The sequence below is a fragment of the Oryx dammah genome, unplaced genomic scaffold (assembly GCF_014754425.2).
Source record: "Oryx dammah isolate SB20612 unplaced genomic scaffold, SCBI_Odam_1.1 HiC_scaffold_22, whole genome shotgun sequence".
Taxonomy (NCBI): domain Eukaryota; kingdom Metazoa; phylum Chordata; class Mammalia; order Artiodactyla; family Bovidae; genus Oryx; species Oryx dammah.
The window spans coordinates 35,857,578-35,925,202 of NW_024070206.1; the positions used below are offsets into that span (position 1 = coordinate 35,857,578).

At 37.5% G+C, this 67,625-nt stretch overlaps 1 protein-coding gene and 1 long non-coding RNA gene across 2 annotated transcripts; one reads left to right on the forward strand and one right to left on the reverse strand.

Moving 5' to 3' along the window:
• The first annotated feature begins 15,103 nt into the window (after positions 1-15,103).
• DSG1 (desmoglein 1) lies at positions 15,104-59,811 on the forward strand. The gene is made up of 15 exons (XM_040264795.1): positions 15,104-15,397; positions 24,184-24,219; positions 24,480-24,611; positions 25,820-25,975; positions 28,261-28,405; positions 31,233-31,399; positions 36,521-36,655; positions 37,260-37,445; positions 40,152-40,411; positions 43,454-43,593; positions 45,947-46,240; positions 49,412-49,545; positions 49,847-49,919; positions 51,702-51,910; positions 54,955-59,811. Exons 1-15 carry the CDS (start codon positions 15,350-15,352, stop codon positions 55,972-55,974), a joined length of 3,135 nt encoding a protein of 1,044 aa, XP_040120729.1. The 5' UTR covers positions 15,104-15,349; the 3' UTR covers positions 55,975-59,811.
• Positions 40,619-41,463, reverse strand: LOC120881183. The gene is made up of 2 exons (XR_005725239.1): positions 41,253-41,463; positions 40,619-40,978 (listed from the first exon to the last, which is right to left on the reverse strand). It is a non-coding gene; the product is annotated as an uncharacterized LOC120881183 (long non-coding RNA).
• Positions 59,812-67,625: the final 7,814 nt, after the last annotated feature.

Here is a 67,625-nt window from a genome sequence, read left to right on the forward strand (position 1 = left end):
CATGCAGACTCTTAGTTGCAGCAGGTGGGATCTATTTCCCTGACCAGGGATTGAACCCAGGCCATCAGCATTGGGAGTGCAGTCTTAGCCACTGGACCACCAAGGAAGTCCCCAGAATTTCTTTAAAATAGGGCCTTTGAATTCAACTTAACTTAAACTGTTTATTGGGTATTTATGGGGCGCCAGGCAACACTAGGGAAGCAGAAGTAAAAAGATAAACTCCCCAAATTTCAGTTCAGTTCAGTCGCTCAGTTCTGTCCGACTCCTTGTGATCCCATGGACTGCAGCACTCCAGGCTTCCCTGTCCTTCACCAACACTCGGACTTTAATCAAACTCATGTCCTCTGAGTCGGTGATGCCATTCAACCACCTCATCCTGCGTCATCATCTTCTCCTCCCGCCTTTAATCTTTCCCAGCATCAGGGTCTCTTCCACTGAGTCAGTTCTTTGCATCAGGTGGCCAAAGTATTGGACTTTCAGCTTCAGCATCAGTTCTTCCAATGAATATTCAGGACTGATTTCCTTTATGATGGACTGGATGTATCTCCTTGCAGTCCAAGGGACTCTCAAGAGTCTTCTCCAACACCATGGTTCAAAAGCATCAATTCTTCTGCACTCAGCTTTCTTTATAGTCCAACTCTCACATCCATACATGACTAGTGGGAAAACCATAGCCTTGACTAGATGTACCTTTGTTGACAAAGTAATGTCTCGGCTTTTTAATATGCTGTCTAGGTTGGTCATAGCTTTCCTCCCAAGGAGCAAGTGTCTTTTAATTTCATGGCTCCAGTCACCATCTGCAGTGATTTTGGAGCCCCCCAAAAGAGTCAGCCACTGTTTCCACTGTTTCCCCATCTATTTGCCATGAAGTGATGGGACCATGGCCTTAGTTTTCTGAATGTTGAGTTTTAAGCCAACTTTCACTGTCCTCTTTCACTTTCATCAATAGGCTCTTTAGTTCTTCACTTTATGCCATAAGGGTGCTATCATCTGCATATCTGAGGTTATTGATATTTCTCCCAGCAATCTTAATTCCAACTTGTGCCTCATCCAGCCCAGTGCTTCTCATGATGTACCCTGCATATAAGTTAAATAAGCAGGGTGACAATATACAGCCTTGACGTACTCTTTTCCCAACTTGGAACCAGTCTGTTGTTCCATGTTCAGTTCTAACTATTGCCTCCTGACCTGCATACAGGTTTCTCAGGAGGCAGGTCAGGTGGTCTGGTATTCCCTTTTCTCTCAGAATTTCCCACAGTTTTTTGTGATCCACACAGTCAAAGGCTTTGGCAAAGTCAATAAAGCAAGCAGATGTTTTTCTGGAACTCTCTTGTTTTTTTGATGATCAATGGATGTTGGCAATTTGATCTCTGGTTCCTCTGCCTTTTCTAAACCCAGCTTGAACATCTGGAAGTTCACGATTCATGTACTGTTGAAGCCTGGCTTGGAGGATTTTGAGCATTACTTTGCAAGTGTGTGAGATGAGTGCAATTGTGCAGTAGTTTGAGCATTCTTTGGCATTGCCTTTCTTTGGGACCGAAATGAAAATTTACCTTTTACAGCCTTGTGGCCACTGCTGAGTTTTCCAAATTTTTGGCATATTGAGTGCAGCACTTTCACAGCATCATCTTTTAGGATTTGAAACAGCTCAACTGGAATTCATCACCTCCTCTAGTTCTGTTTCCCAACTTTAAGGAGATTTTAATTTCTCGGGAAGCATGTACATAATTCTTGAGTACAATTCATACCATCATAAACACCAGTTCCTGTGACCACCTCTAAGACTTGCAAAATTGTTCCACTTCTAACATTTAAATTCTAACGGGAAAGTTTTAGGACAACAACCTTCTATTCTTCCATAAATCTCATTCCTTTGCTCCTAATAGACGTGTCTTTGATCTCATTGAGACCTCCAGATCCTTATACCCTGCATTTCTCCAAAATTAATCAGAATGGTTCCTATTCTCATGGATAGAACCATCTAGGGGTGAGGACTGAGAGTAAAATCAGACAAATACATGTAAACTTGCAATTATGAGACCTGTAAGGGAGGAGGTATATGAGGGCCCTTCAGACTCCTTACAAATAGCAGGTGGTACAAGGTGAGACTGAAGAGTGACCAAGTGTGTTCCCTTTAATGCTAAAAGCCATTGGACATATTTGTAGGCTTGGGTTTTGCTCTTGAAAATACTTTTCTTTGCACTCACATAGTAAACAGTTGGGAAGCTGATCAGAATGGATGCAGATCTATTAGGAAGCCACAGTGATAATCCAGGTGAGGGAACATTATCACAAACGTAAGACAGTGATGGTCAACGTGGAGAGAAGGGAATGAACTTGAAAGATATTTTGGTCATGAAATCAGAAGAATTTGGTGACAGATCAGAAGTGGAAGGTTACAGAAGAAAAAGGTGTCAGTAACATCTCTTGGGCTTCAGTCTTAAACAACTGAATAGAAATAGATAGTGGTCTTATTAAGCTTGGGAAATGGATGCTGGTCAAAGTGAGAAAAAGAGCATGAATTTTCAACATACTAAAATGGAGCTATATTTGAAACTTCCAAGAGGAGATGTCTAGTGGACATTTGGTTACATGGGTCTGGAGTGCAGAGTAAAACAGGGCTGGAGGTTTTTATTGCCTGAGATCACTCTAGAGATTATCAATATGGAAAGGAAACATAGGACCAAGCTTAATGAAATAATGCATAAGTAGGTTGAATTCAGAGAATAGAAATTGTTGCATCAAAGTACAAGTATATTGAATGCTTTTGTTACCTTGTTAAATCACCTTCCCAAAACCTAGGTCTCCAGCATTGCAGGAGGAATCTTTACCAATTGACCTATCAGGGAAGCCCTACAAGGCATTAAATATAACACTACAGTAGTTAACACTTTGGGGGATTGAAAATGAATAAAAAGATCAATGAAATAGATTAAGAATTTCAAAATAGACTTAACATATAGTTACAGATCTCTGGTGTACAATACAAATGGCTTCTCAGATCATTAAGAAGTATGTGCATAATTCAAAAGATGGTGTTGAGGCAAATGGCCAGCCACTTAGAACAAAATTAACCTGCCACTTATACCAGAAAAAATTCCAGATGGAGAAAGCATTTAAATGGAAAGGAAGCCAGACATAGCCTTCACATTTACCAACTGAAGCTTCCACTTTCACTCAAGGAGTTGATTTCCCATTTTTCTACTTCCTCCCCAACAATGGGTATTATCTAATGATTTTGTTATCAAATGCTAATCTGACTGGTGACGTATTTTTACTTGTTTTTGTTGTCATTATTATTTATATATCTAATTCTGACTAAGATTGAATAACTTTTGCCTATGAATCATTTTATGTCCTTTTAAAGTGAAAGATCTATTTATGTAGTTTGCCTGTTTTAGGAGGGGTTGTCAACTTTTTCTTACAGATTTGCAAGAGTTCATTGCATACTGTGGGAACTGAACTTTGTTACACATACAACATATTTTTTCTAGCTTATCTCTCATTTTTTCTTTGCACATGCTTATTTGCTATGTTTTAATTTTTATACTGCTAAAATTCATTAATCCTTTACTCTTGAAGTTTAGATTGACATCCCCCAATTTTAGGTATTAATTTTTACTCAGTTCTTTTCTTCTATGTCTGGCTTCTTTTACATTTAAATGCTTTCTCCATCTGGAATTTTTTCTGGTATAAGTGGCAGGTTAATTTTGTTCTAAGTGGCTGGCCATTTGCCTCAACACCATCTTTTGAATTATGCACATACTTCTTAATGATCTGAGAAGCCATTTGTATTGTGCACTAGAGATCTGTAACTATATGTTAAATCTATTTTGAAATTCTTAATCTATTTCATTGATCTTTTTATTCATTTTCAATCCCCCAAAGTGTTAACTACTGTAGTGTTATATTTAATGCCTTGTAGGGCTTCCCTGATAGGTCAGTTGGTAAAGAAGCTGCCTGCAATGCAGGAGACCTAGGTTGGATCCCTGGGGTTGGGAAGATCCCCTGGAGAAGGGAAATGCTATACCCACTCCAGTATTCTGGCCTGGAGAATTCCATGGACGGTATAGTCCATGGGGTCGCAAAGAGTCAGACACAATTGAGCAACTTTCACTTTCACTTCACTTTCAAGATTTGACTTCATTCATTACTATACTTTACATATACTAGAATTTGTCAATTCCACAAAAAAAGAGTTTTCTGAGTCTTTATCACATTGTTTTTCTGCACGAAAACAAGGTGTGTCTTTCAGTCACTTCATGTCGTCTTTATGTCCCTCAGGAAAGCATTAAAGTATTCATCATGTAGATTTTACACATTTCTTCTCTGCTTCATTATGAGGCAGTTTACATTTATAGTTGTTACTATAAACTAGTATATTCCTAACTGATAATTGTTTAGATTATTGCATTTTGTTATTAATTAGGTACTCAGCCACCTTAATAAATTCTCTTGCTGTTTGCATTAATTTTTAAATTGATTCTCTTCGAATTCCCATGTAGAAAAGTGTATGCTTTATGAAGAGTCATAATTTTAACTCCCTTCCAATACTTATATTTGGCTATTACTTCCAGAAAATATTATATAATAGTGGGATCATTTTCATAATTAAAAAAATGTGTTTTGGGTCTTCCCTGGTGGTCCAGTGGCTGGGACTCCATGCTTCCAAGCAGAGGACCTGGGTTCAATCCCTGGTCAGGGAACTAGATCCCACATGCTGCAACTAAAGATCCCACATACCCCAACAAAGATGGAAATCCTGCAACTAAGATCCTGTGCACTCACAATAAATAAAAATATATTTTTTAAAAATGTGTTTTTAGCATTTGACATCAAGCATAAATGGCAGACTTTTGTATGATACATCATTTTTATAAAGTTAATGATCATTCCATTTCTTTACTTTTCATTCTTTGACTTTAGAACAGGTGATAAATTACATCAAGCTTTTTAAAGCACTTGTGGAAGTTATTTTTTTGAATTGTTACAATAGTTAAATATCACAATAGATTTTTCTAACTTTGTACCATCTTACATTCCTAAAGAGATTTTCAACTGGTTATGACACTCTTCTAATGGGCTCCTCAAATTTGAATGTTATCAGTTCAGTTCAGGTCAGTTCAGTCACTCAGTCGTGTCCGACTCTTTGTGACCCCATGAATCACAGCACGCCAGGCCTCCCTGTCCATCACCAACTCCCGAAGTTCACTCAAACTCACATCCATCGAGTTGGTGATGCCATCCAGCCATCTCATCCTCTGTCGTCCCCTTCTCCTCCTGCCCCCAATCCCTCCCAGCATCAGAGTCTTTTCCAATGAGTCAACTCTTCGCATCAGGTGGCCAAAGTACTGGAGTTTCAGCTTTAGCATCATTCCTTCCAAAGAAATCCCAGGGCTGATCTCCTTCAGAATGGACTGGTTGGATCTCCTTGCAGTCCAAGGGACTCTCAAGAGTCTTCTCCAGCACCACAGTTCAAAAGCATCAATTCTTCGGTGCTCTGCTTTCTTCACAATCCAACTCTCACATCCATACATGACCACTGGAAAAACCATAGCCTTGACTAGAATGTTAATATATTATTTCAAACTTCAGCAATTTTAGCATGAATAATATTTTTCCATTGGTTTTGTTGCTGTGTTACTTTTTGCTTTTGTTGTCTTTGTCTAACTTATTTTCAGAATCATATATTTATAATCTGTCAATGACTAAAGATATAAATTAAAATCTCTTAGTTTTATCACTTTCCTATGCATTTTTTCCTTTGAGCATGCTATTTTACTTGATGACATTGAATCCAATTAAGAATCAAATATTGTGTGGAGTTTTGATGTCCTTCAATATTCCAGCAAATCTGGAAAACTTAGCAGTGGCCCCAGGACTGGAAAAGGTCAGTTTTAATTCCAAAGCCAAATTGGAAAGGAGTACATCAAGGCTGTATATTGTCATCCTGCTTATTTAATTTCTATGCAGAGTACATCATGTGAAATGCTGGGCTGGATGAAACACAACCTGGAATCAAGATTGCTGGGAGAAATATCAATAACCTCAGATATGCAGATGACATCGCCCTTATGGCAGAAAGTGAAGAGGAACTAAAGAGCCTCTTGATGAAGGTGAAAGAGGAGAGTGATAAAGTTGGCTTAAAACTCGACAATCAGAAAACTAAGATCACAGCATCTAGTCCCATCACTCCATGGCAAATAGATGGGGAAACAATGACAGACTTTATTTTCTTGGGCTCCAAAATCACTGTGGATGGTGACTGCAGCCATGAAATTAAAAGACGCTTGATCCTTGGAAGAAAAGCAATGACAAATCTTGACAGCATATTAAAAAGCAGAGATATTACTTTATCTTCAAAGATCCATATAGTCAAAGCTATGGTTTTTCCAGTAGTCATGTACTGATATGAGAGTTAGAGAATAAAAAAGGCTAAGCACCAAAGAATTGATGCTTTTGAACTGTGGTGCTGGTGAAGACTCTCGAGAGACCCTGGGACAGCAAGGACATCAAACCAGTCCATCCTAAAGGCAATCAGTCCTGAATATTCATTGGAAGGACTGATGCTGAAGCTGAAACTCCAATACTTTGGTCACCTGATATGAAGAGCCTAGTTAATGGAAAAGACCCTGATGCTGGGAAAGACTGAAGGCAGGAAAAGAAGGGGATGATAAAGGATGAGATGGTTGAATGGCATCACTGACTCAATGGACATGAGTTTGAGCAAACTGCAGGAGATGGTGAAGGACAGGGCAGCCTAGCATGCTGCAATTCATGGGTCAAAAGAGTCAGACACGACTGAGTGACTGGACAACAACAAATCTAGCATAAGCCTCCACTATATTTTCTGCATTATAACATTGACATTTTTTTAAATTTCAGGGTTTTTTTTATTATAGAATATTCCAAAACTGAGATTTTTGTGACTGTTTTCTCGTTTGGAGATTCAGGTTAAGCATTTTGGACAGGAATATTACATGGGTGACATTATATAGTTTTGACTGCATCATGCAAGGAGTGGCCTATTTTCAGCTTCTGCCGCTGTAAAGAATGCTTAGTTTTATCGGTTGGTGAGATGATGTGATATACTGAGACCATGTAAATATCTTGTTTCCCAACAAAGCTTCATTCAGTAATATTAACATTCACTGAGGATCTTTACCTGAATCACTTAGTATCTCACTAAGTGCAACATTAAAGTTTTCTAATTCTACTTTTTTCCCTATATTTATTAGCTGACAGTCTCCTCGAAAGAAGATCTGACCATTAGCACCATATCCCTTTTGAGCAACACTGTGGACTCGCGTATTCTTTTTTATTCAGTGTGTCATTGTTCATTAACAACATTCTTTTTGATACTTTTTGGTTCAAGGACACTGAAGCTGATTACATAGCAGGAGTTTTTGCTATTAGGAGATATATACGATAGCATTTAGAAATGAAGTGTCATGATATATGCAACTTTCAAATTATTCAAAATATACAAATACACAAATTATAAAAAATATACCAAGAAGATATTTGCTCACAATGAGAGAGCTAATGTGCCAAAATATGAATAGATTTTAAGTCTGGATAAAGGTTTGAATTTTTTTAAGTAGAAGAGGGAAAAAAACACAAACAAAATGTTAAAAACTGATCAGTTCTTACACCAAACCGCGGATAGATTCCTTTTTCTTCCATCGCACCCAATTTCAAAAGGAGGGAGGTGTTGCTGTCTAGTCCCCATCACCTATTCCTTCATCTTCATCAAATCTATCATTCAATACTGTCTATTTTACTCCATAATACACCCATTTCCTTTTTCCTTTCTCTGAAACCACACTATTTCAGATTCATTACCCAAACCATTATGATGGCCTCCAAATTCATCTTTCTCTCTCCAGTATCTCTTCTCTATCATTTACCATGAAGCTTCCAGGACAAATTCCTTAAGCACAGCTTTGACTAGGTAAATACTGGTTCTTGGTCCGCAGTATAATACCATGCAAATTCCTCAACAGGGCATTCAAAGTCCTCCACAGTCTACCAGTTCATCAACCCTGCTACCTTGAACAACCTAAATAATATACTTAGATCTAATCTGACTCATGTGTGGCCTGAAAAATACATATCCCTTTTTACCTTCTTTGCCATCTACATTTCCATTTGTTGAGAAGGTAGTCATCCTAAAAATTTCAATATCTACCACGTCCATGAAATATTCTCCAGTTCCCTTAGTGTAGAAATTATTTCCCTTTTGCAGGACTCAGAACACTCACTATACACTTTCCCTACCACACATACCTCAGCGTGCCTTGAAATAGAGAGAAACCTCATCACCCCTGTGAGAGCCAGTCAAGATTTTAGCCTTCTTAAATACAGAAACTTCTATTACCCATTTTCACCTCTCCTAAAGACTAGTACAGTCCCTAGCAGGGCTCAAGAATGTTGATGGATTGATTTTTTAAAACTGCGGTCAAATAACTGTTTCTGAAAATGGTGAAGAAACCTTTTTACCATCTCATAGGCTATACACTCACCCTTAAATAGAAAATATTCTAGATAGCTATCAATGAACTTATGTTGCTGAAACATATCAGTATCATCATCATCAAAAGCAGAGTCTTCCAAAATGAAAGGCAATGGTGGAAAATATTAAAACCATTGAGGCTGACTGCATTTTGTTTGCATCAGATATAGTAAGTTGGAGACACAAATTTGTCTCCAAGAGGTTGCAGTATTAAGACCCTTTGACCTGGGAGGAAATATGGTTACTGCAGTTTCCTGAGAAGAGACATGGCATAAGGAAAGCAATGCTGCAGAAAGAATATTCTGGAAAATGAATACAAAACTGACTAAAGAGAAGAAAACAGAAGTGCAATTAGAGGTATGGCCTGGCAATGCCAGGTGAAGAGGGCCAGGAAGGGAGTTATGACAGCAATAATAAAGACAGAAAGGCACAGATACAAATTTAAAGTATTAATATAACAAGAGTTGATTTAGGTAAGCTACAGAAAAAAGAAGAAATCAAGAATTTTGTATCATAAACATGTAGGTTCCCGAAGCACCTTGTGTTCATTTCTATTTAACATGTTGGTAGAAAAAAAAATCTGTTTATTTCTCATCCCTGCTCATTTGGAGCCACTTAAGGGCAGAAACCATGTTGCACCCATCTTTGTAACTCCAGTCCCTAGTATAGGCACATGTGTGTGTGTATGCATGCGTGCCAAGTTGCTTTAGTCATGTACGACTCTCTGAGAGGACTCCCTGAGAGAAGGCCAAAGGAAAGAAATTGATAGAACTAAACTGATGACAATTTATTACAGGTAAAAGGGAGGACTGAACTTGCACATGAAGTTCAAAGACACCCTGCAGTGGTACCTAATACACACATGTGTGAGTTGGACAGTCATCCAGAAGGGAGTGGTAATACTTCTGTTTCAGTATATATGAAATCTAGAAAGATGGTAGTGATGAACCTATTTGCAGGGCAGCAATGGAAACGCAGACACTGGAGACACAGTGGGGGATGGAGAGAATGGGATGAACTGGGAGAGTAGCATTGAAAGATACGTCTTTCTTTTTAAAGATGCATGCTGAATTACACAGGAACAAAATCTCATGATGACAGAAATTTTCTTCATGGTAATTTAGCAATAAAATGGAGGAAGTGAATATGGCAAACTGTGAACTGTTAAATCTAAGTGATGGCTACATAACTACTTAGCTCTCTGCTCTACAGGGAACATAGCCATAGACAATACATAAGCCAGTGAGCACGGCTGTGTCCCAGCTGTGGGTGACATCTTTAAAAACAGAGTTCAAACTTATTTTCAAAGTTCCACCTAGCACAATACTGAATATGCAGTCATGCGGTGGATGTTCAATGATAAATTTTTTTTTTTTTTTAAGTTTTGGGACTTCCCTGGTGGTGCAGCGGATAAAGAATCTGCCTGCCAATGCAGGAGACATGGGGTCCATCCCTTGTCTGGGAAGATTCCACATGTTGCAGAGTGACTGAACCCACATGCCACAATTACCGAAGCCTGCACGCTCTAGAGCCAGGAAGGCCACGTGCTGCAACTCCTGAAGTCCGCACCTAGGGCCTTTGCTCCACAACAAAAGAAACTAGAGAAAGCAGCAATAAAGACCCAGTAGAACTAAAAAACAATTTTTAAAATTATTTTAATTTTAAAAAAAGAATTGACAATAGCTATCTCTTCCCTACTCTTATGGTAAGATACTTCAGTACGATCCAGTGTTTTCAGAGCACATAGGATTCCCCTGCTAATGAATAATCTTTCTGTATAGAGAAAACCACATAAAGATGTGATGATATTGGGCTCTCATTCTAGAACTGACTAGAGAAAAATGAAAAGTCTCCTTATATCTGATTTAAAGGAAAGGAAGAAGAGTTAGACTGTAGACTATTTTAGTGAATTTAAAAAGTCTTTCCCAAAATAAAAAGCTAAAAATATAATTTGACAATAAAGATGTATCTTTTCCTCAATGATTAATTGCTTTAATTTTGGTAGTTATTTTCAGTCTTCCTGATTTTTGTTCATAATCTCCAGATCAATCTTCTGAATTCTCTTAAAATCAACTAATGTATTAATGAATCATATTTTGTATTACAAAATACAATCTATCCATCTGGTGCAGGAGTCAGCAAACTTTTTCTGTAAAGGGCCAGAAAAGTAATTATTTTAGGCTTTGCAGGCTACATGGTCTCTGTCATAACTACTCAGCTCTGCTGTTCTAGAGGGAACCTAGCCATAGATAATACATAAGCCAATGAAAATGGTTGTGTCCCAATAAAATAACAAGGCAAGAGCCAGATTTGGCCCATGGCTATAATTTGCCAACACCTACCTATCATTATTTTTAATTTTATTACAAAAATTCTCAACTATACAGAAAACAAAGAGAAAACCATAAGCCATCACTTAGATTTAACAGTTCACATTTTGCCATATTCACTTCATCCATTTTATTGCAGAATTACCATGAAGAAGACTTCTGTTATCAAGAGATTTTGTTCCTACATAATTCAGCATGCATCTTTAAAAAGAAAGACATACCTTTCAGTGCTACTCTCCCAATTCATCCCATCCTCTCCTTTCCCAGTTGTGGCCACAATGTGTTTCCACTGCTGCCCTGCAAACAGGTTCATCAGTACCATCTTTCTAAATTCCATATATATGCATTAATATATGATATTTATTTTTCTCTTTCTGACCTACTTCACTGTGTATAATAGGTTCTAGGTTCATCCACTTCATTATAACTGAATCTGACATGTTCTTTTTATGACCAAGTAATACTCCATTGTATATAGGTACCACAACTTCTTTACCCATTCATCTGTTGATGGGCATCTAGGCTGCTTCAATGGCTGATTCGTGCTGATGTATGGCAGAAACCAGCACAATATTGTAAAGCAAATATCCCCCAATTAAAGCTGAATAAATTTAATAAAAAATAAAGACATATCAATAAATATATTAATACATAGAAATAAAATTATAATTAGCTAATTGGTATCAATTACACAATCAGTTGTATAATTTTATATAATTATAAAATATAATCATAAATATAAATTAATCAATATAACAAATTATTAATATACACATTGCCAATAAAATGTATAATTCCTTAACAGCCTATTTAAAAAATTTTCCAAATATCCTCAAAGTTATTTCTAGAGTTGTCTTGTTCATATCAGGAATCCAACTAAGGATCAGGCATTGCATTTGACTGTTATACACAGAAAGAAAAGTCTCATTTAATCAAATGCTGCCTCCATCCCCCAGACTTTTTATTTGACTCACTGAGGAATAGTCTGATTTTAAACAACTTGAGCAAGATCTAGACTCAATACCTCTCATAGGAACACTAACATAGAGGCAAATACAAAAGGTTTTGGTTCTATTATCCTTAACATTTCTCTCAATTTCTTCTCCATTTTTAAGATTTTTAAAAATATCTTTCACCTATTTTTAAAACAATTTCTAGACCTTATTATGTAATTTAGATATATATATGACACCAGAGGCTCACATATAACATAAAAACATATTCCAAAGAGTTTTTCTGGAATGTATGTGTCCACCCTATGGGTGCCATGTACACAAAGGGGGATAGAACAGTTGTTTAAATAAGGCTTAAGAAATTCTAGATCAGTAGAATCCATCAGCTTCTGTGAAAGATGCTGATTACTTTGTCTTTCAAGAGGGCACTACAATATCCCAAACTGTGAAAAAATATATAGAAATGTAGACATGACATTCTAGGGTATGCGATGCCTTAGAAAAGAGCAAAATCCTTTCCCCCAAGAATTTTGATCCTTTGAGAAAATCTGTCCATTTTACCAGAAAACACCAGGAAAAAAACAAAACAGAAAAATCACCCAGATTTCATTAAATTCCCATGAAGGAAGAACTGTTGGGATGTAAGTGGACGAGCACATCCTGAACACTGTTCACAGTAGAATCAGGATGTAATGAGACCAGGAAGATTAAGCAACATTGTACAGCACAGTTGTGTTTTAGTGGGGTGAGAGTTACAGATAAGGGGACTGGAAGGAATGTTTAAGGAAACATGATCACAGAAATGAGAGTTGTGTGCTATTGCCTCTGTTTTAGTTTCTCAGCTCAATGGCATTAGGAAATATGATCAGCCAGGAGTCAAATATAAGGGACTTGGCAACTGAGATAATAGGAAAAGAATCAAATGTACTGAATGGAAAAGCAGAAAGCTAGAGTTCCCTCAATTGAGAAAAAGAATAGGGTAGATTTCACTAGAAAAAGCTGAATTGATAAAGAACAGCAATTAGGCTTAGGATAAAATAGAAGATAATAGAAACAATGATGCTCTAATCTCTTGGCACTGGGGCAATATGGTAACCACTGGCCGTATGCGGTTGGGCTTCTCTGATGGCTCAGTGGTAAAGAATTCACCTGCCAATATAGGAGATGTGGGTTCGACCCTGGGTTGGTTGGGAAGATCCCTTGGAGAAGGAAATGGCAACCCATTCCAGTATTCTTGCCTGGGAAATCCCATGGACAGAGAAGCCTCGCAGGCTACAGTCTATGGGGTCATGAAAGAGTCGGACACAATTTAGCGACTAAACAAGAAAAATGGCCTTGTACAGTTATTTAAATTTACAGTAAAAATTTTAGTTTCTGAGTTCTGTTTCAATTGCTCAATAGCCACATATGGTAAGTGGCTAGCATAATGGATCCACAGATCCACAATCGATTCAAGTGTTCTCCCAGATAGAGAACATTTCCACATTTCAGGAAGTTGTCTATTGAACAACACTGCTTTAAGGACATTAAGATGAGTAGGGAAAAAAAGGTAGAAAAGGAGATGAAGGAGGAAGAACGGTGATTCATAACCTCCCTTCTCCACTTGTTACTTAATGTCACTAGTTCTCATGTGACAATTAAGACAGCTATTGCTCCGCAACATCCAGGTTCTTCCACACCTCCTCTCCAGAAGGCTCCTGGAGACACTGCTGCCTTACAGATGCTCCAGTTGGTTGGGATTGTGGAGCAAGTCATTGAGTTAGGGGTGGAGCCAGGGTTGAGTGTGGGGAAGAGTCATTCCATGGATGAAGAGGACCAGTGTACATCTTAGCACCATGCCCAGAATTCAAGGTGGAAAGAACATTCACTCGCCACTGGGAGGCTTGTAAATGTATATCCTTCCATCTCCCATGCCCAGTGAGTCTTCAGCCATTTGTGGTCAGACTTTCCTACTACTAATACATTGCTCAGACTAAGTCATGGGTCAATACGTACATTCTGTCCTACTTGACTAATGAGAAAGTGGATCCAATTATTCACATCAACCAATTCCTATCCTAAGTATTCTTATTCACTTTTCTAAAAAACCATTTATGCAAGTAAATATAGGCAGCCCATCTCCTCCTTCTAAGCTCCACGACGAAGAGCATGACATTTCCAAACCATTGAGGAGTAACCTTTTTAGCCACACACCTGTAGTGAAATGACAGCATTCTAGAGAACCTCTGACTCTCAGAGATACCCTTCCTTTCCGGGACAATTTTTAACATCCTTTTGACCATAATCAACATCTTACCAGATAGATCTCTTGTTCCAGACTGCTATTTCTAGCTCCATAAACTTCCTGCCACTCACAATATTTATACTAGACATTGTCAGTTGAAGAGGAGATTACCCTTAGAACACTTCCAAAGGCTTTCCTGCAATAGTCACTACTTATTTTCAAAGACTTCAGGGCTACATTCAGTTTCCTATTTGCATGTGTGGGCAGCTTTTTCTCCAGTGTATTCCCTGTGCTCTAATTGGCTCACTATACACATTCTTGGCTCCGTGCTTGGGAATCGTCACTGACTTTTAACCCACCTCACCTGAAGAACAGCTTTCTGTTTTTCTATTAGTATTTCAGGCTCTGATCCTCACTTTTTAAATTATCACTGAGATTTTAATTGGTGGTTTTGATTGCTTATGTTTAATCTTCCCTAGTGATATTTTACATTTTATTTTACTCCATTTGAAAAGGACAGAACCTTAAAAAGAGAGAAATAATTGGGGAAAGAAGATATTCATTTAGAGAGACAATAGAGACGTCCCTGGACTTTGGCTAGTCACTTAAAGGAAACTGATTTACACAAGGGACCTTAAAATTGTAAGTAAAACTGTAAGTATGTATGTTTTGCTTGTTTGAACGAATGATTAAATAAAAAAATCCAAACTCCTAACATTAGCAGAGTTTCTGTCTCTTAAAAATAGTTCAGAAAATGACTGTTTCCTAACGTCCACTGAAATGGAAAGTTTATAATGTTCTATTGTGACCTGAAGGTCTAGCAATGAACATGGGTCACATAATCCTCTTTGAATAGTATAAACATTCAGACTCCACTTCCCTTTTCAATAAGGGAAGAAGCTGAACAACCTATAAATAGAACCTGGGGTGAAAAACCCCTATCCGTTGTACATCTCTTCACACTTCTGATCATTCTAAATGCCTGCCACTGGAAACCTTCAATAAAGGGGTGAATCTTCCCTGCCCCACAGAGAGCTGCCTTTCAGCTGAAAGAGGGTGTGTCCCTAAGTTTTTACCTGCGAGCAATGATGATCCTGTTAAGCATTTCAGGGAGACCAGCCCAAGTTTTTAGGGTGGGGATCTAGACAGGTTATACGTACCTTCAGACCTGCTCCCAGAGAAGGCAGAAACACCTCAAAGCCTGCATGTAAGAACATCTACTGAGAAATTATTTTTAAGCAGACACCAGCTGAGTGGGGGGAAGAGAAAGAACAGAGAAGAAAAAACAAAACTCCCTTGATCTTGGATGTAAGAGAACCCAGCAGCGATGAACTGGCCCTTCTTCGGAGCAGCTGTGGTGCTGCTCATTTTCCTGGTAAGTGAATCCTGTTAAAAAGTTTCCATCATCGATCTCATGGTAAACAAGGGAGAACTTTTAGAAAAATGTTATTTTGTGTTATTTCTAACCTAAATCCATTAAAAGTTTATGCTAATGATAAGGTGATTTTTATGGACTAGATTTTTAAATAGTGTTTCTCTCCTTAATTGAAGACTCCAAGATCATATTAGTGCATCAGTGTCAACTCACCGTATCACATCTCTGACATCGGAGTCATTGCCAAGTCATGCCGGGGAAACACTGAACTTGGGAAAGGCAGATCACTACTTAATAGCGTTCTGTTGTTCAAATTCTCTTTTGCAGGTGGGCTTGGTAAACTAACCTCACAGGTGTATCTTGGTTTTTAATCTAGACATTTTCCCATACTTTTGGTATCTTTGCTGGTAGATTCACTATAAATTTTAAAATGTAAAAATAGGATCCATACAAATTAAAATCATAGCTGTTTGTAACTGGCTTCACCACCCAAACAGTCTCATCAGTTCTGTATGTGGTTGGGGGTTCATATCACTAATATCAGAAGCCCCACATGTCTAAACTATAATTTTATTTAAAACATTTATTTAATTTCAAAAAGAATGGCAGTATGGGAGATTTATAAATGACATAGTAGGTGAAGGAATGGCTATAATTAAGGAATAAGTATAATTATTATGATAATGGTTCTTACTATGGAAAGTCAGTAATCACCACGAGACAAAAGTTGTACGTTTGATGGTCAGAGAAACTATAAGAAAATACTTTATTATTGCAACCCTACATTTTATTAGTCTTCTCTCTTTAGAGATGACTTCTAAATGCAGCATTAGTGTGTTGTATCAACTTCTCTTGTGTTGAAAAACTGAAAATTGTAGTCTCTCTCACAATAATGTTAATATAATACAAAGAGGCAAATGCCAGGTAAATCGTGTCTTCCAATTTGGCAGGATGTAGTGCTATGGTGAATATTTTGTCTCTACTTGCTTCATTTTTGAACTGGATTGTTGGGTGTCTATAGTAACAAGTGAGATCTTTGATTCAACATATGCTGGTTAACTTGAATTCACTTTATTAATTGAGAGGCCATAACCAGTGGATTTATTAATAAATGAGCATCAGTAAGTGGTAGCTGTATAGTTCCAAACTGCCCTTCAAACATTAGCCTTATTCCAGGGACTTGATACTGAGAATTTCATAATTTGGGACATGGCAGGGATTAATGAGTACCACACAGTATGTCATTTGAAAGTAGGAGTGTTTGTTAATTATGAAATAAGAAAATGCTTTTATTTTTAATTTCATATACATTTGATCTAATTCAGGTCCATTATAGTGTCAGTTGACTAAGTTTATCCGATGCTTATGTATTTTCATTGAATCTATAAGATGCCTTTTTAAATTTTTATGATTATTTCTAATTAATTACACCCTATAAAATTCCTTTAAATAGCCATTTGTATCTAGTCATTCTTCAGTACAGCATATCATTTTATCAAAACCATGTATTTTCATGTAACTTTCTCTCTTTGTAGAGAGATTTCTGGGCCTTTGTCCTTTATTTTCTGAGTCTGGATAGTTTTTGCCTGTTTGCATTTGTTTTTTGCCATATTTTACTTTGGAGTCAATCATAAGTTTCTCATACACATTAGGAAAATTATTTCTTGAAGAACTTATTTTATAAAGAATTGAAATATTTCATTTAAAATATCATAACTTTTTTAAAAAATTCACTTTCTATGGTTTAGAAAAATCACAAGTTATTTCTACTACTGATTTTACCAGATGATCTAGATAAATATCCTTTGGAGTTATCCAATCTATTTTTGCTTTAAAATACTGTTTCTGAATGTGAACCATCACTATAGCAAACTTTTCTGGTAGCCTTATTCTGAATGTTTGCTTTTACCAATTAAAAAAAAAGAAAGAAATCTATGTAAGTCTTTATATCCTCTGCTCAAAATTGGTAAGTGAAAATCTACATTAAGGAGCATATTTGGGCAATTTTGAAAACTTTTAAGGCGTTTAAACTGATACTATCTTTAATGCAAACCCACTGAGAGCTGGGCAACCATGTATTTACAAGTATGCTGTGTAATCTGCTCAAAGTTCCTTTAAATTTTAAGACTTTGTTCACATTAGAGGGTTAGATCAGGGAGAATAAAGCGGAAGAAACTTTTTATGGAGGCCAAGCTTGCCACAGGACTATTCCATTAGCTAGGCAAGATGCCTGAACAGACACTAGCTTACAGCTGTTATAACATTGCAGGCCAAAGAAATGTTATTAATGCTACATTTATTTTTCTTTTTCTGTCTTTTTGTTTCCATGAGATTGGTGTGTATATAGGTGGTTAGCAAGGGGCTGGGGAAGGTTAGAATGAGTTCTACACCAGAAAACAAAGTTAACTTTGTATCAAATATAAGACATCTTGGTGAGTGGCTATAACTGTGGTATAAGGGATGGCATGGTGACTGTAAAAAAAAGCAAAGTAGAACCAGTAGAATTTTATAGTTCTATTGATTTCTAAAACTCACTTTGCAACTTCACCAGGTCCAATCGACCAACTCAAATCAATACAGATGTCAAGGCGTCTTTTTCTATAAAAGTCAACTTCTGCAGCATACACTCAAAGAACAAATAAACCTATCTTTACTACCAAGAATGATAGATTTCTTCAGTTGATCATGCCAGCCTCGCTTCTCCTCTTTCCATGGTTAATACTTCCCTTAAAAAAAACTTCTTCTGACCACCAGATAAACTAATTCCACAGTTTGAACTTAGCTGAAATTATTAAGTATATAAGCAGGTTTTATTTGGAGTATTTCTCAAGCCCAGGGCTAAAATACATGGACTATAATATATACTTTATTACATAGTTCATCAACTTATGTGAACCAGAATCTTAAATTTCCATAATTGTGTTTATTGATGCCTAAAGCAAGAGAAGAACTAACGAACTAGTACAGACACAACAGAAGAGAAGCAAAGGGAGGGATCTATGCTTTCTTGTGCTCATATTATAGTGATACACATTACAGATATCAGAGTTTCAATAAAACATTTTCTAGAAGATGGAAGCGGCATTTCTGTTCACCTTTTAAGTCAAATGTATAAATTGTATTTAAGCAAAATCATGATGCTCTTAAAAGCTTTGGAATTTCACAGCAGATTTAAGATCGGCCTGTTCTTTCACTTTTATGAAAATAAAGCATACAAATCTGTCATTATTTAATTGGTTTGAGTTGCTACAGAATAAAATCATTTGCTGTGTCTGATTAAGGCGACAGAAAAACCTAAAGAACTAGGAAGTGCTAACTGGATAAATCTGATGACTTGGCTGCTAAAGGACAAGATTCACCTACTTAACAAGGCTCATGAATCTAGAAAAATAACTCTGTCTATTCCCAGAGCCCTTTATTTCTGATAACTCTTCTGCTACACATTCTTCAAGGACATTGTTGTTGGCTACCTCCGTGTCCTAACAGGCACTGGCCTGACACTCGAAGCAGGATGCACACTTGGTACAGCAGTTAGACTTCCTGTGCTCCCCACAGTGAGGGAGCACCCTTCCAGAGACTGGGTCATGCCACTCTTGCTGGCTGGGCCTGGTATGCAGTGTCCTCTAATGGACTTGGGCAAGTCAAAGTGGTTTAAATGCCACCAGTTGCTGGTCTCAGTTGGTCTACAGGCACAGAGCACAGCCTTGGCTAATAAACAACCACAGCTTCACAAATTAAGGACTGCCTGCTGCTCATAAAACTACCTGGCTGTAAGTTATTCGAGAGCAGGTTCTGTGTCCAAGTCACTCCTGTATCCTTCATAGTGCCTTGCACCTGTGTGAGATTGCTCAGTAGACATCTAATTCACAAAGAAAAGGTAAATAGGGAATAAAAGAGGTAAATAGGGAATTTTGGGGTGGTTTCTATTCCCCCCTACACACACACTCCAAAAAATCATGAGGGTATTACACATGAAAACAGCCACAATGAATTTTCTTGTTACTTTCATGATGCAGTATACATTTACATTTTATCTAAGGCTTGTCATAATATTTCTAGGGCTTAAATCCTTCAAAAGTCTTAATAATAAAGCCTTGGTTTCACACATCTAATATGTATTTGTCAAAGAAATAAATAAACCAATCAACAAATAAGAAGAATGACCTACCAACATGCTGTCAACTCCAGCTATGGTCCAAGTAACACAAAGGAAAAACAAAACAGAAGCTTTTTTAAAAAGAATCAATCTATCATATTTTGGCTTTATCTCAGGTTCATTCTTCTGATATGCATAACAGTTAGACACAAAATGTAATGCTTTAAAAACTGTCATGTGACTGTTGAAGGTTAACACAATTGTTAAATGCAAGAAGTTGTCCTGACTACTTATTACTTTCAAGACCATTTTTACTATATGTAAAGAAATGTAAACCTCAATGTCAAAAGAAAAAAAAATGAGCTTAATTAGAATCATTGATATTAGCATGCAACTTTGTGTCTTGTGGCTTAAAAAAAAAAAAATATATATATATATATATATATATATGGATTGGCTCCTAAAATAGAGATGCAGGGAGGGTTCATTGAGGATGTGTTTTAAGTGAGTTATTCACTGCTTTCTTAGAATATTTTAATTGGAAAAGGGTTGTCTCATATACAGAGGAGGAAACTGAGGCACTGAATAGCTAAGTGACTCACCCCAACACCCATATCCAGTGGGCAAAAGAGCTGAGATGTACTCAGCTTGACCAGTCTTCATACCTAAGTGCATCTCCATCATGGTCTCCACAGCCCCAACATATCTCAGAATCCAAACTAGTCCTCTAGTTTCCCCCAAATAACCTTATCCTTGTTCTAGAGACAAAGTCTAAATTATTCAGGATATTGTCCTTCAACTTCCCTCTCCAACCAAGTGACTTTCATCTCCAACATATGTCTCCCTCTCCAAAAATATTTCCTTACACACTATTAGTAATTTAATTCTACTATCACATCTTTCTATTTTTTTTTTTTTTTTGATCACCAAATTCCTTGGGAAAGTGACCATTTTCATGTCCTTTTCCCCTCTATCTTATTCCCCAATTTCTTTCAGTCAGAAAGAGCCTGTTCTGTCCAATTGAAAGCATCCTATTCAAAGTCCTAGAAAACCTCAGATTTCTTCAGGAATCACTCTGCTCAGCTATTGTATATCATCTGATATGGTTCACACCCCATCTGTCTTTCAGTTTTCCCTTCCTTTGACATCCTTGATTTTGCATGACATTTTCTTCCTGTTTTTTCAGAAACTTCTTTTTTCTCCTTTTCATTTCTTATTTTTCGTCATTGTTCCCAGTTACATAAATGTAGGAATTCCCATGTTTCATTCTCATCCCCAGGCTGTTTCTTGGCTGTATTCTTGAGGGATTTCAAATTCTCCCGTGATTTCAACTAAGCAAACTGAGCAGTTATTCCTCCATATATCAGGCCTGAAGCACCACTGTTCATGGAGCTGATGTGTTTTTCCAATAGCTAAGCCTCTTCACCCAGGCCCTTCTCTGGCATCTGAAACTTGCCGTGTTCTAACCTGCTGAATTCTGCTATGCCCTTGCTCCTGATCTGCCTGTTTAAAACTGCCATCACCTGAAATTCTTCCCTCTCTTGACTCCCACGTCCCATTGGTTCTCAAGCCCTGTCAGTTTCACCCATGCCGTATCTCTCCCTTAATCTTTTCTGGTCTGTTCCCACTGCTCCCATTCAGCTCTGCATCTCCAGCCTAATTTGATGTAAAACACTCACTGCTGGTGGCCTGTAATCTCTGCCTCTTCCCTGTAGTTGGAGTAATCTTTTAAACCCACAATTTTATCATGCCTTTCCCATGATCAAAAAATTTCAATATTTTCCTACTGCACGCGGAGATTTATTGTTAGAATGGAAAAGGTAACTGTATATAATTTAGTCTACCCCTGTCATTTCACAAATGAGAAAACTAAGAGAATTCAGCAAGTACACTGAAAGTTCTCTGACCCTATGAAGTACTTTGTTTATTTCATTATTTTGCCTTTGAAAGTCCAAGAATGACTATTTCAGAGTTTGTTTGTTTGTTTTTCTAGACTTTGAGCAAATCACAGTAAGATTATGTTAACGAAACATAATTTTAAGCAGACTTGGCAGTTTTTTAATTACTAATCCAGTTGAGAGCCTGACTGTATGGTGCAACTTGCTTAGTCTTCTGCCTGAGTTGCTACTCATGGGAAAAAGAATGACCCAGCTTCATAAAGTTGGAAGGTTTCTTAGTCATCTGGCATAGCTCTCCAAAACAAACAGCAAGCACTGACACTTCGGTGTGGTAAGGGAAGCGCGAGAAAGATGACAGATGCATACACAATTCTGTAACTATGAAGAAATGGCTCCCAGACAAATAAGATACCCCCACTCCCCAGTTCCACACCTACAAATTAGAGGAAAAAGTGTTCATGAGTTGACAGGTAGCAAGAAATACATACCTGCATTAACATCATTTCAATTCAGTGCCCAAGAGGGACTCTACAATAACAACTCAGTTACTTGCCCAAAGTAACTTCGACCATTTGGGTCATTTATTTTTCTTTCTCCTCCTACCCCACACATAGCATTACTGTTATAGCTGTTATTATTGTATATAAGCATTCTTGTTAATAATTCACAAGGATATTATGAGATTAGATTAAAATCAGAATTATTTTGAATTCTCAAAGTTGTAATAATGTCAATTGAAAGTGAAGTCGCTCAGTCGTGTCTGACTCTGCAACCCCGTGGACTGTAGCCCACCAGGCTCCTCTGTCCATGGGATTTTCCAGGCAAGAGCACTGGAGTGGGTTGCCATTTCCTTCTCCAGAGGATCTTCCCTACCCAGGGATCGAACCCAGGTCTCCTGCATTGTAAGCAAGACGCTTTACCGTCTGAGCCACCAGGGAAGGATAATGTCAGTTCTTCATAGTATATTTTACTTAGAAATTTACTTGGAATAAGCCATCTTATATTACACACACCACAAACACAAATTTAGGCTGAATTGTTTTGGACTGTGAGTATGTGCTCAGTCACTCAGTCATGTCCAACTCTTTGTGACCCAGCCAGGCTCCTCTCTCCATGGGATCTTCCAGGCAAGAATACTGGACTGGGTTGCCATTTCCTCCTCCAGGGATCTTCCCAACCCAGGGATCAAACCCCTGTCTCCTGAGTCTCCTGCATTGGCAGGCAGATGCTTTTGTATTTAGCCCTAAATTAATATCCAAACCTCAATTTCTTCATCTTTAAAATGGAAAGAATTATAGTATTGACCACATATACTACTGAAGATTGAGTGCATGGATTTCTCTAAACACATTTTCCAATACTTAGTTATCATCCAGTAAATTGTAATGGTGATTAATGATAATGATTAACATTTGATACCATGATAAAATAAAATAAAAACATAATCTCTTTATACTACTGATATTAACCATTATGAATTATGGAAATTTTTAAAAAATATGTACTTGGAGACTAAAATTTTATTTTTATTTAAGGGTAAAATTGAAAGTGACTATAAAAAGTAATTATTACATTTTGAAATTACTATTATTACTATTTTTAAAAATACAAACTATAATTTTCTTTTATCAGTAGTCCAGATAAAGTCTAATTATGATAACAGCTTTCATAATTAGCAATTCTGAAAAAAAAAAACCAGAAGTTAAAATTTTCTTATTTAGGGGTGAATAAAAACTAAGAATTTATACCATCTTTAACTAATTCTAAGTTAAGTTTAATGAATGTAAACAAATCCTTCAAATCCACACTTAATTTTTAGATACTTTACAGTGTCTTTAATATTGATATAGTAGACTTAATATATAACTGTATATTTTTAGAAGTGCCTTTGTCTTTAGAAAAAATAATTTAAATTATATGTATAATTTTACACTACAAATCATATATAAAGATCAAGGCTAGAGCTGAAACTAGGGAGAGTTCTGTTTGACTACTTCATTTATTTGACAGGGAAATTGTTTAATGCAGGAGAAAAGGTTAATAAAAGTTACTTACACAGCAATTTGTCCTTACAGTCTTATAATTTATTTTCATTGCTGTGGAAGGATGCATTTATATCATCTGTTTTGTTTAATGCCAGCAATAAAACATCAAATATGAACTCATTTTTACATGAAGAAAATTGTTTTGATCTCATATTTCAAAGCAAATTAAAGATTTATCATCTTCAGATTTTCAAGAATATTCGAAAATCTTCCATCTAGAACTGGACCGTGAAAAAGCAAACATTCCAAAGTTTTCCAGATATTTTCTGCTCTATATGCTTTCTTTACTTCAGATTTTCTTTTCTATTTCCATCTGTGGCTAGTCAGATCCCAAAACTATAGTCAAATATTTTAGTAACATTACATACTATTGAAATCACTAAATACCATCCAAGTGCTTTCAACTCTTCAGGCATAAGATTTACTAAGAGATCTTGAGTTCCCAGCCCTCATTCTCCCTGGGTTCTAGTTTCAAATATCCTAGCTCATATGATTACAAGTATCTGTACAGGCTAAGAATGAAAAAAAAGTTAACAATAAAAAGTAATGAAAAAAAGAGCAAAATTTAAAGGTAAAAACCAAACATAAAAGAATCCTTAGTATTGTCCTCAGACCTTGAGAGAGAAACCAAATCCACCTGCTAATGACCCACAAGACTGTTTAACTTTTTTTTTAAGCAATGGGACAGCATGCATTGTAGAGCATTCAATTAAAAATTAACTATTATGATTATCTTATTTTTTATAGGTGGTGCTGGAAGTTAACAGCGACTTTAGAATCCAGGTAATATATAGCAAATTAATTTTTTCCAAATTAATAGTAAAAAAAAATAGTTTGGGAGAAGTAATATATTTTTCAATGAAAATTTATCCTTTATAAGTAAAGTTAATGTTATGCTAAAATTAATGGATTATCAAAATTACCAATTATTCCTACTAAACATCCTCTCTTTCTGACACTGCTCTGACCTCTAAAATCTCCAGTGGAATGTGAATTATGAATAAAAGTTAATAGATACTATTACTTTGTCCTGCCCATCCAAGGTCAGAGATTATAACACTAAAAATGGCACCATCAAGTGGTATTCCATCAGGAGGCAAAAGCGTGAGTGGATCAAGTTCGCTGCAGCCTGCCGTGAAGGTGAGGACAACTCAAAGAGGAACCCGATCGCCAAAGTAAGTATCAACCCCAAAGCAAAAAACCGAAAATCAGAACAGACAGAGTTAAATTTTCAAAAGAACCTATCTTTGAAATATTTTATGAGCATATCTCACTGAGAAGTTATGATACAGAACAGAACTATGGCTATTCAGATTATAAAAATTGAAGCCATCAAAAGTGTAAATTAAGAAATTTAGCCACTTGGGTAGACAGTTGAACACTGACTCATAACATTAATGAAATTAATATACACAATCATGTGTCACCCTAAACTCTAGATGAAAAAATACAGTGATTTAAACAATGAATTTAATGCTTAGCACATTCACAGGAACCATTTAAATGTATGCTCTTTCTGCCTCATAATCTCTTAGAATTGACTTTCTACTTTTAGCTTTCTATGAACATTCACAATGTACCCTCTTTCACATTCTCTTTTCCCTTCGTTTTCCCTTATTTTCCTTTAGTAAACACCCAGTCACATGCACATGTGCACATACACACACACGGAAACATCTCCACACACAGATTCACACATACAAACACACATATATATATACATATACACAGATTTACACAGAGATTCCCCCATAAGATTGCTTATAATCATATAACTTTTAATTTCAAAGAGATCCCTGGTTTCCATAAAATTTATCTGGGGTGGTCTCTGATTTTTCTGCTAATACAACTTCCTATTTTCAGAATTAAAACCTTCTACAATAGAGTTGGATAACTCTCTCTTGTCACCTACATAAATCCACTTAAAACTTTCTTCAAAAACTTTACATTTAAAAAAACATTTAATCAGAAGATCAAAGTTATGTAATAACATTGAGAAACTCCTTAAGAGGGTAAGGAGTTCCCTACTGGCCTCAACATTAGCACAGACATTAAAAATAATATGATCCATTTTAAATGTTGAATGAGAGAATGCATGAATGAGAACTACACAGATTTAGATTTATGAGAGTGATATTTTACTTTTTTCTTATTTGGTAGAAACTAAAATTGAATTTCTTTTATTACATTGTCATATACTGCTGAAAATACTAGAACTGTAATTATTCCACTTATCTAGGAAAATAACTCCTATTTCCAACATTTCTCAAAAGATAACAGGATAACTCACATTCAACAATTCTCAAGAAAGATAGTTATTACATCAGACAGTTGCACTTTTGATTTCCCCTCTGTAATGTTTTCATCTGTGCTCTCTTTGCAGATTCACTCAGACTGTGCTGCAAACCAGCAAGTTACATACCGCATCTCCGGAGTAGGAATTGATCAACCACCTTATGGAATCTTTGTTATTAATCAAAAAACTGGTGAAATTAATATAACATCCATAGTCGATCGAGAGGTCACCCCTTTTTTCATTGTAAGTGCAAGGATATGTATGTTCAGGCCTATAGTACTTTTGAAATATCTTAAGTTCAGATCACATGTATTTGATTTCAAGAGTCTCAATATTGGACATTTGTGGTTGTCTCTTATTTCATGAGCATCCAATGCCCAGAAACAAAAGATTAAGAGAAAGAGGAGTGTTTGCTTAACAGCCTTAGCAAAAGGGCTAACCTCTCGTCAGTTCCTGTGTCAAGCTAAATGTTTGTCAAGAAGAGCAAGTGCCTAACTTACTTCCTTATCTTTAATTCAGTTGAAAATATCAGTTCCTTTTAACTCCAATGCCAAATGATGATTTCTGGAACTCCAGATGGAACCTTTCCTGAGTGAACGTACTTGATGATAAATTCATATTGCTCGACTCCCCTGAGCTCAGAATGTGCCCTGGAGAAACTTTAACTCACCCTTAACGAATCTCACTCTATTCTTCACAGTCACTGTAACTCACCCTTAATGAATCTCACTCTATTCTTTACAGTCGCTGTGACAAAACTTCAAACTCTCAACCTCATTTCCACTTTACGCAGTTGACCTGATGACCCGCTTCATTAAAAAATCTGAGGCCTTCCATCACAAACTCCCATAATTAATTCTCTCTCCTTCAGTTCAGAAATGTTCTGAATTAAATCCAAAAAAAGGATCGATTTTCTGCTTTTTCCCAATGACTTATCACAAGAGCTAGCTATTTTCCCATAATTACCTGTCCAAGAACCTTAATCAATCTACTTTGTTTTTTCATCTCTCTTCTGACTGCTCCATTGACTGCTAATCAATTTCCATCTATCACTAGGGTCAACACTTGTTAATACTTGAAAAACAAAAATAGAGAAATTTTAATACCTTTCTTTGATTTTGTAACCTCTCCAATTCAAACCCCATAATTTTCCAAAATGCCTTCAAATAGTCATCTATGCCTGCAGGTTTTCACCCATACTGCTTGTCTGTATGCCTCAAACTACTTTAATTCCTTAGTCTTCTATTCCATATGGGTATTCCTGCCTTGTCTCCCACAATGTTTCCCTGAAAATTCTAAATCAACGTGCCAGCCTATTAGCTTCTCTTGAAACACATGCATTTTTATATGAAACACAGTAAGTTCCCTGGGCTTCCCACATAGCGGTAGTGGTAAAGAACCACCTGCCACTGTAGGAGATGGAAGAGAGGCAGATGCGATCCCTGGGTCAGGAAGATCCCCTGGCGGAGGGCATGGCAACCCAACTCCAGTACTCTTGCCTGGACAACCCCATGGACAGAGGAGCCCAGGGGGCTACAGTCCACAGGGTCACAAAGAGTTGGACACAACTGAAGTGACTCAGCATGCACACACGCACAGCAAGTTCCCTACACACCAACGAGTTTTGTTCTGGGAGTGCATTCGTAAGTCCTGCAAAGTTAGCCTAGGCACCCAATACAATTGGCTATACAGTACTGTACTGGAATAGATTTATAATACATTTGCATCTTTGAAAGTTTGCAACTTGAAGGTTCATATGTAGGGGACTTACTGTATATCAAATAGGCAAAATGGTATACATAACACTTATGGATGAGACGGCTGGATGGCATCATGGACTCGATGGACGTGAGTCTGAGTGAACTCCAGGAGATGGTGATGGACAGGGAGGCCTGGCGTGCTGCGATTCAAGGGGTCGCAAAGAGTTGGACACGACTGAGCGACTGAGATGAACTGAACTGAACACCCAATAAGTGAAGCTGGTGTGCTGCAGTCCATGGGGTCACAAAGAGTCGGACATGACTGAACGAATGAACAGCAACAAATAATAATAATATAAACACCCACATAGCTACCACTTATCCCATGAATGCTATATTTCTTTGAAGCCCCTGTGTGACTCTTCTTTGTCATATTCTCAAACCCCATAACCCCTATTCCTAATTCCAAGCAATGAGTTTTTGCCACTTCACTTCCTTCCTCACATGAATCCTTTTTCTTGGAACACCCTGTCAATTGTCTGCTTCACCTGTTGAAATTTTCTTTGAAGATCTCTCAGTCATTACATCCTCCTATGAAGTCATAGATATTTTGTTCTTCCTTTATATAACTTATCATGTTACCTTTTCTCGAATGGGATTCTGACTTTGTGTTTGCCTCCCCTTGTAAGTACTGCTTGTGCCTACTCGGAAATCATATGTCTCACTGTCCTTTTAGTTTCCCACAATACCTAAGCATAATGCTCAGAGAAAGCGAGAACTTAATAATTATGGGTTGCACCATGTAATTATTCCTCTTTTCTCTCCTAGATCTATTGTCGGGCTCTGAATTCACTGGGCCAAGATTTAGAGAAACCTCTTGAACTTAGAGTCAGGGTTTTGGATATAAATGACAACCCTCCAGTATTTTCTATGTCTACTTTTGTAGGAGAAATAGAAGAAAATTCTAACGCAAGTAAGTATTCTACTTTATTAAGTAAGTAAACAAGACTATTGGGTTTCCAGATCATTCTTAACAGTCAGGCATCTATTCTACTTTATTAAGTAAACAAGACTATTGGGTTTCCAGATCATTCTTAACAGTCAGGCATCTAGAGGCTAAACTTTGTCAAGATACTACATCACAAATGTGAAAGATAAGTTTGGAGAAGCATGTAGAACAGGAGGGCATGAGGAAGGCTCCATGATGGCTTTCCCGTCAACCGTGGAAGCAGCTCCAACTGTCATACACAAGAAGCAACGCTAAAGAAACGGGAGGAATTTTCTCACACACCACCTCTGTAGTAGATTCCTAAGGAAAAATTCCCAAAGTGTTTTGCACAGTGATGACAGAGGCACTGCAAAGAGAATTTAGCCTCCCAGTCTGACTACTTTGAGGGTTTCTGTGGTGGCTCAAAGGGAAAAGAATCTGCCTGCAATGCAGGAGACCTGGATTCAACCCCAGGGTAGGGAAGACTCCCTGGAGAAGGGAAGGGCTACCCACTCCAGTATTCTTGACTGGAAAACTCCATAGACAGAGGAGCCTAGCAGGCTACAGTTCATGGGTTCACAAAGAGTCAGATACAACTGACTAACACACACACACTGACTACTTAAAGGGGAATCTCATCCACTTCTATTCATATTGCTTTTTTAAAAAAATGTAACTACTTTAACTCACAGAAATCACCTCTAGACAATCTATTTGGTGTTCATAATCTTCAAGAGCTTTTTTTGACAGCAAAGAAATACAAAACGCCTACAATGCGGGAGACCTGGGTTTGATCCCTGGGTTGGGAAGATCCCCTGGAGAAGGGAACGGCTCCCCACTCCAGTATTCTTGCCTGGAGAATTTCATGGACGGAGGAGCCTATAGTCCATGGGGTCACAAAGAGTCGGACATGACTGAGTAACTTTCACTAAATACAAAACAAGCATTTCCCCCTTCATATTAATATGTTTGCTTTTTAGTCAAATCACCGATTTTATGTATTTGAAATGTATTTTAAGTCTAATCTTGTTTGGTCTTCCATATGGATTTAAAGGTGACCATCTCAAGGGATACCATAGGAAGGGCACCAGAAAATCTAGAAACTAGATCCAGTATTTACTCTCAAGAGCTTTCACAATCTAAACGTGCAATTACTTCCTTGTGGATTACTGTTAAAAGCAATATTTTAACTGCCAAATATTCAATCACTTGTGCAGATAGTGTATTAACTGCTTAGGTTACCACTGAAGATTGTCCTAAATATATCAAAAAACAGCAGAGATACTGTCTCATTTAAATTCAAAACTTCAACTTGCCATAGTACTTTTAACTTTTAAGCAGTATGCTGCCGCTGCTGCTGCTAAGTTGCTTCAGTCGTGTTCGATTCTGTGTGACCCTATAGACGGCAGCCCACTAGGCTCCCCTGTCCCTGGGATTCTCCAGGCAAGAACACTGGAGTGGGTTGCCATTTCCTTCTCCAGTGCATGAAAGTGAAAAGTGAAAGTGAAGTCGCTCAGTTGTGTCCGACCCTCAGCGACCCCATGGACTGCAGCCTACCAGGCTCCTCTGTGAATGGGATTTTCCAGGCAAGAGTACTGGAGTGGGGTGCCATTGCCTTCTCCTTTAAGCAGTATAATTTCTTGTAAATTCAAATAATTCTTACATTTTATTTGTTAAAATATTATACCCTATATTTTAAACTTTTAAAAATACTACTATAAGAAGGTTTACTACAAAATTTCACAAAATGTGAGTAAAAATGGAATAAAATGCATTCTTTGCTCTCCTTTGTACCATTCTTCAGATGCAAAGAGAATCACTACTTAGGTACATACTTTCTATAATCATGTAAATATATATAAACATATTTCCAAAGAAACAAATGTGACCATATTTTACATACTAATCTACAGCGTGAATTTTTAAATATATTTTGAACACATTTTCATATTAGGAAATACAGGTTTCATCATTTAAGAGTTTCATGAGATTTTATTGTATGAATGCACCATAATTAATGAAATAATTGCCTCTGAAAACACTTAAAAATGCTGAAATAAATACACACAGAGATTGAGAGAGAGAGAGACAGGAGCTGATAGTTTATGTCTAAAGACAAGGCCAATTGTGCAGAATTGAGTATAGAAAAGTCTAGTTTATGAATGCTTGCAGCTCCTCACATTCTCCAGCATCCTTCATCAAAACTACCAACAAGATTACTGGAAAAGGTGAAGAACAGGTGCAGTATGTAATTACATATGCATCTTTTTAAACCTACTAGATATCTAGCACTTTACTAGAGACCATGCAAAATAGAATAATAAAATATATTTACTGAATGTGTATTATTCAACAGGAACTTCACATAATTTTATTTCATATAACTATTTAATTCTTTCATACACTCAGTGAGGACAATCCAATTTCATCCCCATTTATAGATGTGGAAACTGAGGCCAAGATCACATAGCTAGAAAGTGCTGTAGCTGGGAGAGTTGGTCTGTCCTTATATCACTTTGTTTCACCATAGAAGCCTTTAAAAAATAATTACACTAGAATAAGAAATGTAAAAGCAGAAGAAAATATTTCCTTGTGTTTTAAATATCAGTAATGTCTAAAGTTCCTGGTAAAATGTGATCTTTTCATCAAGATAAAGGTATAGAAAAGGAGCTAAGATATTGATATGTTGAAAAAATAGAAAGGGGAAATGGTGGAGTTCCCATTACATGGACTAACTTTTTAGAAAAGCAGTATACTATATTACAACAAAAATGCAAATTGTCCATCTGCAACCAATTTTCTTGACTTCTAGATACACTGGTGATGGTACTCAATGCTACTGATGCAGATGAACCAAATAATTTGAACTCAAAAATAGCCTTCAAGATCATAAGACAAGAACCTTCAGATTCACCGATGTTTATTATCAACAGATACACTGGAGAAATTCGAACAATGAATAATTTTCTAGACAGAGAGGTATTTTTTTTTTCTTTTCAGTGGGTTGTAGTCTCAATGGAACTGATTCTAAAAGCAAGTGTTCTAAGAAAAAGAAATGGAAAAGAAAACAATAGTTTAAAATTCTGATTACATAACCTTTTCACATAATAGGAATGACATAAGAAATATCTGTGAGATGAAGAAAATAATTCTTCAAATAGATTTTATACTCATTTCCCATTTAATTTACTGAATTTGTCTCAATTTGAGGAAACTACATTCTAAAAGTTCATAAAAATACACACAAGGTAGATGTAAAAGCTTGATTTTTTCTAAGTATGTTCTACAATGAAATAAATTTTAAGAAACAATTGCTGTAATGTCCCCCATCTTGGTGAGTCACAAAGCAGGTGAACACAGTAGAAGCCCCAAGAATTTTTACAGGTTAAGAAACTTGCTTATCTTTCCTTTTTGTTTTGTGTGCTTATCTTTCTTTAATCCAGCCTATCATAGGCTCATTTGACAAGTGAACTCTTTTTTCCCTTTTCCCTTCCTATGTCTCACATACTGACAGCCCACTGCTTACTTTGGGAAATGACTCACAGAATCAGAAGGATGGAGAGGAATTCAGTAACATCCAGACCAGTCTATTCACTTACAAATTAAAAAATAATTACTGATTGTTACCAAATTAGAATCAGCATCACATGGTTTCTATAATACCATGTGGTCCCTTGATTTAATTTTAAAATAGCAACTTTTCATTATGTTTTTTTAATATTGATAGAATATAACTGATGTGCATAATTTCAGGGTTATAAATAAGGAAATTTTATTTACTTGATATTTAATTAAATTTTAAGTGCTATAGCTATTTTTAAATGACCATCTCCCTGCTAACAATTCAGGATTTAGGATAAATCAGATTATTTTAGTGCTCTATAATAACCCAAATGCCATCAGTTTCCAGGTTATCACTATGTCCTTTATTACTTGTTTGAAAATTACCATCAGAAGAAATTGACTATTTAGCTGTTTTTTCCCTCTCAAACTTTCTTAAGGAGCCCAGTGGGATACCTTTAACATGAAAAGAGTTGTAATGGTGAAGAACTCTAAACAATAAAGGAACTGTGCAAAAAAAAAAAAAAAAAGGAACTGTGCAGTCACTGGCAAGCCACTAGAGCACGTATTATTTTATTATAATTTTAGTCTATATTGGAGTATAGTTAATTAACAATGTTGCATTTGTTTTAGGTGTACAGCAAAGTGATTCAGCTATACACATACATGTATCTATTCTTTTTCAAATTCTTTCCCATTTAAATTGTTACATGATATTGAGCAGAGTTCCCTGTGCTACAAAATGGGTCTTGTTGCTTATCTATTTTAAATATAGCAGTTTGTACAAGTCAATCCAAGACTCACAATCTATCCTTCCCCATCCAGCCTTCCTTCCTGGTAACCACAAGTTTGTTCTCTAAGTCTGTGAGCCTGTTTCCCCTTTGTAAATAAGTTCATTTGCATCATTTTTTTTTTAGATTCCACATATAAGCAATATCATATGATATTTGTCTTTCTCTGTCTGACTTACTTCACTTAGTATGATCATCTCCAGTTTCATCCATGTTGCTGAAAAGGCATTATTTCTTTCTTTTTAATGGCTGAGTAATATTCCATTGTACGTATTTACCACATCTTCTTTACCCAATTCATTTGTCAATGGACATTTAGGTTGCTTCCATGTCTTAGTCATTGTAAACAGCACTTCAGTGAACACTGGGGTGCATGCATCCTTTCAAACCATGTTTTTCTCTGGATATTGCCCAGGAGTGGGACTGCTGATTATACAGCAGCTCTATTTTTAGTTTCTTAAGGAACTTCCATATTTTTTTCATAGTGGCTACAGCAATTTACATTCCCAACAACAATTTAGGAGAGTTCCCTTTTCTCTATACCCTCTCCAGCATTTATTGTGTGTAGATTTTTTTATGACAGCCATTCTGGCTGATATTACCTCTAGTGTGAGGTAATATCTCAATGTAGTTTTGATTTGCATCTCTCTAATTTTTAGTGATGCTAAACATCTTTTCATGTACTTTTGGCCATCTGATGTCTTCCTTGAATATATGTCTACTTAGATCTTCTGCCCATTTTTTGATTAGGTTGTTTGTTTTTTCATATATAGAGCCACATGGGCTGTTTGTAAATTTTGGAGACTAATCCCTTGTGTTCAAATCATTTTCTCCCAGTCTCTGGGTTGTCTTTTCATTTTGTTTATGGTCTCCTTAGCTGTGCGAAAGCTTTTGAATTTATTTAGGTTTCACTTGTTTATTTCTTTTTATGGAAGGATAATTGCTTTACAGAATTTTATTGTTTTCTGTCAAACTTTAATATGAATCAGCCATAGGTATACATATATCTCCTCCCTTTTGAACCTCCCTCCCATCTCCCTCCCTATCCTACCCCTCTAGGTTGATAACAGAGCCCCTGTTTGCGTTTCCTGAGCCATATAGTAAATTCCCATTGGCTATCTATTTTACATATGGTAATGTAAGTTTCCACATTGCTCTTTTCATACATCTCTCCTCCCCTCTCGCCGTGTCCATAAGTCTATTCTCTATGTCTGTTTCTCCACTGCTGTCCTGTTATTTTTGTTTTTATTTCCATTACTATAGGAGATGGCTCAGAAAAAAATATTGCTGAAGTTTATATGAAAGACTGTTCTGCCTATGTTTTCTTCTAAAAGTTTTATAATATCCAGTCTTACATTTAAATCTTTAATCTATTTTGTGTATGATGTTATTTTTGTGTATGATGTTAAAGAATGTTCTAGTTTCATTTTTTACGTGTAGCTGTCCAGTTTTCTCAGCACTGAATACCTCTTAATATTGAAGAGACTGTCTTTCCTCCATTGTAAAGTCTTGCTTCTTTTGTTGTAAATTAACTGATCATAGGTGCCTGGATTTACTTCTGGGTTTCTATCTTGTTCCATTGATCTATGCTTCTATTTTTGTATCAGTTACACACTGTTTTGATGACTGTACCTTTGTAGTATAGTCTGAAGTCAGGGAGTCTAATTTTCCTAGCTTCATTTTTGTCAAGAGAGCATTGGCTTTTCAGGATCTTTTGTGTCTCCATACAACTTTTAAGATTTTTTGTTCTAGTTTTGTGAAAAACATCATTGGTAATTTGGTAGGAATTGCATTGAATTTGTAGATTCCCTTGGGTAGTGCAGTCATTTTGACAATATTGATTCTTCCAATTCAAGAACATGGTATATTCTTCCATCTGTTTGTGTCATCTTTGATTTCTTTCATCAGCATCTTATAGTTTTCAGAGTGCAGGTCTTTTGTCTCCTTAGGTAGGTTTATCCCCAGGTATTTTATTCTTTTTGATGTGATGAGAAATAAAATTGTTTCTCTCTCTGAGGCTTCATTGTGAGAGTATAGATTTCATTGTGAGAGCAACAGATTTCTGTGTATTAATTTTGTATCCTGCAACTTTACCAAATACATTGATGAGCTCTAGCTTTCTAGTAGCATCTTTGGGATTTTCTATATATAGTATCATGTCATCTGCAAATAGTGACAGTTTTACTTTTTTTCTTCCCCAATTTGGACTCAGTTTATTTCATTTTCTCTGATTGTTGTGGCTAAGATTTCCAAAACTATGCTGAGTAAAGGTGGCAAGAGTGGATATCCTTGTCTTGTTCCTTTGTTCCTGATCTTAGAGGAAACATTTTCTAGCTTTTCACCAATGAGTAGAATTTTAGTTGTAGGTTTATCATATTTGGCCTTTATTATGTTGAGGTATGTTCCTTCTATGCTCACTTTATGAAGAGTTTTATCATAAATGGGTATTGAATTTTGTCAAACGCTTTTCTTTTGATGATGGCAATGAAGATGATCATATGTGTTTCGTCTTCAATTTGTTGATGTGATGTATCACATTGATTGATTTGCAGGTACTGAAAAATCTTTGCATCCCTGGGATAAATCCCTCTTGATCATGGGGTATAATCCTCTTAATGTATTGTTGGATTTGGATTGCTAGTATTTTGTTGAGGATTTTCATGTCCATTTTCATCAGTGATATGGGCCTATAATTTTCTTTTTTGTGGTATCTTTGTCTGTTTTTTATAAGAGGGTGATGGTGGCCTCATAGAATAAGTTTGGGAATATTCCTTCCCCTGCAATTTTTTGGAATAGTTTCAAAAGAATAGGTGTTAACTCTTCTCTAAATGTTTGATAGGATTCACTGGCAAAGCCATCTGGTCCTAGATTTTTATTTGTTGGGAGTTTTAAAGTCACAGTTTCAATTTTAGTACTTGTGACTAGTCTGTTCATATTTTCTGTTCCTTTCTGGTTCAGTCTTGGGAGATTGTACCTTTCTAAGAACTTGTCCCTTTATTATTCCAGGTTGTCCATTTTATGGTGTACAGTTGCTTGTAGTAGTTTCTCGTGATTTCTGTGGTGTCCATTGTTACTTCTCTTTTTTTCATATCTAATCTTATTCATTTGAGGCCTCTCTCTTTTTTTCAGAGCAGATATTCTTAACCTGGGATTTGTGGAGAGCCCTCAAGACATCTCTAACTATGAATCCTCTAAAAGTATATGAACTTTGAGTGAGGATGCACACATACATATATCTAGAAAAGGCTTCATGGCTTTTACCAGCTTCTAAAAATTTAAGTACCATAGAATAGAATCAAGAAAACAGATCATCAGTAACTGTACTGCCACGTCCTGCCACTCCCCAGAAATGCAAACATTTGCTATCTCTTTATTCTACTTGCACATTCAGGGGCTAATAATTTAGGTACAGAATTTTCATTCTATAAATTCCTGGTAAACAATCTCTCCCCTCCTGACAATTTCGGTCTGCTTCGTCCTTTATATTATTTTTCAGCATATAATAAGGAATGAAAGCTTTTAAAATTTTTGCTTCTTTTAAATAATGCTGGATAGGCATTGTTGGGAATAGAAGTGGCAACTTCATATCGATTCATGTGAGATTTGTGAATTTTCAACATTCTGTGTTACCTCTATCTTCATCATAGATTTATGCAAATGTTGAGCCAACTTTTTAAAAGATCTTTGTACAAGACAAAATAAGAACTGTCTACATCAACTGTGATATTGTTTGTTGTGTCTTTTTTAGCAATATGCCCAGTACTCTCTAGCTGTAAGAGGCTCAGACCGAGATGGTGGGGCAGATGGTATGTCAGCAGAGTGTGAATGCAACATTAAAATCCTCGATGTCAATGATAACATCCCATACATAGAACTGCCAACAGTAAGTAATAGTCCTTGAATTTTTTTAAAGTATTTATTTATTTGGCTGCACCTGGTCTTAGATGCAGCATGTGGGATCTAATTCCCTGACCATGGATTGAACTTGGGCCCCCTGCATTAGAAGCTTTCAGTCTTAGCCACTGGACCACCAGGGAAGTCCCAAAGTTTGGGGTCTGTGTGTGTGTGTGTGTGTGTGTGTGTGTGGCACCATGCAGCATGTGGGATCTTAGTTCCCCAGCCAGGGATCAAACCCCTACCCTCTGCACTGGAAGATGGAGTCTCAGCCACTGGACCACCAGCAAAGTCCAGTCCTTGAATTTAATAACTTTACTTTCCTTACCTTCTAAAATTTGTTCTAACAATTCTCTTTACAGATGTACATGTTAGTTATTTTTAAGTCATAACACAAAGGTACACACATATTTCATCTCATGTTTGTTTGTATAATACATATGAAAAAAACCCTTATTTGAACAATGAAAAGTCAGACCACAAACATGGATCCCCTTTCTATATCATGAATAATTATAAACATTCTATATAAAACTAGTATAATTCTCTTTCTCACATAGTTTGTGCTAAAACATTTTTATTTCTTGTTTCAGCAATCCATAAGCATTGAAGAAAATACTCTGAATTCAAATTTGCTCCAGATTAGAGTAATAGATTTGGATGAGGAGTTCTCAGCTAACTGGATGGCAGTCATTTTCTTCATCTCTGGAAATGAGGGGAATTGGTTTGAAATAGAAATGAATGAAAGAACAAATGTGGGAACTTTAAAGGTTGTTAAGGTATGGTACCCTATTATATCCTATCCAATATTTTGTTTTCTTGGCTTTTTTTCAAAGTGGTAATCTTAAAATGATGTTGACACTTCACAAACTTGAATGGGTAAAAGAATAAAAATTACTGTGTTTTAGGGTTATATATAATATAGAGCCTTTTATAGAGAGTTTTTCTGCTTATATCATTTTATAAAAATAGGCACTGAAGTTTTTATTTGAAACTCTTTCCTACCAATACAATATTCCCTCAGGGATCATATAAAGGGAAAGCATTTTTAAACATGAATCTTGTTTTATGCTTGCAACAATAATTGATTAATCCTTTCAGTTTGAAGAATTTTATTTTGAAGCAGATTCAACATGGCCTAAAAAATGGTGTCCCTGTCAATACAATGGTGTCCCTGTACATCAATTATTATTCACTAACAATATTCATCATATGAATTAAAAGTTGTTAGTTTATCCAGAGTTTTTTACAAAATTAAAATTAGACTACAGTCCATGGAATTCTCTGGGCCAGAATACTGGAGTGGGTAGCCATGCCCTCCTCCAGGGGATCGTCCCAACCCAGGGATGGAACCCATATCTCCCACATTGCAGGTGGATTCTTTACCAGCCTAGCCACCAGCGAAGCCCAAGAATACTGGAGTGGGTAGCCTATCCCTTCTCCAGCAGATCTTTCCAAACCAGGAATCGAACCAGGGTCTCCTACATTGCAGGCAGATTCTTTACCAGCTGAGCTACAAGGGAAGCCCACTGTAACTGTAGGATTATCAAATTCTCATCTCACTTTGGCTGCTGACCCAGGCTTATTACTGGCATACATACCCTAGAGATTTGGTCCAGATCATCCCAGTCAACAGAGTCCTTCTGTGTCTCCACTACATTATTTATCCACCAATTTAACTGCAGTAGAATTTTCTCTGGGATTCAGTGAGAAAAATTGTCTGACTCCTAGGGAATCGACAGTGAAAGTTTCACCCTCTGCTGTTAGACTTTTGCTGTCAGTCAATTTTAAAAAATCTGCAATGGCTGTGCATGGATTGTATCTGATGCATGCAACACATATTCCTCATGGTAAAATGCAATCCTCTTTTACCTATTTCCTTCCTTCAAAACTGCCCTGGGACATGAACTCCTGAGGAATTGTGTCCCTATAGGAATGTGTGATCATTTGTCTCATATGTCTTCATAAATGTCACCATACCTAGAGCTCCCATTCACTTAGTCATTGCGCACATGCCTTAGTTTATTCTCTACAGTATCCCTGCAAATTAGCTTCTATGCCCACATACTGAGGTTCAGAGAGAGTTTGTAACCTGCTCAGTTCTCATCTCTAGTAAGTGGGACAACTGACATTCAAACCTCGACTTCTCTAGCTATTGAGGTTCACATTCTTTTTTTCCACTATCCTATCTAGAATTCCATGCTGGGAAAACTGAGTCCTAACCTATTACACCCCAAACTATGATGTTACTTTAGAAAATTGATTTATCTATCTGGCCTCAATATCTCTATCTGTACAATGGGATTAACGTTGATTTTTTTCCCAGATGTGTGTGACATCATGTATCAATTTTTTGTTAGGATTATATGCATGTAGTAAGTGCATAGAGCTTTCCTGGTAGCTCAGTCAGTAAAGAATTTGTCTGCAGTGCAGGAGACCCAGGTTCGACCCCTAGGTCGGGCAGATCCCCCAGAGAAGGAAATGGCAATCTACTTCAGTATTTTTGCCTGGAAACTCCTATGGACAGAGGAGCGTGGTGGGCTACATTCCACGGGGCCGCAAGAGTCGTACATGACTTAGTGACTGCTGCTGCTGCTACTAAGTCGCTTCAGTCGTGTCCGACTCTGTGCGACCCCATAGATGGCAGCCTACCAGGCTCCCCCGTCCACCACAATAAGTGCATATGATGTGTATAAATATATAATTTTATAACCATTCTTGGAGTTGCAAATAGAGATAATATTAGAACAAAGACTGACAATTTTAGCTAACTGGAGAGCTCAATGTGTGAATTGATGGTCATCTAATCTACTCTTGTGAAAATTTAGAAAAATGTAGCTGGTATTTACGTGCATACTGCATAGTTGTGGATTATATGAGTAGTGGATTTTGACAACATCTTTCATAATGAAAATGACTACTTGATAATTTTATAATGTAAAATGAATTTTTTCCTGGATATATTGAATAAACTATGGATTTCATTATTTACATATTATATTCTATTATTTGATTTATTGAAAGAAATCACATATACAAAATAAAATTTCTTGTAAATAGTTCTTTATGGATAAAATCAGTCAAATGATTGAGACTAGATATATTTGGCCCATTCTTTGTAATAAATAGGGCTATTTTCTGAGAAACGTGAAATGATAGCAGCTAACATAAGCTCTCTTTGCACTACAAAACCAATGGATTTGACCATCTGTATTATTTTAAATTTTTTAATTTGATGGACAGTTAGAACTCACACATTTTTAACTTTTTCAACAAAGGATCTAAGACTACTGGATTTTTTTCTTACTGTATTTTCATGTGTTTGTATTGAATTGAACATAAAGTAAGAATAGATTGTGTATTTATATGTTTTTATATTTTATTAAAGATATAAGAATTTCTTTTGCCTCTAATCAAAGAATTTCTTTTTCCTCTAGAATGCTTTTTCTCCTTCTAGTAAAACCATTTCACTCTGTATTTTCTAGCCCCTAGATTTTGAAGCTATGAATAATCTGCAGCTTAGTCTTGGTGTTAGAAATAAAGCTGAATTTCATCAATCAATTATGTCTCAATATAAACTCACAGCAACTGCAGTCTCTGTGACCGTGTTAAATGTAATTGAAGGCTCAGTGTTCCGTCCAGGTTCAAAGACATTTGTAGTAAATAGTAATATGGGACAAAACTATAGAATAGGAGACTATGTAGCTTTGGATCTTGACACTCTTCAGCCTTCAACAACTGTCAGGTAAGACTGATTTTTTCCAACTAATTTTCACCACATATTGAACTGTATCTGAATTAAAATCGTTTTCACTATTTTTGAAATTCAATCATATAACATACAAACTGGTGAACTGTTACTTAGAGTGTTTAAGAAAGTATAAAAATCTGTGAAAAATGTAAGATGGAAAGTGTGAAGGTTTAAAATGTGAAAATAATTGTATCTTGAAAGTTTGACACTCCTGTGTTTAGATGTTTTATTGATCAGTTTAGCTGATGTCCACATATCATGGTATTCCCCTTGGAAGATTTGATTGATTGATTTTCCCATTGCAAATCCACCCATTGAAATCAATTAGATTTAGCTAATTCATATCAGTTACTTTCTTACTTTAATCAGCACTTAATATTGATCAACAATAACCTTGATATGAAAAAGTTGGTTACATTAAGGAAAAGTTCATGCTTTGTCGGTTTTTTTAAACTCTACATATCCAAATGTTTCTACTTGATCATGAAAAATCACTGTATTATATGTGCACATGTATTTTAAAAGTGTCTGTAGTCAAGAACAATGGTGGGGTGGAAGGACCTCACTGCTGCTGCTGCTAAGTCACCTCAGTCGTGTCCAACTCTGTGTGACCCCATAGACGGCAGCCCACCAGGCTCCCCTGTCCCTGGGATTCTCCAGGCAAGAACACCGGAGTGGGTTGCCATTTCCTTCTCCAGTGCATGAAAGTGAAAAGTGAAAGTGAAGTCGCTCAGTCGTGTCCGACCCTCAGTGACCCCATGGACTGCAGCCTTCCAGGCTCCTCTGTCCAGGCAGGAGTACTGGAGTGGGGTGCCATTGCCTTCTCTGGGAAGACCTCACAAATGGGTTTTAAAAGTTTTTGCTCTGTAGTCAACTCACCCATATGAGTATTACAGCTCTTACCACACTGTGCCATTACTGGTTTGTTTGTTTTTTTTAATGTTATTGGAATATAGTTGCTTAAGGCTTCCCAGGTGGCTCAGTGGTAAAGAATCCAGTTGCCAGCGCAGGAGAAGCAAGAGACGTGGGTTCAATCCCTGGGTCAGGAAGATCCCCTGGAGGAGGGCCTGGCCACCCAATTCTTGCCCCAGTGGAGAATTCCATGGACAGAGGAGCCTGGTAGGCTACAGTCCATGGGGTTGTAAAGAGCTGGACACGACAGTGATTGAGCAGGAGCTGGAGCATGTTGCTTTCCAGTGTTGTGTTAGCTTCTACTATACAGCAAAGTTATTCAGCTAAACATATATATATATCCCTTCATTTTGGTTTCCTCCCCACAGGTCACCACAGAGTACTGCCTAGAGTTCCCTGAGCTATACAGTAGCTTCTTATTAGTTACCTATTTTATACATGGTATCAACAGAGTATATATGTCAGTTCCAATCTCCTAATTCATCACACCCCTCCTTCCACCTTGGTATCCATATATCTGTTCTCTATATCTGTCTCTATTTCTGCTTTATAAATACGATCATCCACACAAATTGTTTTCAGATTCCACATAGGCATTACTATCTACAGCCTTTGCACCACCATTGCTGATAAGCTCTCTTGTACTCCACTGATGTGAGTTCACTGAGGGAAGACCACACCCCTACCTCTGACTCCTTTCCAAGTTCTATTCCCCACGTTTAGCACAATGCCCAACACAGAGAGTTCTCTAACCAATGTATGTCTAACAAACATATAAATGGAAGGAAAACTTCAAAGTCAAAGATGAAGAGAGGAAGAGAATAGAGAATAGGATAGAGGTGCAAGACAAGGATGGAGTTTGGAATCCACAAGAAATCCTGTAAATTCACTGTGTATATGGGGAGGGGTTAGAAATAGGAAAGGGATGAAAGCCAAGCTCTGAAAAAATAACTTCTTTGGTAAGAGAAAAGTTTAGGATTAGCAGCAGTCCAGGAAGTCCCAGTATCTGGGTTGTCGAGGACAGTTCTGATGCTACCAAAATCAAATGAAAATGAGGCTGAAAGTATCAAGGGATTATTCAGACATCCAAATGGATGTAATAGACATTCCATCACAAGTGGTTGCTTAATTCTTTTTCTTAAATTTAAATCTCCCTCCATTTCTGAATGTCCTCAGACAAAGTTTCTAATGATTGAAAATTATATCCAGGGGTTACATCTACTGGCAGGAAACATGTTTTAAAATCAAAACAATCACCTCCCACCAGTTAGAATGGCCATCATCAAAAAATCTACAAACAATAAATGCTAGAGAGGGTATAGAGAGAAGGGAACCCTCCTACATCCCTCCTGTTGGTGGGAATGTAAACTGATACAGCCATGATGGAGAACAGTATGGAGATTTCTTTTTTAAAAAATCTAGGACTAAAGCTACCATTTGACTCAGCAATCCCACTACTGGGCACATACCCTGAAAAAACCATAATTCAAAAAGACACATGTACCCTAATGTTCACTGCAGCACTATTTACAATAAGTTAGGGCATGGAAGATGTCCATTGACAGATGAATGGATAAAATGTGGTACGCATATACAATGGAATATTACTCAGTTATAAAAAGGAATGATTGAGTCAGTTCTAGTGAGGTGGATGAACCTAGAGCTAATTATACAGAGTGAAATCAGAAAGGGAAAAATAAATATTGTATAGTAATGCAAATCTATGGAATCTAGAAAAATGGTACTGATGAGCCTATTTGCAGGTAGGAATAGAGACACAGACATAGAGAACAGACTTGTGGTCACAGCAGGGGAAGGAGAAGGTGGGATGAATTAGAGAAGCATTGAAACATATACATTAACATATGTAAAATAGATAGCTAGTGGGAAGTTGCTGTATAACACAGGGAGCTCTGGGAAAACCTAGAGGGGTGGGAGGGGATGGGGGGTGGAAGGGAAGTCTAAGAGGGAAGGAACATATGTTTACCTAGGGCTGATTCACACTGGATGGCAGCAGAAACCAACACAACACTGTAAAGCAATTATCCTTTAAAAAAAATCAAAATCAATCTCTCTCTCTCTACATAACTAACATTAATTTGTGCCACTGTCTTTCAAAAACAGATACGTAATGGGAAGAAATCCAACTGACCTGCTCGCTATTGACTCAAAAACAGCTGTAATTACTTTGAGAAATAAAGTTACTATGGAACAGTACAAAATACTTGGGGGAAAATACCAAGGAACAATTCTATCTATTGATGGTAAGAAATCAGCTTATTTTTTTCCCTTCTCATGAAATTTACGTATACAGTTATATTATATATATATGGAATTTGTATATACATATACATTCAGAAACTAAAATTTTAATTATTGTATTTTGAAGTACCCTTTTTCCAACAAAAATTATCATACTGGGCATTATAAAATCAAATCTTGAATGATACAAGAGACATTATAATTTATGGTTAGGACAGTGAGCTCTGGGATGAAACTGGATTGGTATATTGTACCATCACTTACTAGCTACAGATTTTAGAGAAGTTATTTAACCCATTCATCCCTCAGATTTTCTTCCATAAAGTGGGACAGTAACATTATGGATTTAAGGAGTTATTAGGTACTTCCCTGGTGGCTCAGACAGTAAAGAATCTGCCTGTGATGTGAGAGACCTGGGTTCGATCCCAGGGTGGGGAAAATCCCCTGGAGAAGGGCATGGCAACCCACTCCATTATTCTTGCCAGGAGAATTCCATGGACAGGGGAGCCCAGTGAGCTATACAGCCCATGGGGTTGCAAAGAGTCAGAGATGACTGAGCAAATAACACTTTCACATTCAAGGAGTTATTACAGTAAAGTGCTAGACAAGTGCTGACTTTCAATCAATGTTAGTTCCTATTAATGTCGGTAATTGAAAATTTTTAATGATATTGTAAAATTATTTTCAAATAGACACAAAGCCAAGCTAGCTTAACTTTATATGATCCTTAGCTGATGTACAACTTCATGTAAGCAATTTGGAATTAGCAAGTTTATTACTTTTCAAGACCAACAGCTTTAAACTATGTTAGATCACTAGGAGGAAAGCATATTACAAATAGAAATGTTTATTCCATCCACAGATAAAGCTTATTTCAGTGCTGAAATTGTCTTAGGCAATTGCTAGTTTACTCCTTTTCTTATACCCCACATCAAGCTTAACTGGACACATGAAGGGTAAATTGAAACTTAAGCTTACTAAAACTGTTGGTTTAGGGCAAGTAGGGAACATTACCTTTGTCATTAAAAAATAGTTTTCTGGGATAAACATTGGATCTGATGATAATAATAAAAATAACAAAAACAGTAACAATAGAATTGTTGTACTCTGACACAGCAATAACAATAGAATCAGCTTAGCTTGACTGAAATGACATGGACTTTGATTTCAGGTAGATTAGGATGTGGGCTTCTCAGGTGGTGCAGTAGCCAAGAATCTGCTTGCCAATGCAGGAGACTCAAGAGATGTGGGTTCAATCGCTAGGTCAGGAAGACCCCCTGGTGTAGAAAATGGCAACCTGCTCCAGAATTCTTGCCTAGAAAATTCCATGGACAGAGCCTGCTGGGCTACAGTCCATTGGGTTGCAAAGAATCAGACACAACTGGGCACACATGCACACATGCACACAGACTAGGATGTAAGCCTGTCTCTATCACCTGCTTTCAGGAATACTTTTATTCATTTATTCAGAAACTATGTGTTGAATTCTAACCAAACGTTAGCTGTTGTGCCAGATTCTAGAATGACAATGATGACAAAGTCTGACAACAAAACTTATATCTATAAAATAGAGATAATACAGCTCATGGGGTTGCAAGAGTCTGACACAACTTAGCAACTGAACAACAATAACAATTATAGTAACTTGCTGAAACCAATAGCAAGTGTGGAGCCATTAAGTTGAAACAAATCACAAAGATCTCTCCTCTCATGTTTAGCCAACAAAGACAATAATTTACCAAAACTTCGAAGGACAAGAAGAAAGCAAATTTGGAATATCTGATGGTGAAACAAAAGTTCTTCACTTTATTAATAATGAAAATCCACCTCCCCCCACCTCCAATAGTGCCAAATTCTCCCTCCTATGAGTCATTTGAACTGACAGTTGTGAGTTTGAGGATATGATGTTTTATCAGTAGGTGATTTCTATACAAATGACAGACCAACCTGCTCAAAGTCTGTTGGTTTTGTCAGCCTATAAAAAGAAAAAAAAAAAAAAAAGAAGATGAAAGACAGTAAAACAGCAAACAAAATATGGAGAAGTATGCAACACATAGTCTAGAAATGTCTCCACATGGGCTTATAACACACTGCTGACCAACACATAATGTCGTGATGTTTATTGTGCATGTTTCTCAACTCATGGAACAGTTTTGCTCAAGCACTAATATTTACTCGTAATGATTTGATTTAAAAACTGAGTCACAGACAAAAGACAATATGGGGGGTTATTGAATTGGTAGGAATTAAGACACTGAAATAAGTATTTATGCAAAGAGAAAATAGTTTTGTATCGTCCAACAATTATTAAACTACATGTATAAAATATTTCTTTCATTTTAAACTTTGTTACAGATGCTCTTCAAAGAACGTGTACTGGTACAATTGTTATTAACCTTGAAAATGGTGGCTGGGAAACTGATCGTACAAATTTAAATGGAAGTACTACCACTGAATATGGCCTTACTTCCAGACATGTTACCATTAATGGCTATATAACTGGTGTTGATACTGGCAAAAATACTTATGCTGGTGACACAAATGGTTATGTTGGAGGTCAACCTAATGTTTATCAGCCACTAAGAGATAATGTACACTTTGGTCCTGCTGGCATTGGACTACTCATCATGGGATTCTTGGTCCTAGGATGTAAGTATTTGAACAGTTCTGTTTTTATGTGTCCCTCCAAAAAAACTAGGGAGGCAATTAGTTTTCTGTCTCTTTGATGAAATATATTCTATACATTCTTATTTTGTGCAATTATCAAGAAATTTCTATGTTTGGTGTTGGGTTTATGACATGAAAAAAAAATCAGTTTGATTTCTTAGAGTTCAGTGGAGGATAAAAACTAGTTTGCATTGAGTCTCACTGTAGTAGGGAAGTACCATAACAGGCTTCCCTGGTGGCTCAGTTGGTTAAGAATTCACCTGCAAGGCAGGAGACTGCCTGAAATGCAAGAGACTTGAGTTTGATCCTTGGGAGGGGCAGATTCTCTGGGGAAGGAAACGGCAACCCACCCCAGTATTCTGGCCTGGGAAATCCCATGGACAGAGAAGCCTGGTGGGCTATAGTCTATGGGGTTACAACAGTCGAACACAGCAACTAAATCACCACCAACCACCACCATAACAGATAGGTTCAAATTGCTGTTTGAGTGAAGAAGACAGTAAGAAACAATTGGTTGAAACAATCAGAAAAGGCTACATAGAGCAAGTAAACTCTGAGTTGGGTTTTAACAGATGACTAGGAGCTAGCCTACTGGACAAGAAGAAGAAGAAAATATCCATGTGCACAGTCCCAAATGAATGAGAGTGCAAGCAACCGCAATAAAGGACTCCAGCAGAGAAGAAATAAAGGATGTGTCTGACAGTGTGATGAGGGCTGGTACTACAAACATAGGCAGGGGTTGACCTTGAGGGGACTTCATTTCACTTCAGTTCAGTCGCTCAGTGGTGTCCAACTCTTTGCAACCCCATGAAGTGCAGCATGCCACGCTTCCCCATCCATCACCAACTCCCGCAGCTTGCTCAAACTCATGCCCATCGAGTCGGTGATGCCATCCAGCCATCTCATCCTCTATCGTCCCCATTTCCTCCTGCCTTCAATCTTTCCCAGCATCAGGGTCTTTTCCAGTGAGTCAGTTCTTCGCATCAGGTGGCCAGAGTATTGGAGCTTCAGCTTCAGCATCAGTCCTTCAAATGAATATTCAGGACTGAGTTCCTTTAGGATTGACTGATTGGATCTCCTTGCTGTCCAAGGGACTGTCAAGAGTCTTCTCCAACACCACAGTTCAAAAGCTATGCTAAAGCTGCACAGTCTAAGAAAAGGAGAGCCAAAGACAAGAAGGGGTGAACTCCAACTTCTAAATTCAATTGTCTGAGTCTTTCCATGATTACCCAACTTTTCTGAACCTTATTTTTTTTTTTAGTATCTATTTTTTAATTTTTATTTTTTAAATTATGAAGGTATGATAACACATTTATAGGAGACTTGGAAAACACAGAACAAAGTTATACATAGTTCCACTATATATTACAATATTTTTAAGTAGATAAGTTAAGATTTTTATTTGGAGTTTTAATATCGAACTCTCTGGGTCTTGCTTTTGCCTTCTGTGAAATAATAAGACTTACTTCACAACAACAATTTGATAATGAAAAAGAAGTATCACGCATGGGAGCTTTCAGAAGTAGACCACAGGTTCCCCTGGTGGCTCAGTGGTAAAGAATCTGCCTGCCAATGCAGGAGACATGGGTTCAAGTCCTGATCCGGGAAGATCTCACATGCTCCCGAGACACAGCCTACGCAACACAGCTCTTGATTCTGTTCTCCGGGGCCTGGGAGCTTCAGCTACTGAGTCCACAAGCCACAGCTACTGAAGCCTGTGGGCCTAGAGCCTGTATTCAGCGACAAGAGAAGCCAGAGCAGTGAAAAGCCCACACGCCACAACTAAAGAGTAGCCCCCAATTGCCACAACCGGAGAAAAGCCCCTGCGTGCAGCAACAAGAAACCCAGCACAGCCAAAAATAATAAAATAATTAAGCAAATAAATTTAAATTTTTTTAAAGAGAGAGAGGCAGACCACATCCTGTGGTCACTAGAGAGGACCTAGTCAAGGATCTAGATATGAGGGTATAATGTTCAATGGATTCTCCAAGTCGTCTTTAACATTGCTTTAGAGGATGACAGAGTGGAGATGAGCCAAATGTTACAATCTCTGAGGAATATTTCTCCTTTAATACTTCCCTAAGTAATGACGGGGGCGGGGGGGGGGAACTCATCTGTTTTAATAGTATAATACCATCTGTAATTGGAATACTCTGTAACAAGTAAAAATTGACTGCAGTCTGAAGCTCACACTGATTTTGCTATCTCACAATATTCAGCTTGTTTTCTGAAACTTTCATAATTATGTTAGAATCAGTTCAGTTCAGTCACTCCGTCGTGTCTGACTCTTTGCGACCCCATGAATCGCAGCACGCCAGGCCTCCCTGTCCATCACCAACTCCCGGAGTTCACTCAGACTCACATCCATCGAGTCAGTGATGCCATCCAGCCATCTCATCCTCAGTCATCCCCTTCTCCTCCTGCCTCCAATCCTTCCCAGCATCAGGGTCTTTTCCAATGAGTCAACTCTTCGCATGAGGCGGCCAAAGTACTGGAGTTTCAGCTTTAGCATCATTCCTTCCAAAGAAATCCCAGGGCTGATCTCCTTCAGAATGGACTGGTTGGATCTCCTTGCAGTCCAAGGGACTCTCAAGAGTCTTCTCCAACACCACAGTTCAAAAGCATCAATTCTTCGGCACTCAGCCTTCTTCACAGTCCAACTCTCACATCCATACATGACCACAGGAAAAATCATAGCCTTGACTAGATGGACCTTTGTTGGCAAAGTAATGTCTCTGCTTTTCAATATGCTATCTAGGTTGGTCATAACTTTTCTTCCAAGGAGTAAGCGTCTTTTAATTTCACAGCTGCAGTCACCATCTGCAGTGATTTTGGAGCTCAAAAAAATAAAGTCTGACACTGTTTCCACTGTTTCCCCATCTATTTCCCATGAAGTGATGGGACCGGATGCCATGATCTTCATTTTCTTAATGTTGAGCTTTAAGCCAACTTTTTCACTCTCCACTTTCATTTTCATCAGAGGCTTTTTAGTTCCTCTTCACTTTCTGCCATAACGGTGGTGTCATCTGCATATCTGAGGTTATTGATCAAGTGGAGTTAAATTAGGGATTCAAATTTAATCATAAGGGTAGGTCATTTTGTTTTACTGTGGTCCCACTGGTAATTCCAATATTCCTGTCTTTTCCCCATCAGTGGTCCCGTTCTTGCTGATCTGCTGTGACTGTGGAGGTGCTCCTGGCGGCGGGGCTGGCTTTGAGCCTGTTCCTGAATGTTCCGACGGAGCAATTCACTCGTGGGCAGTGGAAGGTGCACAGGCCGATCCTGGGGTAAGTGTTCATCAATAACAGGTGGCCCCTTCACAGGCTTCAAAACTCTTGAACCAGGACACAGGGAATCACTCACAGTCTAGACTGTTCTTTTTCTGAGAGAGCCAAAAGGGAGAACCAAGAGAAATCAAAGGTACATCAGAATTGGATGACAGTAACCAAGAAAGCCTTTATCAATAAGGTTCACATTGCTTTCGGCGTTTTTCTTTTGAATGTCTCAGATAATTTGAGAACAAGCCCACTGTATAATCATTGAAAGAAAAGAATCATTACAAATGGGAAAATGTTTCCTGTCCTTTAGGCTCTGACCAATATTGGTGTACCATGCATACCAGGCACCAATGCAAATGTAATTGAGTACGTTGACAACTCAGGTAAGAACAATTTTTAAAGTTTTAACAATTCAATTACTAAGAAGGAACTCTGTTCTCTGTCTTTGTATACCTTACTATTTCCCAACCGTCTTATCTTTACAATTGTTCCTATCATTCTTTTTTAGATGACTAATTTGCAAATTAAATGATAAAGAAAAACCTACAGTAATTATTATTCTTTTAAGCTGGTATTTTTTTAAATCTTGCGTAATCATCAGAAAGTACACAGGTGATGATTGGGATTTCTGTAAATAGAGAAGTACAAAAGTCAATTTTGGTTGAGATTTTTTTGTTTAATAGAGCAATTGTTATTTATTAAAAACTACTCATTTGAACTTAAAAACAACCCTATTAAACAGATGTATGCTCATTTATTGAGGCTAGCCTCTGCTTCTACAATTCAGAAAATCAGTCTAATAAAAAGAGCAATTAATTAAAAACTCATATTTTGAAAATAATTGTACCATCTTGCTTCTTTTCAAGGTAAATAAATGTTACCAATTCTGTGTTGCTTTTTTTCAGTCCTTCTCAAACTTGTGATCATGACCTTTCCACTTTGAACTCTTCAAAATGGAAAAGACATAGAATGTTTATAACTCACAGAACTGGACCACATTCAAAAGGCGGGAGATGCTAGTCTTTAAACTTATTTCTCCCCATGAGGCATCCATTTTTGTTAATGACACCAACACCTTCCACCTCAAAAGCAGAAACTCATTGTTGACTCTCATAGCTTCCTATTCATTGACACCCAATCTGTTCTCAAGACTTGACAAATCTTCAAATCCACGAGGATTTTTTTATGCATTTACTCCCTTATTAAGTCTACAAACCTTGAACAAAGCACAATGAACAGCACCAGAATAAGAAGTGAGAAATGCTGTACCTAAACTCAAGAGCTTTAAAATATGAAAGCCAAAAAAAAAAAAAAAAATGAAAGCCATAGGACTGTTCCACTGTCAACACTCTCTGTCAATGGCACTTGCAGAGTCTAGGCCACCCTTTTATCTCATCTATATGGAATACTATAACAGCCTTCTACTCACTCCTCACATTCAAATGCAAATCCCAGAGTCTCCATGCAAACCTTTGCCCTCACCATAGCCAGGTTTTCTTCTCTGAAAGCTTTGGAGTGCCTGTGCTAGAGTCTAATATATATACACTGAGTATTCTTATACTTTTTCTTTAACTTTTAGAATTTGGGTATTTTCCTCCAATTTGAAATCAGACTCTCTAAAGTATAGATAGGGTTTTGTAACCTCTAGGGAGCCCTCTTATCCCAGTACAACATACAGTAACCTCTCAACAAATGATGGGCTTCCCTGGTAGCTCAGACAGTAAAAAATTCCACCTGCAGTGCAGGAAACCTGGGTTCGATCCCTGAGTTGGGAAAATTCGCTGGAGAAGGTATGGCTACCCACTCCAGTACTCTTGCCTGGAGAATTCCATGGACAGAGGATACTGGTGGGCTACAGTCCAGGGAGTCACAAAGAGTCAGACGTGACTGACTAACACACAGAACAGACAACAAATAATTACTGAATTAACAAATTGGTTAATAATATTATTTTGAACTCAATATCATATTTATAATTTCCATTCTTTATGTACTACCTTCATTTTATTTCTTTGCTCGCTCACAACTGCATACCTAAATGAAGAAATTATACATTAGAGTAAGTTACGAATTTTTAGTTTACAATACGCTAGAGAAAATGTAGTTTACTAGATTTAAAATATAGTTTACTGGAAAGTAAAATTTAATTTGATCAACACTTTTAGGAGTTTACACAAATGAGTATGGTGGCAGAGAAATGCAAGATGTGGGAGGAGGAGAAAGAACAACAGGATTTGAACTAACAGATGGAGTTAAAATGTCAGGAGGACCTGAGATATGTCAAGAATATACTGGAACACTAAGAAGAAATTCTATGAGGGAATGTAGAGAAGGAGGGCTAAATATGAACTTCATGGAAAGTTACTTCTGCCAGGTAAGCTCTCTGACCCCATGCCTTCCCTCCATCCTGCACCCATATCTTTACCCCACACTCAGTAGCTCAGTCATGCCCAACTCTACGACCCTTTGGACTATATCCCACCAGGCTCCTCTGTCCAAGGGATTTTTCAGGCAAGAATACTGGAGTGGGTTGCCATTTCTTCCTCCAGGGGATCTTTCCGACCCAGGAATTGAACCCATCTCCTCTGTCTCCTGCATTGCAGGTGGATTCTCCACCGTTGAGCCATCAAGGAAGCCCCATCTCTACCCTAGACCCCCACTGCTTTTAACGAGGTTATGGTGGCCATCTCCTAACTAGGTTCCCAGCCTCTCGTCTTTAGATATAGATGCTGGCAATCTATATTCCAGTTGAAAAACATTTCTAAAACTCTGACTTGAGCACTTTGCTGCTGCTGCTGCTAAGTCGCTTCAGTCGTGTCCGACTATGTGCGACCCCACACACGGCACTCCCCTGCTTTAAAACAGCCAGTGGCTCCCAGCTCTGTTTTGCCTGTGGAATAAAATCCAAAATTCCTTCACACAGCCGTTAACCAACTGACCTCTGCCCTCACACCTCCAGTTACTCCTTACCAACAACCCCACTTGCCAAGCGTCTCTGCCTTATTCACACTGGTCCACTCCCCTCCATGTCTTTTTTCATGCTATGCTCGTCCTGGAATGCTTCTATCTGATCATCTCTCTTACCAACCCCCACTCATCTTTCAATCCACTTCAAACATTTCCACCTTTCTGAAATTGTTAACTGTTCATCCTCTCATTCAAAATAGGATTGCTGTTTCTATATGTGTATTTCTGTAGTACTTTGTCTGTACGTTTTATGGAATGTTCCATTGTTAGAATCTGTTAGTCACATGCCCATGTCCATACATGCTCTACAGTACGTTGCTGGTACCTGGCTCAGTTTCAAGCACAGAGTAAAGGAGTAATGCAGTAAGAGTAAAGGCAATTTAAAAAGGGGATATATATATATATATATATATATATAAACACATATAACTGATTCCCTTTACTATACAGCTGAAACTGACAAAAGCATTGTAAAGCAACAATACTCCAATAAAATTTTTTTAAAAAAAGAAAGAGTAGGCCCAAGAGCCATAGTACACTTCTAGGATAGTCTAAGAACCAAAGAGAATTAATTTTTCTATCTCCAGGTAGAGACAGAATTGCCCTTAGTTATACTTCATAGCGGAGAAGGCAATGGCACCCCACTCCAGTACTCTTGCCTGGAAAATCCCATGGACAGAGGAGCCTGGTGGGCTGCCGTCTATGGGGTCGCACAGAGTCGGACATGACTGAGCGACTTCACTTTCACTTTTCACTTTCATGCATTGGAGAAGGAAATGGCAACCCACTCCAGTGTTCTTGCCTGGAGAATCCCAGGGATGGGGGAGCCTGGTGGGCTGCCGTCTATGGGGTAGCACAGAATCGGACACGACTGAAGCGACTTAGCAGTAGCATACTTCATAGGGCACTTAAACCTTCAAAAATTTCTTACCTCTGAGACTGTCTCTCATACCTTTATGTCCGTATACATCCTGGCCTAAAACACCTTTATTAACTCTCCTAATCAGAAAAACAGTGAAAAAGTCACTCAGTCGTGTCTATGTCTGACTCCATGGGCTGTAGTCTACCAGGCTCCTCTGTCCATGGGATTTTCCAGGCAAGAATAGTGGAGTGGTTGCCATTTCCTTCTCCAGGGAATCTTCCCGACCCAGGGATTGAACCCAGTGGCTGATATTTTGAACTGAAATACCAGTAAAAATCTTTCAAATAGTAGCAAATAATAAGAAGACTGTTGCTGAAATCCATAGGCAGATTTCTTATCTGTGTCTGTACATATGAATATTATTTGCATGAAAAGTACAATTTCTGCCTCAAAACTTTTGCACTTGTAGCTCCTTCTGTCCAGAACCCTCTCTCTCTCTGCTTTACTCTCCCAGTGACTTTACTCCAGTTTCTGAACAAACATCACTTTATGAGATGCTTTCTCTGACCACTCTGTCTGAAAGAGAAACCCCATCTCTCTATTCCTTTACTCTGCACCTTCTGACAGATACCTTTATGTGTTATTTTCTGGTTCATCCTACTGAAATGTAAGCCCTATGAGAAAGGAACTTTACCTGGTTTTGCTCATTACTTTATTGCCAACTTCCTAATAGAGTGTCTGGCAAACAGTAAAGACTCAAAACATAATTCTGAATTGAAATGGCACAATGAGTGGTTTGCTAGGTGTTTCTGTTTAACCTGAAAGTTTGCAATCCAGTATTGCAGACAAGAGAGACGAGATAAAAGCACACACGTCTGTGTGTTTTCACTTTGACTTGACAGAAGTTCCATTTTTAAGAACTGTCTTTGGTCACCTTCGATTTTGAACCTCAAAGTAGCATAGACCCAGTGTCAAATTCTCCTCTTATCTTGCTTTAAAAACCACATTGAAATAAATCACCATATTCACTTCATCTGAAGGAAGACAAGTACAATCCCAAATGAACCCAAATCAACTATAAACTGTCTTTTAAACAAATCCAAAAAATATACAATTCTGGCATACTTTAAATTCTGTGTAAGTATGTCCTTCTAAATTGGTTGAAAAATAATTCATGTGATTCTTTTCATGATTTTGTGTCCAAAGTGCACCAACATGAAAAAGTCCATCTAAATAAATATCAAAATATATTATCAAAATTACGGTTAAGGTAATTTCTAACCAAACTCTTTCAATTAATTACATAACGACTTCTAAAGAGTCTGTGGAGAAGGAAATGGCAGCCTACTCCAGTATCCTTGCCTGGAAAATCCCATGGAGAGAGGAACCTGGTGGGCTACAGTCCATGGGGTTGCAAAGAGTCAGACACAACTTAGCAACTAAACAACAAGGGTCTCTGGAAGATGTTAGAATTTTGCTTTACGTGTAGTTTTCTGGTAAACCCCTGGAAGAAGAAATAATGATAAAGACCTCTATTACTATTAAAAATGTATTCATCATTCCATTTTCTCTTTCATCTACAAATTCAGAAAGCATACGCTTATGCGGATGAAGAGGAAGGGCGCCCATCCAACGACTGTCTGCTCATCTACGATATTGAAGGTGCAGGCTCCCCTGCGGGCTCTGTGGGCTGTTGTAGCTTCATTGGAGAAGACTTGGATGACAGCTTCTTGGATACACTGGGGCCGAAGTTTAAGAAGTTGGCAGACATCAGCCTAGGAAAAGACGTTGAGCCATTTCCAGACTCTGATCCCTCTTGGCCACCGGACAGCACTGAGCCGGTCTGCCCTCCGCAGGGAATAGAGCCCACTGGTGGTGGACACCCACCCATCTCCCCACGTTTCGGCACCACCACCGTCATCTCTGAGAACACCTACCCCTCGGGACCTGGGATACAGCACCCTACGCCGATTCCTGATCCTCTGGGCTATGGTAATGTCACCGTGACCGAGTCTTACACCTCCTCGGGCACTCTGAAGCCCGCTGTCCACATTCACGATAACCGACACGCATCAGGCGTGGTAGTGACAGAGCGGGTAGTCGGCCCGCTCTCCGGTGCTGACTTGCAGGGGATGCTAGAGATGCCTGACTTGAGAGACGGGTCAAACGTGATAGTGACAGAAAGGGTAATAGCACCAAGTTCAAGTCTGCCCACCACTCTGACCATCCCTGATCCTAGGCAGTCTTCGAATGTAGTAGTGACGGAAAGAGTGATCCAGCCAACTTCCGGCATAGTGGGCAATCTGAGCATGCACCCTGAGTTATCGAACACCCACAACGTGATTGTGACCGAGAGGGTAGTTTCCGGCTCCGGCATCACCGGCAGCAGCAGCCTGCTGGGCAGTGCCGGTGGAGGAAGTGGTGGCGGCATCGGGCTGGGCAGCCTAGGAGGTGGGGGGGGCCTGAGTAGCAGCCTAGGGGGCACAGCCACCATCGGCCACTTGAGGGGTTCCTCTGAGCATCACTTTAGCAACACCCTCGGTTCCGCCTCCCCTACCACAACCCGGAGTCGAATCACAAAGTACAGTACAGTTCAGTATACCAAGTAGCCAGGGACCCCAGCATGCTTCTTTCACCATCGTTGTGATTTAGGTTTAATTCCCATCACCACAAAACTAACAATGTGATTTAGGATGCACAACCACGTGCTAAGAAAATTGTGGCACAAGGTGAGACACCACAGTGAGAAAAATCGATGGAAACAGTGCCGTTGGGCAAGAGCTCTCCTGAGCCTTTATAACTTTTTTTTTTGTATATTAATACTAAGGCAATCATGACCATGAACTAAAACTTGAGACAGGGGCTTCTTTGTGCCTGTAGGGTCTTCTGTGCTTTTGTGTGGCCTCTAGAGTATCTCCAGCACATGGAACAGAACACTGACCTTAAGATGGCAATGATCATCATTTTCCTTGCTTGGTTTTGAAATTTCATATAGCTCAGGCAATATTTAAAGACAACTAAACATGCAATAGACACTCAAGTATGTGGGAAGAATTTGAAATGTGCCCCAAATGCCTGGTCTGGTCAGTGCCACAGATGATATAAATAAAATCTCAACCACATATTTAGACCAGGGTTAACCATTAAAGAGGGCTTCCCTCATAGCTCAGTGGGTGAAGAATCTGCCTGCAATGCCGGAGACCCGGGTTCAATCCTGGGTCAGGAAGATCCCCGGAGAAGGGAATGGCAACCCACTCCAGTATTCTTGCCTGGAAAAATCCCATGGACAGAGGAGACTGGTGCGCTACAGCCCATGGGGTCGCAAAGAGTCCGACACAACTGAGCTACTAATACTTTCACTTTCACTTTAACCATTAAAGAGTAAAAACCTGGCTACACATCCAAGTCCAGAAGTGACCAGCCACTCCCAGCTTAATAACGGCATTAGATGAAACAAACCTCAAATTAGGAAATGTTTCCTGGGCGGGAAATTCCCTGAAAGAGTGACAACAGAGAGACTGACTAGGGGTGAACTGGTGCTGTGTGAGCCTGGACCCTGCACTGGAGCTTCAGCTACAGTTCTATGGAGTCAAGGACTCCTCTGATTCTAGTTTGCGTTTAGTGGTAGATGCAATAGGGATGAATATTGTATACTGGTGAGGTTGCAGGGTATCACACTCATTTCTCCCTTTACCACTGTGACTCTGACCTAATAAAGGAGAACCTACCAAGTGTACTTCTCTGACTGAAGCAAGTAACACCTGACACGGTTGTCATCACTAGTGGTAAATTATCTTCCAAAGAAGCAGATGGGAATCGCATTGTAGTTTCAGATTGTGTTTTTAGTGTTATTCCTTTATATTTCCAGCTCTTTATTACACATTTTCTAACTTAAAATAAAGGATTTGGGAGGAGCTGTGAGAAAAAGCCTGCAGTATAGTTATGCTTTGGGGAGATTATTTGAAGGGGATCTAAAAAAATTGTTTTTAGAAAATGTAAAATGTTTAATGGGGGGAGCTAGAATGTTTCAGTAAATTAATACCATACTATTGGTTTTAATTAAGTTTCATACTTTTTAAAACAACCCTCTGCTGCTATTTTGAAGAGGTCAACTAGGAACTTTTAACAGAGTTGATGATATTGTGTTAACCTGAGTGAAGTTGTACTAGACAAACCATTTTCTTATTCTATTCCACCCTCAAACTGAATTTTCTCACTAGCCTAAATTTTACATTCCTGAGTTGTCATAAGCTCTTGGATTATCTATGCTCCAATTTATAAATAGTTTCCAAATTATATATTATGATATATTTTTATAACTTCAAAATTTTAGTAACATGCTATTTATGGTAAGTCATCTCTGTAAATTTGCTATATAATGTTACCTGGTTAAAAAAATCTCTGAATAGAATCAAAGCATTCTTAGAGGTAAATTTACTATTGTATGGTAGAGGCATTTTTTTCTCTTTTCTAAATTCAGTGTTAATATGTGCTCACTAATGTGAAACTAGATATGACAAAAATCTTTTAAGGATTAGTCTTCCCCAATTACTTAATTTTCCAGAGTGTTATAAGATCAAAGAATAGTTATTGGACTTCCAACACTTGTCAAAGGGGGATTGTGAGTGAATTATTTTACCCAGAGCTATTGTGCTCTATGTTACAGCAAATGATATCAATATTTTCAAATCCACAATATACATCTTATATTGACTCTGTAGACTATGTAAAATTTTGATAGTCTTTAGCATGCCAAAATGCAGAGGTGTAAATAAAATCATTCACAGGGAGTCTTTCTTTTATTTATCTCATTTAGAGTTTCCATTAATAATGGGTAATCTTTCCAGAAATAAAGCATACTTGAGTATGCCTAGATCCAGGAGTTTGAAGAAATAAAAATAATTATTAATTAATTGCTAGTATTGTCCCTTTGATATGACATATCATACAGAAGTATTTTCTTAAGACTCCTGATATCTTCCAGAAGCATTTTTTAGATAATCTAACAAATGCCAGAGTGACTATTTTTAATAACTATTGTTATTAAGACCCATTAGTTACATAAAATCATGGGAGATACAAGAGAAAAATGGCAGTATTAGTCATCAATCTTCCTAGGAAGATAATTTCAAAATAAAAAAATTTTTTTTCAGGACTACACATTGATGTTTTAATTCTTTATCCCTAAATTTTAAAATAGTCTTTTTAAGACAGCAACCATTCTAAGTCATTTAAAGTCATGTAATTTTTTTAATGATCAGCCTTTAGGAAGAATTTAATCCTTCTCTTTAGATGCTTTACTCTAATTCATATACCTTATATCATTCCATAGATGTAAGGATATGAATATATCTTTATAAATGAATAGTTATATTTCAAATCCATATTGCAAGCTGAGTCTCAGATCAGCTTGCTCCTAACAAAAGAGAAGGAAGAAAGAGTTATTTATATGTTATGTATATATAGTTTGAAAATAAAGTGTTTAATATTTACAAAACATCCTACTCTCCATTTTGAGCTAATTTTGACACTGAATTTCAAATACATCTGCTAGGTAGTATTAGCTTGCCTGATATAATGATATTTGCATTGAAAAATTTATAGAAAAAGTATCTGTTTGGGGTCATTTATAGGCCTTCATCTGGACATCTGCTCTACATTTTTGTATAAAGTTTTTAGCCTCATAATCTTTATTCAGTGTACTATTCTGACACAATTTAATTATATAGCCTCAAAAATTACATATTCATTCTGGATGTTTCCAGTTGCTACATATACAATTCATTTCTAAGTTTATACCAATATTTGAATGTTAGTCAGGGTATAACATATATGACAGCCATTGACTTTAGCAGGAGTTTAAAGGTGTTATAATCTTGGCTAAAACAGCCCTCACTTTTTCAGAAAAACATATGAAACCCAGAACGAACGTTTGAAGGTATTGCCACATTTCCTCATGCCTATTTAATCAATTCTAACTTTTGAGGGACTCCTGGTGTTTGTAAGACTTATTTCACATTGTATTAGAATACACGGGTCCGTGAAAGAGAATTTGTCTTCCAGTTCTAAGTTATTCAAATCATGTTAGGATGAAAGCATAAGTGGATCAATCTATTCTCCATCAAATAATTTTAAAACAATGAATAAGCTATTGTTTAGTTGTCTACATTCCTCCATTTTGTTATATTTGAATTACTAAACACTTTATCATCAAACTGTACTTAGTCTAACTTATTTTTCTTTCGCTATTTTACAACTAGTTTTAAACTCTAATATTCATCTTGGGTGATGTTTATAACAAGGTGCTTTTCTTCCATTTTCAGTATAAATATTTTGGGATTGTTTGGGTCCTAATTCCTTGCATGGTCATCTGTTGGCTATTTTAAGTTGGTTTGTAATTTCTAAAGAGTTATGTTTACAGCAATAAAATGATTCATATGCCTTCATTATCCTTTCTGAATTGCAAGGTGGGGATGGGTTTCAACATATAAAGAATAATTAGGAGTTATCAAATCTAGTTATAATTTGCAGTCCATATAAGGGAAGAAATCATTTTATTTTCATGCTGTTAAAATTTTTTATTTTTGATTTCCTAATTCATTTCTTCTCATGTTTACTGAGGAACCCTCTCTCTAGAATGCTACTCAGTTATATCAGAACACAGCCTTAAGCAGCCTCATGTAACTAAGTCAATGATAAATAGCGCATTTTAAGCTCTTATTTGATACTTTTAGCATCTTTATGTTTTCACCTTTTCCTCTTTCATACTCTGATTTTTTTGTTACAGCATTTTATATCTTTTAAGTAGATTTTCTTATGTACTTTTAAAATCATGCCTTTATTATCATATCATCATCTTTATTGAGGTACATCTTTTTGCTCTCCAATGCCACTTTCAGAACACTATCATCTTCATCATTATCATCTTCCCCTTTCCAGACATATGGGATCTGCTTATCTCTCCCTCCCTCTCTTCCTCTTGTGCTATTTTACTGACCTCTTTATAACATTCCCACTTTTACTAAAGACTCTTGTACTCCGGCCCACTGTCTTCTGTGGCTTCTCCAACCCCATGGATGAAGCATCCGGTACCCCACATTCTCAGCTCCTACACCTCCACTCCCCCAGTTTCCTCAGTCACTTGCTTCCTCATCATAACCCAGCATGGCAGGACCTCAAATGCCTCTCTTTCAATTTCTCCTTATCCTCCCAGCTCACTTGCTGACAAATTCCGATTGTTGCAATTCCTCCACTTCATTACTCTCTGGACTCCCACCACTTTCTCCTCATCTGTCAGCTTCACTTCCCTCCTCGTCTATCTAGGCACAGGGCATTTCAGGCCGAGGAGAAAACAAAGTTGCAAGCATTCTGAGGTAGGCATGTGGCTTGGGGGATTCAAGGAAGAAGAGATCTACATGTGGAGTGAAAGAAGGAAAGCAATGAGAAATGAAATCTAAGAGGTACCAGGGGTGGGATGGAGTGTGACCTCACAGGTCATTGTAAGAATTCTGACTTCCTCGGTGACATGGAGAGCCACTGGAAAGCCTGGACAGAGGAGTACTCTGATCAGGCTTGTATTTTTAAAAGATCACCTGTTGCCAGCTCTTCCGTGTGTACATGTGTGCTAAGTTGCTTCAGTTTTGCCCACTCTTTGTGACACCATGGAGTCCTATTACCTGGTTTGACCATACAATTTGGTAGCAAAACAAGTGACAAAAATAAACCAAAAGCCCTAAACAATTTAACAGCAACATGCAAAAAGAAACTGGAAAGCACTGAGCAGTAAATTAAAATCCCACTATAAAGCATCTTGAAAGAACTCAAGTATAATAAATATAAAAGGAGAATACTGGCCAAAAATTTTGAACAGATGCCAGTTTCTCAGCATGGACTTGGTGACTGAGTTCAAATAATACAAACTCCAGCTGACTCTGGGAGGCTAACTTTTTCTAGTTTTACAAACGAAGTTTAATTACGCCAGACTTGGGATATCCCAGTCTGCTCTGTGGCTGTGTCCTAGCCATCCTTATGTAAAGCCTAGGGACGCAATCCCCTGCCTCTAGAGCTTTCCTGCAACTGCTCAAAATCTCAGGCTATAATTCTTATCAAAGTTCCTATCTGGGGCTTTCCTGTGGTCCAGTGGTTAAGAATCTGCCTGCTAATGCAGGGGACATGGGTTCAATCCCTAGTCCAAGAAGATCCCACATGCCATGGTGCAACTAAGCCAGAGAGCCACAAGTACTGAAGCCCACGCACCTAGAGCTCACACTCCACAGCAAAAGAAGGCACTGCCACGAGAGGCCCGAACACCGCAACTAGAGAAAGCCCATAGCAACGAAGATCCAGAACAGCCATAAACACATAAATAATTAAAAGTTCCTATCCAGAATGGAAGTGGTCACATTTTTCAAAGGAACATACTTCGCTGCATTCAAATTAATAGATATCTCTTTCCAAATGTATGCCTGTTTTCTGCTTGATAAATTACTCCTCCAGGCTTCTTGGTTTATTTGAATCACATTTTCAATTGGTTTCACCCAGAAGTAGACCCTAAGATAGGATGTGAGGGTAATCGGTAGGGAAAGGATGGAGAGGAAGGAAGCACAGTTAGTAAATGGTGAGATGAAAGAGGGGAGGGAAAGCAGGCAATAAAAGCGAGGAATCCTCATGGACAACTGAAGCTCAGCATTTCTGGGAAGGGAAAACCCCTCCTGGGGAAAACCCTGGGAGCTGGCGTGCTACTTGCACCATAAAGATAAACTATCCTAGGAATGAGGGCAATATATGCAGAGGGTGCTGAAAGGATCTGTCACAAACACTGGTACCCTCTATAGAGCACTCTCTGATAAAATATGTGACACAAAACCTCAGAATTTTCTGATTTGACAGGCCTTTCTTGAACATTCCACTGTAAATAAGAATGATCATGAGTTAATATAGCAACAGAGTGGATAATAAAATCCAATGAAGTAAAATAGGAAAGTCTTCAGGTCCCCCTTGTCATTAACTTGTACCTTTATGATATTATATCATTTATATTAATTAGATGCTTGTCCCTGTAAAGTGTATAGACATATAATCATTCTCTTATAATACATGACTTAGCTTTACTGTTACCCATTTAGGAGTGACCTTGATAGATAATCGGTTTTGATGTCTACTCACTGTCAAAAACAAGGGCTATGAGTCATTTAAATTCATCATTTTCTGTGTATGTAGTCCCAACACTCAAACAACTTATTTCTAAAGACAACATGATCATTTACTGTTTTGAAGATATATTCTTGCACTTAACTTATTGAAAAATGTACATTGAAATTTCTATTGTCATTATTTGAATATGGAAGCAATTAAATAATAAGCCTTGAATTAATGTGTGATGCAGAGAGGTCAGCATAGTGACAAGCAGAAACTCAATAATTATTTTCTGGATACATGAATAAATGCAATTCATTCACACTTCAGTTTTTCTAAAATCCATTCTCGCCTTGACAGTCTGTATGAGAACTGAGCCCCTAGATTTCATCACAGAGCATATCAAATTCCACTGCTCTCAACAGAAATTCTCTTTTGAAATTATTCTTTGGCATGATGATGTCTTGTGAGGAACAATATAATTCATTAGATTGTAAAATGTACCTTTCCTTAAAATGTCTTAAATACATTTGGGGAAAAATTAGATATATAAAAATTTAGACCTTACTAGCAGGTGGTTAAAATTAAGTGGTTAATGAAAGAAAAATAGTTTATTTCCAAATATAACTATTTTTCAAATATCTGAAAAATGAGTCCAAAAAACTGCAATGAGAATGTTGCTTTCTTCATATGACAAAGATCATGATAGTAATAGAGAAGTGCTCTGAGAATCCTGTATCAGTGATCATCTGACAGGTGAAATCAAATATATGTAGACATTCATACCTTTTCATATGCTGTTCTCTGGGAGAAAAAATAAAGGTATTTCTTTCACATGGGAAGAATATTTTACTAGATACCCCTGCTGCTTAGGTGAAGAGCATGTCAAAATATCTATCCATCTTTGCTCTCTGCTAAGTCACTTCAGTCGTGTCTGACTCTGTGCAACCCCATAGACGGCAGCCCACCAGGCTCCCCCGTCCCTGGGATTCTCCAGCCAAGAACACTAGAGTGGGTTGCCATTTCCTTCTCCAATGCATGAAAGTGAAAAGTGAAAGTGAAGTCGCTCAGTTGTGTCCGACTCTTAGCAAGCCCATGGACTGCAGCCTACAAGGCTCCTCCATCCATGGGATTTCCCAGGCAAGAGTACTGGAGTGGGGTGCCATTGCCTTCTCCGTTGCTCTCTATTAATGATCAATAAACAATTTTGTGGTTGGTAACTTAAATGCTAGGACAAGTAGAAGGCACCTGGAGAGAGAAAATTAATTTTACAGTTTTCCTACCAAGGCAAAAATCCTCCCACTACAAACTCATAAGTTAATATTCTACTTTATAGATTGTCTTCTATAAACATGATTATTGAACATCTATCACCAGGAAAACTGATCTGTTTTCAATATAAAGACAAAAATAAATGTGACCCTAGAAAACACAGATGTAAACTGCAATGGAGAACTCAGGCCAAGTTAGGTAATTTATAGGTCCTATTTGAGTAACTATCTGGCTGGACTTCTCTTTGCAATGCTCATTATTAACAACCTAAAAGCCCTCCGTCTAAAACATTATTATTCACAAAGTAAGAATAAGAAGCCATATTTTTAAGACATATAATGAATTTCTAAAATTATTAAAACCAAGATGAAGATTAAAAACTAACTATATAGAACAAAATTTTAAACACATACAAAATTGTTAGAAATTAATGTGTTACAACCTAGAGTAGAAAACAATAATAAAATCATATTTAATATGTAACACTAAAAACTGAATACTAGTTTATAGAAAAAACAGTGTATATCTACACCTAATGCCAAAAGTTTTAATAAATGTCAAATCTATTAAACATATATACACCCTATAAATCATGAAAGAAAGAATACCACTCAAAGAGAATGCACTGAGTGCTAGTTTTTCTATAAAAATATATCTAATTTAATGTCCTAAAATCTACAAGGGAAAGAAATAGGTAAGGAATCTGCTATTTACAGAGATAAATTAACTCACTCATGGAAACAAACCCAGTTTATAAAATTTCTGGAATTAAAAAAAAATTTTCTGGAATTTGAACAATATGTAAATTTTTACCCATTTCAATATGCCACACTGGCATAGCACATTGACTGTAACTGTAAATAGGTAATTCTATGAGCATGACAAATAAGATGCTATAATTAGAGTAAAGTACATGAAATAAATAAAAGTATATTTTAACTTCTAACAGTAAAAACTAACAAATGTGATAAAAGTGAACACAATGAAGATTTCCAATTAATGATAGTTGAGTCAAGATATTTTTATGCTATTCAACTCTATGAAATGAAGTAACAGTTGAAAATAACAAGCTACCTTCAAAAGCCTACATACACACATGCAATATCCACTAAGTACACTGAAACGTGGACCAAAACTAGGAAGTTCTAGTTTTGAGGCAGTAGATATTCCTCTAGATCTCTTGTGAAGATTTCTCTAAAAACAAATGACACAGCCTTTCAAGACTTAGTGATGTAGGCAGGCTAAAGAATCATCAGAGAGCATTTTTAGGAAACACATCCCATATCACTGGTCAGTAGATGAGTCAAAGCTGAAAGGCAGACTCCTTAAAGATGTCCTCTTTACTTTCTGACTCCACAGAAATGAGGAAGGCAGCAAGAGAACACTACAGCACATTCAAGGTAACCCAGAGACTTATCCAGCTAAACTTCATGAGAAAACTTCTTACAGCAGCAATAGGGAACTAAGAGATAGCAGGGTTCTTTATAACTGCCTATTCAGTGTAAAAATATAATCATTTTCAATTTCAAAATTAAAACACACCCAAGAGAAACTCAAAAGAGAAAAAAACAGCTGAAAATAATTACAACACATATGACAGAGGTTAATTTCCCTTACATGTGAGGAGTGTTTATAAATCCATAATTAAGACCTCAGTGACACAACAGGAAAAAGGAAGCAAACTTTTCACAGAAAAAGAAACACTAAAAGCCAATAGCACTTCCCTCCCACGAAGAGGTGCTCATCTTACCATATTAGAAAAATGTCCATGTTTTTCTGCTGCCATTTTGGATTATCCATGGGTCCTGGTTAATTACCCTGGTTCAGTGACTCTTAAATTTCAGCCTGCAACTCCAGAATTAGCTAGAAAGTTTGTTAAGAATAAATGATTCTAGGTTTCACCTCCAGAGATTCTGATTCAGTAAATCTGGGGTCCAGAAATCTGCATTTGTTTTATATATGGACCAAATGATTTTGGTGCAAGTAGTCCAAGAAATATATTTATAAAAGCACTGCCTAGCTTTTGACTTTCCTGTATCTGGATTTCTTCCAAAACAACCTGAGCCCAGATCACATTCAGAGTCTGCTTGGTGCTTAACTAACAGCATCAAAGGTAAACTACATACACATTACAACTTTGCCAAAAAGGGGCACTGCCAGTGCTATCAAAGTAGCCAGAGTGACATGTAAGTACTGACCACACTGCGGAACAGCTGCCACTGCTCTAACGACCAGGAGTCGGGGGGTGAAGTACAATCACATCTGTGGGGAGAAGTATGCAGTAAGTATATGTCTCCTGCATTGGCAGGTGGGTTCTTTACCACCAGTGCCACCTGGGAAGCCCATGCAACAAGCATGTAAGTAATAATTAACACAGAGCTAGAAGCCACGCTCTTCTTTCTGCCCTTGTTTGGGATACATCCCACACCAAGGACATGAAGTCACAGAGAACTAGCAAGGCACTTCTGTCTGTGGGTAAGTATGATTTTAGGGTGTAAACTAACATCATCCTTATGGTGCTAACGTAACTCTTTAGGAAACTGATGTTTAACTCCGTGATTTCGAACACCCACTAAATAACCTGGTTTGCCAGCACCCTGGTTGTCATACATAAACTGGGTTTAATGAGGAGACAGGTTGTTTGTCTTCAATGCCATTATCTCAAAGTGAACAGACATGTATTCATAGTAACTGCTCTAGGTCAAAACCAAAACAGCTTTGTTTACCTTTTGCCCATCCCCCCAGGCCCATGCTAATGAAAACCCTTTTGCTTAAGTCAACTCTAGACCCTACTTGCCTCCAGCATTTGACACAGTTTGGGACCGTAAATACTTTTAAAATTTCCTTTCCTTTAAAACCAGTTTTCAAGAAATTAAGCTGCCCTTAGATACTTAAATCATATCCACCAGTAATCCTAAACTATAATTTCATGTAAAACTTTGCCCTAACATCATTTTCATAGTATCTTTGCCTGTAGAGATGTCTTTCTTTTTTTTTTCCAAAAAGAATTTGTACTGGAATGTACTGAATTAGCTGTCCTCTGTAGCATTCTTTTTAAAAATCGTATTAAAGTGCTCTCTATGTGTTAGGAGGGTATGAAGTTTGGGATGAAAATATACTATGACTTTGGAAGCAGGAAGAGACAATATTATAGAAGCACAAGAACAGTAATTAAATATCAAAAGCACCCCTGAAATTCAATGTACACTTTCATGTGAGGAAATGAAATACTACTGGTTTGATTTCAAACATAAATAGTAGGGCACGCTTAACTTGAAAATTTCCATTTACAGAGTGAGGTGGTAAACTCAATAGTTTGGTCAACTCTACAACATAGAAAGGCTGATTCATGTTGATATATGGCAGAAACCAACACCATATTTTAATAAATTAACCTCCAATTAAAAGTAAATTTAAATTAAAAAAAAAAACTGACTATGGTCAAAGTTGCACACATTGGTAAATATACCAAAAAATGTATTCACTTATACACATTAAATGACTGAATTTTTCAGTATGTGAATTATACCTCAGTAAACCTCTCATTTAAACAGAAAGGTAACATTCAGCCGTCAACTCTTTTCTATTTTGCCTTCACATATCTACCATTACTGAAAAGTGGCTTTAAAATGTTAGTCACTCAGTCATCCAACTCTTTGCAATTCCATGGACTGGAGCCCACCAGCTCCTCTGTCCATGGGGTTTCCCAGGAAAAGTACTGGAGTGTGTAGCTTTCTCTTCTCCAGGGGATCTTCCCAGCCCAGGGATCGCACCCGTGTCTCCTGCATTGCAGGCAGATTCGTTACTGTCTGAGCCACAACGTAGTCCTTATTTCTATTGCTTATTGTTTCTT

Bases quoted from the DNA above. Each gene is read 5' to 3' on its own strand.
- DSG1 (XM_040264795.1), top strand. From the start codon at position 15,350: ATGAACTGGCCCTTCTTCGGAGCAGCTGTGGTGCTGCTCATTTTCCTG. The intron at 40,412-43,453 runs GTAAGACTGATT...TTTCAAAAACAG, and splicing joins CAGCCTTCAACAACTGTCAG to ATACGTAATGGGAAGAAATC. The intron at 43,594-45,946 runs GTAAGAAATCAG...ACTTTGTTACAG, and splicing joins AACAATTCTATCTATTGATG to ATGCTCTTCAAAGAACGTGT.